At 45.9% G+C, this 71337-nt stretch overlaps 2 protein-coding genes across 3 annotated transcripts; one reads left to right on the forward strand and one right to left on the reverse strand.

The window, feature by feature from the left end:
* Nucleotides 1-23516: 23516 nt before the first annotated feature.
* On the forward strand, nt 23517-57115 carry ASB2 (ankyrin repeat and SOCS box containing 2). 2 transcript variants are annotated; one of them, XM_084270772.1, is made up of 10 exons: nt 23517-23614; nt 29267-29530; nt 31071-31175; nt 35974-36140; nt 36616-36771; nt 38976-39221; nt 41900-42071; nt 46521-47082; nt 50650-50803; nt 51539-57115. In XM_084270772.1, the coding sequence occupies exons 2-10, from the start codon at nt 29286-29288 to the stop codon at nt 51673-51675; spliced, it is 1944 nt and encodes a 647-aa protein (XP_084126898.1). In that variant the 5' UTR covers nt 23517-23614; nt 29267-29285; the 3' UTR covers nt 51676-57115. The 2 variants fall into 2 exon arrangements, with proteins under 2 accessions (XP_084126898.1, XP_084126899.1); XM_084270773.1 differs by lacking the exon at nt 31071-31175.
* Nucleotides 57116-57945: 830 nt separating this feature from the next.
* FAM181A (family with sequence similarity 181 member A) lies at nt 57946-58815 on the reverse strand (the record flags this gene model as incomplete). The annotated part of the gene is made up of 1 exon (XM_084270493.1): nt 57946-58815. The coding sequence occupies one exon, from the start codon at nt 58813-58815 to the stop codon at nt 57946-57948; it is 870 nt and encodes a 289-aa protein (XP_084126619.1).
* Nucleotides 58816-71337: the final 12522 nt, after the last annotated feature.

Consider the following 71337-nt stretch of genomic DNA (forward strand, 5'->3'; position numbering starts at 1 on the left):
CAGTTCATTAATCTGAAATAGTGCCATGTGGATGCTTTCCATGTATTATTCCAGTACTGTTCACTAGTAGCTTGTTTCGTGCCACCTTCATAGCATCTCACACTGGGTCTGGTGTCCAAAACCAAACTGCAACTTTTCAGATTCCTCAGGCCATGTCACCAAGTGTTTCATAGGAAATTTTTTTCAGAAGTGAATTCTGGTGATGAAAAGGAGAGGATGCCTCTGCAGAGAACCACTGACTGCCTCGATTTCCCTCCTAACCTACAGGATTTGAGTCTATAGCTCTGCTCTCCTCAGTCTGTCCCCTCACCATAGTCTTGTCGTAGGGCTTTTCTGACCCTTGCAGGCACTCACTGCAACCAGGAATGCAGGCACAGCGGATCAAAAAAGGGAAGAGTTTGTTTCTGTACCCTAGTCTTGGACAGTACTGGTATTATTTATTGTTATTAAATGCATATAGATGCAGACTAGGTCCACGATCTGGGTTTTGAGACCATAAACTGAACTGGTTTCCTCCTTCCTCTTTATTTTTGCAAAGTAAAATAATTTGTCTTGTCTCAGCAGGACCAGGATTTTGACTGAAGTGTGAGAGAGCTGAGGCAAGGTTCAGAGTTAGACTCAAAGCTGTAACTGCTTGGGAACTGTGTGGACACTATTGTTAGAGCTTCCCCTGGCTCCTCCTCTAACCAAGCACTACTCTTTGTCTCTGTTATCTCTCTGTTAAGACAGGATTATTCTACTAAACCTCTTTAATACAGGGCTCTGGAAGAGGCTGGAGAAAGCCCTGGAAATAGTGATGGAAAAACCACTGCAGTTGGCACTTTCTAGAAATGTCCATATATAGCTAAGCTTAGGCAGCATCCCCGTGGATTTATTTATCTGAGCAGACTGCATGCTCTGTGGCTTTTTCCAACGACACTCCACTCCTCAGGTTTACATTCCCAGGGGCTGAATCCTGAAAAGATCAGCTTTGAAGAACATACTGTGACATATCTTGGCCAAGAAGTACAAGTGTCCCTGCCTTGGCTTTATATCCTGGCTGTTGTCGGGTCACCTAAGAGGAGCCTAACCCAGCGCTGTTAGTGCTGCGTGCTGGCAGCAAGATGAGACTAGCAATGCTTTGTGCAGTGCTGCTCATACAGAGCTCTGCTCAGCCCCTTTTCCTCCAGTATTTTAGTAATTTAATGTATCTACTAACTGCCAGAGGAAATGTAAGAGGTGAAGAAATACTGTTCTTTGTGGGAGAACCAAAGCATGGCATTCAGTGATATTTTGCCAGTCCCTGTGTAACTTGTTGGTGAAGCTGAGGGACCTCCTCGTTGCCAGATGTACTGCAGTACTCTCCATCTCCCTGGTAAAGCCTGGGTGGTACTGTGTTTGCCAGAATGCTCTGGTGCTCAGGGTGAGTGGCTGGGAGTTCAGCTGACCATAGGGGTGTGCGTGCTCCTCACGGAGGAGCGCTGCTCATACACAATGCCCAAAGCCTGTTTGCTGCTTACCCGCCTCCTGTCCAGACCTGACAGCGATCCCACCTCCTGCCAGGGCTGTGTATGACAGGGTGGCTGACAGCAGCCTGCCTTGCTCCTGGCTCTGCCCCAGCACAAAAGCCCTGTGTGAATTCGTGCCCCTGGCAGCAAGGCCAGGATTGCCAACTTCCCAGAAAAGGTGTTCCTCCTGCAGAGCCAGAGCAGGGCTCCAGCCCAGTACAAATCCCTTTTGGAGATCCTCTTTTTCTTTTGGGAGCTTCCCAATGCCCCCTGCTGCTTTTGTCCCTGTCCTTGTTTCCTCCCTGTGACTCCATCTGGCCTTTGTGCATCCCGCTCACCTGCTGTCTGACACGACCATTTCTCCCCGGGTGATGTGTAGCTCCAGCTGTTGCCCATTGTCCGAAGCAGGGAAAGCTCCCTTGTCAGCATCTGGGTGAAGAAAGCAGAAAGCTTCCCACTCTTGTGCTTCTCTAGGTGACCAGAGGTGAAGACTTTGAGTTACCAGATGGCTTTCCAAGGGACTGCCAGTGTCTTTGCAAATCGACCAAGCCTGCTTCTGGGGCTGGGCCTGGACAAGTGCAGCACCAAGGCTCTGCAAGGGGCTGTGCAGCTCTGCATCTGCTGGCTGGGACACCTTCTCTTATCACCAATGCCAAGTTAAACCACAAGCAGCTCCAGCCTCAGCACTCAGGCATTGTTCAGCAGAATGGTGGGTGCCAGGAGGAGTGCCACCCAGGCACAGCCCAACCCTGGTGGGTGCCATTTGAGCCTCCTTAGGACCTGGGCTGGAGTATCCAATCCAGGGCGATGATCTTAGGGGATGGGCTTTTGCAGGACTGCTTTATCTTCCCAGTAAGGGCACAACTTCCCCTTGATTTAACAAAATTTGATGATTGATTTAACAAAAAATATTGGAGAATTCTTTCAACCATAGAAATTGGCTTTGGTAGCAATATTTTGCAAACATGGCTCAGAACTGGGCTTCAGTCACCATGTCTGTGTATAGCCATGACCTGGATTGCACTTGGCTCCCCTCCAGGAATCCACTTGATATCCATGAGAGACTTCCAGCAGGGAAGGAATCCAGGCTGTGCAGTGGCCACCAGCACCGCTCATTTGACAACAGGGATTTTTTTTCTAGCATGTTCAAATGAGGGGGTATATTTTATATTGAGAGTCAGAAACAAGTGGAGAATCATTCTCCCCTTCATCTATTATATGTGAGTCTGGGCCCTGAGGATTTCTTGCAAGGGGGCAGCATCCAATGCTACAAAGAATTTGGTTTATAGGTTGTGTGACTGTTGAATTAAATACTGCCCTATAAACTATAAATAACATGCTTAATAACATGATTTTTGTGGTATTGTGTTCCCACAGCAAGGCTTCAAGGTCATCTGCTGACTTTTTTGGTAGTCATCTGATGGGATGACTAAATTCTTTATCAGGTTCTGGTTTGTAGGTGCATCCTCACCACAGGGTCCTCACTATATTGTAAGCAATAGGTAGAAGGACACAAGGGAAACAGACCACAAAGTGGATATAGGTGCTACCTACCTTCTATCACACATCTTTTATTGTCCTTTATTTGCATGGTAGTACAGATTTCTCCCTGCAGGGCATGTTATTCTGAGTGCTCATGGACCTCAGAGGAAAAGCCTGAAACTTACAAAACTCATATAGGACCAGGATATTCCCATAAGAGCCTAATCTCACTGCTGGGGAGTGTGTCCAGCAGTGGGAATCAATTCAAGGTGACCACTCAGGAACACTGGTATCTCAGCACTCAGTTTGCTCTATTGCATCTGGAGATCATCTCGACAACCACTAATTCCCAAATCAGAAATTGGGAGATCTTTGGCTTTGCCAACTTAGAAATGTGGGAGCTTTGAATTTTGAGGTTCTTTCCCTGAAAGATGAAAAAGCCCTTTGATGAGGCTTGAAACAGAGCCCTCCAGAAAAAAATCACATCATGCTCCTTCCCCACCCCTGCCTCAGCAGTGGAGCCCACTGCTTCACCTGCTGAATTCGAAGCATCAGCTCATCTGCTGGTGGATGTCTGACAAAAGGAAACAGCCCTGCTTTACTCAAAGAATGTGGAAAGGTAAGAAGACATGGTGACTGAAGTGATTTCCTTTCAGTGTTTTGTCAGGAAAAGGCATTGGAATTCATACCTCTGCTACTGGGGGCTTTAAGCTTCGAATAGCAGGGAGTCTAATTTCTGGAAAACATAGTGAGAAGGATGGAAAGAAGGAAAAGTTTTCACCAAGTAAGGTGAGAGAATGAATACAGAGCACCTGACACAGAACTTAATGCAGTGCAAGACTTGACACTGAGTGAAAGGGTTTTTTAAGAGACTCTGTTTTGGGGGTTGGTTTGGGTTTTGCTGTGCTGAGTGTTTTGGTGGGTTTTGGTTGTTTTTTTTTTTTTTTTAAATCTGTATGGGGACTTCTGTGTCCTTTAAACAGGCTGTTTCTTCAAACAGACTTGACCTTACATTGAAAACAAGCCAGTGACTTTTCGTGGCACAAGGTCTAAATGTTGCCAAGAGATAAACTATTTATAGGCTTAACACCTGACTAGGTGTTGAATAGCCCTGAGTGAGAAACCTTTTGGTGCAGAACTATCGCTTCAGACTGCAACTGGACTGGAAACCAAAAGATCTGAAATGCTTGAAAAGATTGCGGTAGGATTTAAGATGCACTTAAGAAAGTGCATTTCATGCATCTCCTCTAAGGTATGTGTGACTCAGCAAGTTAAGAGACTTTGCAATGATAGACAGGTCCTTTTCCTGTATGTAAACAGGCCATCAATGAATTTACTGGGGAAAAACAACAGCACCTAAGTGTTTAAATACAGCATTAAAGCACAAATGGGTTTATCTACACCAAATGAGCCTTCTGCAAGCGGGATCTATGTTTAACAGCCTCCACTGGGTGGTGGCCCCCCATTCTAACACAAATATTCCCTTGACCCCAGTATATTTGTTATAAAAGCAAGAGAAAAAAAGTATCAAAGCTTGTTGGAATGACTTGCTTGTTTGGAGAAGCTGACAGAGCATAGTTGACCTTAGAAATGTAGGGGGGGGTCAGGGAGCAGGACTGTATTCATTTTATAGTGTAATAAATGTTTCAACATATCACAACCCTCTTGGATGCCTTGCATGGGGCTACAGAGGTCACAACCAATTTGCTGAAAAACTCTGAGCTATGAAACAGTCTGGAGTCTCCTCCACTGCAACCTAATCCTCTAATAAAGAAGTGGAGAAAATCAGACTGTGCCACTCATAACAGGGTGGATGCACAAGTTCAGAGGTGTCTCCCAGCCACTGTCCTCCCATGCAGGCATATGCTATGGAGCCATTTTAGGGCAAGCTCCACAGTTGTCTGGAGGGAGAGAATCCCACCACACCCCAAACTTGAGTCCTGAGAGCCAAGATGTGCCTGTGTGGTCTGTGAAAAGTGCTAAGGAAGGCCAGAGGGTTGCAATTTGTCCAGGCAGGTTTCTTCAGGTTGTCTCTACCCTAGTGCCATATGGAAATAGGAAGCAGGAAGCAAGGTACCCAGGAGGCTTGGGGCCTATGGCTGTTTTCAGTCCAGTCTGTACTTGCAGTGACAGTGTGGTGGGGCCATCCAAGCATCACTGCCCCTCTTCCCAAGGCACAGCAACCCTGCCGGCTACAGTACCCAGTCAGAGTCTGCAGGCCTAGGAGCTCCCAGAGCAAGAGGCACACTTTACACCCTACCTTGAGGAGCAGGCAAGCTCAGCAAGGCAGAAATGGAACACGTAGCTTGTGAACCCTTTCAGGAATTTTGTGTCTCCTTGGCCTAACCCAATTCCCCAGCAGACACCACCAGCAACAAATGGCTGTGATGCCAGACGGCTGAACTCTGCTGTCCTGACTTCCTTTCTTCCCAAGGATAGTTTTACCCATAAATTTAAGAGAATTTCTGTCCCTTGCACTTACATCAGCTGGAGAAGTGTGTGCTCCTGGTTCCCAGCCGCAAGGTTATGGAGATACCATGGTGAAACTGGGCTGCAGCTATTAATAAAGGGGTCTGGTTCACTTGTCCTCTACCTCCAACTTGACAGTGCTGACCAGGCAGACAGGCTCAGCCCCAGGAAAGTTGGTCTGGCTCTCTCCCTGCTGTTGCCCAGGCCCCTGTGCTGGCAGCCATCAGCTGTCAACTGCAGCCCAAGCACACTGCTGCACAGCTCATTGCTGGTACCTGGATTTACTGGACCAAAGCTCAGGAGCAAAGGGAGGCAGAGGCAGTTGTTAGTACAGTAAAAGAGCCAGCAAATGCCTTAGGGTAACATTTAATGTCAGGCGATTTGTCCCTGGGTTTCAGTAGGAAATACTTTGTATTTAGCAAGTGTCCTCTCTAGTTTTGCTGCCTGAAAAGAAAATGAAGAAATACACCAGCCTGGTTTAGAAGAGTTTGTTCAAACAGTGAGAATTAACCCCGTTTTTAAAGGGATCCTTTAGTGTCAAAGGAGCTTTTAATTGTTCTACACCACACAAGAAGCATTTCTGTGATGTTGGAGGAGTATATAAAACCCACCAGCCTTTGAGGGGGAACTCTGGCAATTCTGACAATTCAGCTTCCCAATGGCCTCCTGAAGTAATAGCAATGCTTATAATCATAATACTTAATAATAGCAAGAATTAGCATTCTATGGTACTTGACATTAATGAGATCTACTCCCAAATATTGTGTGCAGTGTTCACGAAAGGCAGACCTAGACCAGACAGGTGCAGGCAGGGAGAGCTGAGCAGAGCAGGGAAACCAAGAGCCTGTCTGGGACACAGGGAACTTGGCTGGCTGAATGCTAGTGAGAAAGTATCCTGGAGTGGAAACCAGTGCTTGCTATAAATAAAGCAAGGGCATAACACCAGGGAGCACAAAGAGCCAGATAAGCTAAAGGACAGAGTTGGCAGCAAAAGAAAGTTTGTAAACAGAGGAAAGAGGTCTTGAACAATGCATCACTGGGTTTAACAGGAGCTAGGGCTGTTGCCATGTTAGACACCAACCCTTTGCATACTGTTACTGCAAGCTGTAGCCTCTCAAAAGCCCTCTAATGCTGGCAGTGCCCAAATCACTTTGCAGTCTCTCATAGCACTGAGAGTCTCCTGGGAGCTGCAAGCTCTGCGTCCCCACACACCCAGTACTGCTCAGGCTGAGCAGCTTCCTGCTTTGGCTTCCACCCATACCTCATCACCAGCTGATGTCCTGGGGGTTAAACTGGGAGGGCTCCTCACCCTGGGTTTGCCACAGCCAGTCAGCTCCAAGCCCCTAGCAATGTTCAAGAGCCACCGTATTTTAAAGGCGACTAGAGGAGGGGGAGGCAGTGTTCCACTACCCACATTTTAGACAGCTTCTTTGTTGACAGCCAGGCTAGATAACAGGGGCTAATCCCACTAACTAGGAACCTGAGTTCCCAAATCTGAAGTCCCCCTAATCAGGGTTTGCACTGCCCAGCTCAGCAGTTCTTGCAGGCCCTTACTGTGTCTAGCCCAGAGTTCCTTGCTTATTTTTGATGAATCTCATTGTATTATGACTGGGGATTGTGCATAATGTTTACTAACAACAGCAGAGGACAAGAAATAAAGGTACAATGGGTACCTTTCAGTACCTTGCTCCTATTGCAAATACCATACTATCATGATAATTTGTTTTATTAAGTGAATAATGGGAACAACAGAGAGGTGTGAAGTTGGATGAGATCGTGTGCAGACAGGGCACAGCCCAGTGTTCCACAGTCTGATATTGTGGCAGGGGAACCTTCTCCCTTTCCCAACTCTCACTTTTTCAAGCCCTGCTACCAGTTTATCTTTCCCTCTGTCATTTTATTCAGCTCTACTTCTGTCTGGTAGTTTGGATTACTGACTGCTTCTTCACACCATTAGCCTTTAAAAAAAAAGTGATCAAACTTAAGAGCTTGATTCCTGTTCTGGCACAAATGAAACTGTGCACTTGACAGGCACCTCATTCAGGGAGTTGGTAGACTGCTGGATTATCCAGCATCCTGGATAGATTTATTAGCTTCCAGCAGATCAAGTCCCAGACAGTTGAAATGTCCACACTGGGTATGGAACATGAGGAAAGATGTTCGTGTAAGCACTGGCTCCAGTGTCATTTCTGAACCCAACCCGAAGGATTTTAGAGCATCAGCAAAGACTTAGACTTCAGTCTATGGAGGCTGCAGCACTGACTCACAAATTATGGTGAAATACAGGATCACTCTTCCCACTGCATGCAGGATGTGCACTTGTGAGAAAGGGAGAGACAGTGAGCCCACTGCTCACCCTCAGAGAACAATGAATGAACCACTTGAATCAGTACAGGCTGGGGGATGACCTGATGGAGAGGAGCTCAGTGGAGAAGGACCTGGGGGTCCTGGTAGATGACCAGTTGACCATGAGCCAGCAGTGTGCCCTGGGGGCTGAGAGAGACAATGGGATCCTGGGGGGCATCAGAAGGAGTGTGGCCAGCAGGTTACAGGAGGGGATCCTCCCCCTCTGCTCTGCCCTGGTCAGGCCCCACCTGGAGTATTGTGTCCAGTTCTGGGCTCCCTGGGATAAAAAAGACAGGGATCTCCTGGAGAGAGTCCAGAGAAGGGCTACGAAGATGATTAAGGGCCTGGAACATCTCCCCTGTGAGGAAAGGCTGAGTGAGCTGGGGCTGTTCAGCCTTAAGAAGAGAAGACTAAGGGGGGACCTTCTTAATGTTTATAAATATCTTAAGTATGGGATGCAGGGGGGAATGGGCAGCCCCTTTTCAGTGCTCTATGTGGACAGGACAAGGGGCGATGGCTGCAAGTTGGAGCACAGGGAGTTCCCCACCAACATAGGGAAGAACTTTTCCCCAGTGAGGGTGAGGGAGCCCTGGGACAGGCTGCCCAGGGGGTGTGGAGTCTCCATCTCTGGAGAGATTCCAGACCCGTCTGGACACCTCCCTGTGCCATATGAGCTGGGGACCTGCTTTGGCAGGGGATTGGACCCGATGAGCTCTCAAGGTCCCTTTCCAACCCCTGTGATTCTGTGATTCTATGATCATTTGCAAGGATCATTTTGATCCTTGGTGTAATGGACTATGCCTGCTGCTTAAATTTCCTACTGATTGCAACATGTGTGAACATACAGATGCTCCCCACAGGCAGGTAAAGAGGGTCACCCAAGGATGAAGCAGGACTAATCTCTGAGTCCAGGGCTCTCCTCTCTTAGCACAGAGTAAGAAGGATGCTTACATCTTGTTGTGCTTGGCAGCAGCTCTACTCTCCACTGGGACACAGCTTGCATCCTCACTTTAATTTCTTGCCTTCTGGCAACAAGCTCTGCTGTGACACGATTGACTTTGACCTCTCTGTAGAATTAGAGTCTTCTGTAGGGTGTTTGCACTGCTTTCCAGCATCTTGCAGGGGACCTAACAAGAGAACTGGCTTTGCAAATCGGTAAAGGCTCACAGCACATCCCCTTGCACTTGCATAAAGCCAAGTCAGAGCACAATAACTCTTTGTTCTAAAGCTGGCCAAAATCTCATGTTCCACCCCCTCACCCTTGCAGTACACACAGTTTACATGGTGACCCCAAACCACAACAGGAGTGTAACAGTTTTAAGACATTCTGCTTTGTCAAATTAAACCATGAGACTGGGAGCCACCATGACCCAGGTTCCCATCCTGCCACATCCCTCAAGAAGCATAAAGTGGGTAGAGACCCTTCGATCTGGGGTGCAGCTAAGCAACAGCAAAGGGGATGGTGGTAGGCTGAGCTGTACTTGCACCATTATGACCAGTGAGGCTGGTGGGACATTACAATGTGGGTCTGGGCAGCCCTGAGTGTCTGACATCCATGGAGCTGGCTGGGTCAAGCTGGGAAATGCCCAGACTGTAGCCAAGCCTCGCTCAGTGCTGCCTTTATGCTGGTTTCAGTGCACATTGATTCAAATCATAGTTGTTGCACACTGGGTGATGTGGGACAAATTTCTAGATATTGCTCTAATGTCCAGAAAGGTGTAGCCTTGTGTAGGTTATTAATGGAGTAGAGGGCATCCTGGTTATCCCTAGGCATTTCAAACAGGTGCCACAGTCAGATTAACCAACTCTGAAGCTGATGAATGAACATAAACATCCTGAGAGGTCAGTGCAGCCCACCCAAAATCTGCAGTGCCCATGGAGGTACCACCTCTCTCTCTCTCATGATTCAGGAGGCTGCAAGGTGATGAGACTCTGGAGCTTTGCTCAGTGCCTACAGTCACACGGGGGTGAATCTGGGCAAAGGAGCTGGGCAGGTGCTGAGGCACATCACACTTTCTGCACAGAGAAGGGAGTACCCGTGGTAGGACTTGAAACATGTCATGAATCAAACAGGAGTAACCCATAACTACTTACACTATTGTTAAGGACTTGGAGATTCGTTTCCTTAATACATAACAATGTTTTTCTTCTTTGTCTGCATTCCTGATTTCTTACCTTCTCCTCATAATGAGTAACTGCTTTTGCATTGCAGTAAGGATAAGAAAATACACTTTTTTGATGTATGATTTTCTTTGAGAGAAGTCCTCATACAAAAATGTGACTCGGTTCAAATTTGAACAGACCCTTTAAATCTACTATATGCCTGGCTTCCAGCACTCATGACAATTTTCCCGAGGAACAAAGGGGTTGAACTTGGACCCAAATGACAGCAAATAGCTAGGAACATCAGGGGTGAGCTCACAGACTGTGCACTGAGAGGGCAGCGGCTTAGTTACGAGTTTGCTTTGATTTAAGGAGAGAATGCCGTTCCCTGAGATACTCTGACATGCACATGAATAGGCAAAGAGATTTGTCCAACCTCACGGATGATGGAGACGTGAGTGACACCTTTGTCCTCCTCTTCCCTGGGAAAATACACAACAATCAATCAAATCAACTAAAGCATCACCCAAATAATGAATTTCTTACTTGGTGTTCACTTGTTTGCACAAGGTGGAATGGCCTCTAGCTTCAGGAGGCATTCTGCCCTTAGAAAAGAGTTCCTAACTGACCTTCTCTGTGTAAAGCTGTTAAAGAAGAGAGGCACCCAAGGATAGGCAGACAAAGCTGAATTTCATGCGGAACTGCCAATCTTTCTGGCCTCATACCCACACTATGAGAGCAAGGAGAGCAAGACCCATGCCTCATCTCTCAGAGCAGGTTGGAGGTGACCCAACCTCCCCTCCCTTGGAGACAAGAGGAAAGGACTGACCATATTTTAGTACTGATGATGCTGTCTGTTACATAGGCCATACAGGGTACAATCGTAGGTCACCTTGGTTATCTTCATTCCAGACCTAGACACTCTCTCTGCTGGCAGATAACACCACCAATGTGGGACAAAGTACTTGCATCAGCCAAGAAATCACTCAATTGACAGGTTGGGTTTTTTTTAAAATATAGCATTACTTATTTGCCAGCAAAGATTGGTCAGGCAACAACCTGAATTAGCTTTTGGTAATAATTCTAGTTACTGATTTTCTGCTCCAACACAATTATTTAATTCTTTGGCCAAGTCATAAGCAAAACGATGCTGATGTCAATTGAAAGGGAATCGGTTGTATTCATTGGTATTATCATCAGGTAAGATGGAAGAGCTGAGGGCAGGATGTATCTCCTTGTCTCCAGTAGATCTGCCATTAGCGTTCTGAATGCAGTGATTGTTTGGAAACTTCTTTTAAAATGTATGAGTTGGTGACAGGGAAAGTTTAATACTCTGTTTTTATATGAAGCAGGATTGGTTTCAAAAGCAATTACACTACTTGGAAATTTTATGTTGTGAACCAAGGTAATTTCAGTAATTTTTGTTATTTCAACATTTCTTTGAGGTTTGATATGCAGTGGAATCAAAGCACTACAAGAGATCTGATGTATCTTTTTAGATTTTGCTTTTTAAAGAAGGACTATGCTGCATGTTTACAAACAGTTCAAGAGTTTATTTCTGGACTTGGACCTTGTATAAGAACTATCAGTTCACAGATTTTTTTTTTCCTAATACATTTCTTAGCCCTGATAATAGTTATGGTACGAGGTGCATTGTCACGGGATACAATCACAGAGCTCTGCTCGGCGGTGCATGATAGCAAAGATGAGAAAAGGTTGTGCAGAGACAAAGAAAAGTCCCTCTCCTTGCTCTGGCATCAGTGCTTTCAATGCCAAAAGGGGTTTACAGAGAGTTTTTACAGAGCTGTGTTTACAGAGATGACTGGGTTTTGAAATGTTCTGTGTACAAAATGAATGGGTGTTTTTATAAATATACATATATATCTGCATGGGCAGGGCTCCTTATGAGGACAAAGTGAACTAAGTACAGACTGAGGGAATATAAACCAGACCTGTCCAGCTTCTTGACAAGTTGGCACAACGAGTCAGTAGTGCACTCAGGGGCCAGGCATCGTGTTGCACAATGGAGAACGGCATTCAGTATGAGGGCAGCGGATCACTGGCACAGGTTGCCCAGAGAGGTAGTGGAGGCCCCATCCCTGAAGGTATTCAAAGTCAGGCTTGATGGGGCTCTGAGGGACCTGATCTAGTGAAGATGTCCCTGCAGGGGGGTTTGGACTAGATTACCTTTAAAGGTCCTTTCCAACCCTACACATTCTATGATTCAGGAGGCAGGCAGGATTTCAAGCAGGTAGATTCAACCTAGAAATTACTGACATGACAGCCTTTATATCGCTCTTCTCTCTTAAGGTTATATTCAATGTTTAACTCAGAAGTTTTGAAATCTTATGAATGTGCAAGCTCAGATTCTGATAGGTAAGACTGACAGGTATTTATCAGCGCCAGTCAGAGTGCGTTGGTCTCTTAAATATCTTCTGTGTAGATGGCTGTTAAACACCTGAGGATTTCCTTCAGGTGAAATGGTTGTCCTGCCACCTCTGCAGATTAATGAAGCGGACACAACTACTGGAGTCTTGGAGAAAGTATCTGGTCTCATAGGTTTTACAAATGGGGAAATGAGATATGGTCCCAGCTATTGATTTTCCACTGGGCATGGAAATGAGCCTGGCAGATATGGGATGAAAAATGAGGCTTCTGTTCCAGGATTAGTCCCATTTAAAAAGTCTTAAGTGATCTTATGCATTTGATTTGTTTATGGTTATATGTTTTGGAAGTCTGGAGTCTTTTATTACTGAGGGTGGAGGCCTTTAAGCGTAATCTGCAAGGGAATTATCTTGAAGTGTGCAAAACTGATGGGTATGTCTGGTACATTGCTGATTCTATTGAAGAGATACGCTGTTGGAAAGAAACGCTGCCAAACACGTGTGGGAAGGACTGTGCCCCTCCAATCTTCTGCACCATTTTGAGAAGGCTGATGGGGAAGTCAGCTAGATGTAGACATCTAGGCAAGCAGGTTTGGGCAGCAACTGAGATAAAGCAAGTCGATGCATGTGTCAGGGCTCTGTGGTGTGTAAACAGACACCACAGTGGTGGGCACATGACAGTTGAAGGATGGATTAGACAGACGCATGCGTGAGCAGCAGCTGCACATACTCAGTTTCCCAGATCAGTCCTAGGCTTTTCTGGGTCTGAGTCAACCAGTTGTGCACATATGTGGCATATTATGCATGGTGTTGCTTTGTCCTTTCATTTTTATTGACTCCACATCATCTGCTACAAATCCTGATTTTGCAGTGATGAGTTATCTCCCTGCCTTCTACAATCTGCCCTCCCTGTGTTGCAAGACAGATGTAAATCCAGTCAGCACCTACTGACATCATCCCAGTTTGGTTTTGTTTCCTGGCATGCCACCCTTAAATGCACAGCTCTAAGAATACAGATAGAGCTGATTTACATGTACCAGAAAGTTACTACTCCATCATTCTTCTTTTTTGTCCTAAATTAGAATCATAGAATATTTTAGGTTGAAAAAGACATTTAAGATAATTGAGTCCAACTGTTAAGCTAGCACTGCCCAAGTCCACCACTGAACCATGTGCATATATACCACACCTACACCTCTTCTAAATACCTCCAGGGATGGTGATTCAACCATTTGCCTGGGCAGCCTGTTCCAGTGCTTGACAGCCCTTTTGGGGTGAAGAAATTGTTTCTCATATCCACTCTAAACCTCCCCTGGTGCAACACAAGGGCATTTCCTCTCATCCTGCCACTTGTTACCTGGGAGAAGAGACAAATACCCAGTTTCTAAATTCCTTAGAAAGACTTCTGAGAACCTCCAACCAGCATGTTTCCCAGCATTTCTTTTTTTAAATTCAAGGGTATGTGGGCTTTGAAATTAAGTCACCCAATTGTGTCTGCAAAACTTTTCTTGTATTGTTCTGCAGCTGCAGCAAATAGCTCACTTGAGATTGCAGGGGACCCCCCAGTCACTCATGATGAGTTGGGAGCACGGTAGGACTTTCCCAACACCCAGTGCTCTAGGCAGTCATAGAATCACAGACTATCCTGAGTTGGAAGGGACCCATAAGAATCATCAAGTCTAAGTCCTGGCTCCACACAGGACCAGCCAAGTCAGAGCATGTGACTGAGAGCATCATCCAGATGCTCTTGAACTCACTCAAACTCGGTGCTGTGACCACTTCCCTGGGGAGCCTGTTCCAGTGCCTGACCCCCCTCTCAGTAAAGAACCCCTTCCTGATATCCAACCTAAACCTCCCCATCACAGTTTTATGCCATTATAAAGCCACATGTAAATGATTACTCCTGCAAAGTGAGGAAGAAGAGTTGGGGAGAAAAGTTTGTAACATCCTCTGCCTGCATCAACACAATCCAACCTCCTTTGTTTTAATTATACTAAACTATGATTGGAAGAATACAAATTCCAAGATGGCCACAAATCTCCTGCTGATCTCTGCTGAGCAGGGGAGCTGTGGGGAGCTGCATTCCGGGGCACAGCTGCAGTCTCTGTTTCCCTTTCAGCCTTGTCTGTGTCCAAGCAGAGGTGATGGGGCAGGTGATCACAGTCCTTGAGGCTTGCCCTGGCAAATATTTCTTCTGGATGCCACTATGTAGAGATCTGCCGAGTCGTGTCAAAACCCTTATCTGGGCCAATGGCCCTTTCTTACAACATGTAACAGCTTGGGGAAGATCAGGGAAAGAAAAGGCTGGTAATGCCCAGTTGATCTATTCTTTCCTTGCATATTTGTGTGTGTTATTTCCAGCATATTATGAGGCCTGAATGGATTTTGGTAGATTGTTTTGTCCTCACTTAATCCAGTGTGACTCCATCAGCTTCTCTGATGGAGCATACCTGAGCATACTGCTAAAAAAATACTGGGTTTCCATTTGTGATACAGATGTGATGTGGAGAGAAAAGAACTGATCCTGAGGCCAACCACTTAGTATGGATTGTGCTTACAGAGATCAGTGATGAGGACAGCACCCTTACTCCAGTGGTTTCTGGTAAATCTTTCTCTTTTTTCCCCCTTTAAAAAGAAATAAAATCCACTATTAGTAATATGGTTATGGAATGCTCCATTCCTACTCACATCCTGAGCAATGAACCAATAGCCTGAGACATTTCATAATGCTGGTGAAAACTGACACTCTCAGTCACTATTCTGTGATGGGACTGTGCTGGCTCTTGCCAGACACGACTCTGCTCAAGGCTCTGCTGGTGCCATGTGCATGCACAAGCTGCCCTGGTGAGTCTTCTGGCACATTCACTAAGAGCTGCTGCCTGCACAAGTGAAGTCTTGATGCATGTATGACATTTGGGATTTGCTGCTTTGCTTTGACAATGTTTCAAAGCTAAACCTCAGTTTCCTGTGCAGCTTGGACTCGATGTTCACAGCACGCCCTGATGTCATTTCCTTGTGTCTCTGTGACAAAAGCTAGGCTGATGCCTGCAGCCTTGCTTTGCCCTGGTGCCCAGTTCACAGGGCCAATATCCACTGGTGAGGGAGGTCGCTATGCCTGGTGTTCAAAGCCACATGTGGATCTCTGCTGGAACACAGTGAGAGGCTGTCAGAAGTTTGACAACAATAGCACGGAATTGTGCTATTTGTGGCTCTGGGACTCATTGCTCCAAAATGTCACAGAGATAAAGAATTTAGCAAGATTCAAATTTGGGCTCAGCATTACATGAAAATGGAACTGTTGAGAAGTAAATAATCAGAAAACGTATTTGGGAAAGTTGCCAAGTGCCAAGTTCTGAAGATTCAAACCAGTCTTTATGAGTTGGCAGGACATCTCTGAGGGGAACAATTCATCCTGCCAGAAGTTTCATGCAAATACTCCTAAAACACCTATATCAGAATCAGCCTATGGGGTTTATTGGTGCTGACCACTGGCCTGACTTAGCTGTGGAACAACAGAAAATAATATTGAATCAGAGGTAAATCCATGATGTATAACTGCCCTGGGTTTGGTCAGGATGGAGGTAACTTCTTTTGTAGCAGCGGATGGAATGCTGTGTTTGGGAGTTAAAATGGGAGCAGTGCTGATAACACCCTGATGGCTTTAGTTGTGTCAAGCGGTCAAGGACTTTCTCAGTTCTTCATATTTCTCTATTAATGAGAAAGGAGGGTCAAAGCCAGGACAGGTGACCCAAACAGGCCAAAGAGAGTATTCCATGCCAATGACACCATGCTCAGTATAAAGGGGGGCTGGTGGGAGGAGGAGCAGGGGATGCTCCAGGATACGCAGTTTTGGGGGACGGTCGGGTTCTGGGACGGCTCTGGGTGGCACGGCCTGAGCTGTGGGTTCAGTGAGAAACTGCATTGTGTACCAACAGCTTCATATATTGTTTGCTCTAAAGTCCTGTCAGCATTGTTATATCTTATCTTTCTGCTATTCTAGTAAACTATTCTTATCCCAACCCACGGGCTTTTGGTTTCTGATTTTGGGTTGTTATTTGCCCCTTCCTTTCCCTTCCCTTGCCTCTCAGGCAGCTGCGTGGATCTCGGCTCTCAGCTGGGGTAAAACCACGACAATAACTGTGACCACAGCTAATGTGACAGACATGATCTACAGTTGCAGCAGAGAAAGCAAAACCTTTTAATGAAAAACAGAATGTGCCAACCAAGAAATGAATCAGGTTTTGCAGCATTTCAATAAGAATGTCTTTGACATTCTATATGGACCCAGTCATGGGTCAAAAGGAAATCACTCATTAAAAGAAAAGATGTTAGATGTGATTTAAGCACTTTTGAGAGGCATTGAGCTGGCATGTGCTCATAGCCAAGTGCTGTGGCACCTGGAGAACAAGCACAAAGTGGATGGACAGATTTCCCTACAATGACACAGGAACGTACCTCACTCAGGTCCCAAAAGACTGTCCCACATGAGATTGAGAAGTTTTGTGGCTGAGAAGACCAGGCAGTACGATGTGACTGATCATCCTGCCCCCCCCCCCCCCCCACACACACACCCAGACTGAGCCTGCACATGCTCCCATCAGCTACCAGGCTACTGACAGGCGTCAGCCTCTCCATCTGGGCTCGGCCAGCTTTGGCCTACCAACCCAGGGAGCTGTTTGTATTCCATTTCTAATGCCTCGAAACAAAATCCTCTCCTTGCTCAGCTGCCACAGGAGCATCAGGTCCCTGCACTGCCCCAGTGCTTGCTCAGCAGCACTGCACTCTGCCTTGGTGCTCCCAGTGCACCCTGATAGCCGGTTGATTTGCACATCACAGCTGTTGGCCCCTGATGGCAGCAGCATTCAGCATTTTCTGTCTCATCCCAGTGACCCTCCCTCTGCCAGGCTGTCACAGGTGGACAGGGACCCCGTGCACCAGCTAAGGACCTACAGGGATGTTTCTGCAGGAAGGAGCATGGAGACTGCCAGCTCCTCATGCTGGAGGACAGCTCAGCACTGATGGCCATCACCCATATGTGGCTGGAGCGCTGACAGCCCCACTATCCACAGTCTGGTGAAAACAACCTAACCTTTCCTTGTCACCAGGTGGGCCTAGGAAAATGCTGAAGGACAGAAGCACAGCAGTGGCTCAGATGGGAGAAATACATCCTGTTTATCGTTACAGCTCTCAGCAACATCAAGGCAGCTTGGCAGAAGTTCATCTCTTTACTCCAGCCTTCATCTGTGCTTGTTCTCCTCTTATCTGTAAAGGTGTTAAACAGATTTTCCATCTCACTCTGTGGTTTTGACACTTGTGTAACAGGTGGGTTTTTTTTTTCCATTGCTCAGGTTTTCCCTGGAGCTATGATCTCTAAACACAGCTCAGGAACAAATTATGCTTGGTTTGGAGATCTGGTGCTTCCTGTTTCAGCCACGCTGACTGGTGTCATCTAGCCCTGTTAGAGCTGAGGAAACCATGTCTGTAGCAAGGTAACTTACTAAGTGTGAAAGAATACATCCTCTTTTAGGCTTAGGGTGGGAGTTTAAACAACCATTTAACTCTGGCCTGGAAGAATCAGGGATCTCTCACTTCGGTGGGAAAAAACTCCACAATTCTTTTCACAATTCCACTCTAATTTACCTCTTCATGTTGTTTTTACAGAAAAAGTACATAAATTACTGTGGCACAGTAACTACTGCTTGATACAAAGCAAAAACCAAACACAGGGAAAGACTTTTTTTTTCTGCCTTCTTCCTCTCAGCGATGCCTCTTGCCTCAGCACACTTGTGACTCTTCTTGTTGCACTGTTGGCTTACCAGCTCAGTAGAGAGAGTCCAGAAGCCTGCTGAATTAGGTAAGTGTAGAGTTATTTTTAACCCAGTTGAACGTTACATGTTCGTGTGGCATGTTGAGAACCAGATACACGCTGGTGTCATATGACATTCTGTCCAGACACTTGTCCTAAATTTAGCTCTAAATTTAACCTGAAAGATGTAGGGCAAATAATTAAATGTCAGCCCAGCAAAACAAACCTGTTGTATTGTGATTTGAATCTAGAGGAGGCATAAACCTCTGATTCTCTCTCATGCATGCTCAAAGTGGTCAGTGCAGGACAATGAAGCTTCAGTGGCAGTATAGAAGGACAGCTCGTTTGATCAGGGCTTCAGATACTGTATTTATTGCATATGAATGTGACCACCTAGCAAAACCAGCACTGGCTAAATAAGAGATGATGTGCACAGTCTGTTCTGGTTCTTTCACTGATCTTGTCTGCACCGCAGCCAGTGATGCCCCAGGCTTGGCCATCTCATCCCAGGAGCAGGCCAGCATAGCATGGCAGGAGTTGATGTGGATGACAGCTTGTCCCCTTGCTTTGGGTTTCTGAGCCTTATGGCAGCAAAGCCACTTCCAGTTGGGGTGGGCAGAAGCCACCTTTGGCATTGATCCCAAGACAGGGTGGAGCCCATCCCTCAGAAACAAAACCACCCATCTCTCCCAGGGGCTGTGCAGAGGAGCGTCCTGCCCTGCCTTGCCACTCCAGGAGCACCTGCTAGCCACAGTTTAACTCCAAATTGTAAATCCTTGAACTTCATTGTGCTTGGTTACAGACACCTCTGCAAGCTGCTGAATCTAGGCAGGGGCATCTTGTTGTCCAAGGGCTGTTTATCTGTGGCAATAGTAAGGCAAAGGCAGATGTGTGCCTAGAAAGCCTGTTGTTCTCACGTCTTTGAAGGAGGGCAGAGAGAGAAATGCAACAGGTCTTACTGCATACAGCAGGCAGAACAGAAACAAATCAGTCTTAAAGAAATTAGAAGGTAGCAGAGAAATGCATCAAGAGAGACTGTTTATAAACTAGCCTAAAGGATCAACTGGAGAGGTGAAACACCCACTGTGTATTTCCAAAGACTGATTTAAAAAAAAAACAAAACCAAAACCAAACTGTGGAAAGGTTCCTTCCCATCAAAGTAAATTTCACTTTTCCATCACTGTTACTTTGGAGTCACTGTTTGTCCCAGGAGCTTTGCTATTCACCTCAGCTTGTGTCTCTTCCTGCCATTCTCATCCTCCTGCTCCCCAGCAAAAGTCTTGGAGCAGTGGGGCTGCAGCAACATCTCTGAATTTCGTGGATTTTTGAGAGGTCAGGAAAAAGACAAGTCTTTCATTAGAATTCTTACTAACATCCATTATAACTTAAGTTAAATGATATTTGCACAGCAAAGAGTAACTAGAAGATAATGTTCATGCTTTCCCTCTTCCTCCAAGGAACATGTATTTGTTTATATAGTCTCTGGGTCGTATTCACTTCATATTAGCATTTCATGTTCCCACTGACTGATTCCTCTTTCAGTTTGAGTCAGTGGATGTGACCTTATGATGACATTTGCAGAGAGGCGGTAGCTGGATGCTCTTCCAAAGCTCACTGGCAGGTCAGGTCTGGGCTGAATCATCGGATAGCTGCCATGGGGTTTAGGACCCCAGATTCTGTGTGTTCCCCTTTCTTAATTCCAGAAGAGTGAGGACTGTTTTTACCTGAAAGGTAACAATTTTGTGTGAGGAGTTGCTGTCCAAAGGTGGAATTTGTACACTGAGTTGAAGTCCACCCTGACCCAAGGGAAAAGGGGTGTCAGGGACCCTTAGCATTCTTAGCATAAGTGGTCCAGAAAGGGGAATTATGTTCCGAGTAGAGTCACCTCAAAACACCTACTTCTTTGCAGCACCAAAGCATTTAGGCAGCAGAGTCAGCAAGAAGTAACATATTTTGTATTCCCTACCCCAGGCACGTGTGACATCCTGCACCTTTTCCCATACAAGTGCTTCTGGCTCCTCTCCTCTCTCAGGGTACTGGGGCCAAAGCAATCATTGGTTCCTGCAAAAGAAATTGAAACCATCTTCCCTGTGGGAGTCTCGATCTTCTTGTTATTTGAACACGGGCTGTATAGCAGGAGGCACAGGAGGGTTGCCTTTGGTTCTGCTATTAGCATTTAATCTTTGGGAGTGTCTGATGGAAGCACAGTGTGCCAACGCTGAATGCAAAGCTTTGCTCTCTGCAATGTGATTGCACAAGGTGAAGGGATGTGTGCCCTCAGTGAAATGTGCCACCCAAAACATCTTGCTGTCTTTCTACAGTTCAGACAAGTAACAAGGGAGCGGTTCCAGGTAATTGGTGCACAAAGCAGTATGCTGTTCTGTGGATTATGTGGATTTTCTGTCCAGGGGCTGTTATAGGCGTAACTAATCAGTAATTTCTTCCTTTCAGAACAGCCACTGACGAGCCAAGTGTTTGGGTGCAGTGGAGTTACTCATCGTTAGTAGCTGCAGGCTGTGGACATGAACACAGGTTGTGCTACCGTCCCATCTCACCTCACATCACATGATGGCAAATCCATAGCACTCTGCACACAGAATGAGTCTGTGCAAGCTCTTCAGTCTCATGGGAAGCACAAATGGATTTGTTTTCTCACCAACCTCAGTTGCCTGATTCAGTCTTGTCTTAGAATACCACTTGGTAGAGATGAAGGACTACATGATTCAACTAATGGCAGTAGAGCCTCTGAACAAACCCCCAAACTAAGGAAATGTTAAATGTGCTTTCCTAACCTGACTTCTGCTTGCTATTGTGAGGAAACATGACAAATAAAGCAAATTTTGCTGTTTATTTAATCATTTGTGATTTTCACTTGGTCATTGTTCTTTGTCTTCTCTCAGATTCAAATCCCTTTTATTGTGCCCTGTTGTTAAGACCCTAGCTGACTCCCCCATCAGCATGAGTTGGCTATTTCCATCATTTTCTATTTAAAGAGAAAGCAAACAGATCTAATATACAGTGTCTGAGTTTGAAATCTGTCCCAGAAATGGCATAAATTTATGTATTTATTTTTGCAGGTGACATTCTGTAATCTCTTGGAATGTCTTGGGGTTAAACTGAAAACACAGATCCATAGCTGCGCGTGCCCCAGGGGAAATATTAACAAATCTGATGCAATGCTAATAAATCATAATGATTGTTATTATTATGCTTTGGATGTGTTGTAATAAAGCCACAGTATAACTTTATTGGGAGAAAAAAAATCGACCCCCAAATGTATGATTTCATTCCTGTACAGTAATATTTCTGTAACTAATGTTTCAAACTTCTGTGAGGTCTTCCTCTGAGGATACCAAAGTATTTCAAAGGTTCTAATTAAATAAGGTCTTATTTGGCAATCTCTATCCATGTAAGTAGTCTTGGCTTCCCATCTGCAAGGAATTTTGGACTCTTCTCTAAAGTTAATGTGTTTAATTATTTCTACTTCACTAATGTAGCAAATGAGACACAGAGGAGTGAAATGATTTACTCAAGACAAAGAGAGAGTTAGCAGTATCTGAAAATAGACCTTCTGAAGAGAGTCCTTCACTTCTATTGGAAAATGGTGCAGCAGCATTCATTGGAGCTTCAAATACATCGAAGGGGTGAATGGGGAAACCCAGGAACATGAGAGGGAAGGGAATTGCAGTGTGCTTGCTGTGAATGGCATGGGGAATGACCTGCAACATGCAGTGTTCATAGCCAATGGGACCTTGAGCCCTAGTTTCTCTTTTATAATTAAAAAGGTCAGTCCTGGAAGATGTAGGCACCCTCTGCCAAATGTGAATCTGCTTCACAACATCCGCAATTTTCCTTGAGTTCTGTGAGACATCAAGCCAGCCATCAGAGTGCCAGGGGTGTGGATCCCATGAGAGACTGCTGAAAGGCAAACAGAAGGGTTAAATGGGAGATACTCTTGAGTTTAAGCCAAGGCTGGTTGCAATCTTAAAGTAATCAGGAAAAAAAAGTGCTGTGTGTTGTTTAAAAGTCACGTAGGGTTGGCTGACATCTTTTCAGGGGCGTAAGAGTTTCACACCCTCTTGGTGACGACATCCAGGGCTTCTTTGCCTGCCACAGTAACTGCTGAATGTCCTTAACTTTGGACAAAACAACAGCCCTCGCACTAGTGAAGAGGGGCAGATGATTTTGTGGGCAGCAGAGAAAGAGGACATGTCAGATAGTGGCTATCCTGTCATGGTGAAGCAAGTCTGATTGAGGAGCAGGCATGGAGAGGCAATGACGCTGGTGCTGAAAGACCCTAAAAGTGAAGCAGGTGAGTTGGAAGGGGGTCACCTGTTAGTGGATTGTTTGGTGTTGCTAAATTTGTTGCCTTCAAGATTGCTCTTGTTAAGGCTTAGACAAGGGGTGTTGGTGCACTGACAGGGAGCATAAAGCCAGCCTGAGGATCCACAAGGAACTTGGAAAGGAAAAAAGACCCATTGCAATCTTTATATGCCATGTTTTGCCATGGGAATCAGTGAAGCAGGAGGTGGAGGAAAAAGCACACACATCTTTTAGCACTGTATTATACTGTTTCCCTTCATTCATTGAATTTGCATGTCCAGGTAGAAACCTGCTCAAACCATGTATTATCCCCATGTTCTGGCTAATCCAACAGTGACCGTTCTCCTATTATATGCCTGAATCTTTTCTTCTAGTTCACCCCTGGATCAGCGCTCTCTCTCCCTCTGCCAGCTTGCCCCCTGCCAGATGTGGGGGAAGATGGCAACCATTTCAAGTTTATGTCCTCAAGGAGTTGGAGGGAGGGTCTGTCGTTCACATTTATGTGGTACAAGAGCAGTTCTTTTCCAGTAGTGAGCTCTTAAAAATACTACTTGGAACGGTTTCACGTCTGCTTTTGTCATCTTTTGGAATACTGAAGACTCCAACTTGCAGCTTTAAAAATACACAAACCACTCTAAAATATCAATAAATACCCACGTAATGTTTGCCTGTTTTGTTTGACAAGCAGCAGCTAAAAGAAAAGTAAATTGAGCTCCCTGCTCCTCAAGTAAATAAAACCCTCCAGGACAACATATTTTACTTCAAAATTATAAAGCAGGGGTTTTTTTTTTGCTTTAGGTTCCAGAAACATGTCCATATATGGTCTACTTGTCAGGGACAATAAATAATGACGTAATAGAAAGGTCAACTTTGTGTCATTTAACTACAGGATGCTTGATGAAGTGAAGTTCTGCAGATAACGCAACAAAGAAGAACTTTAGGATGGGCAAAAGTTTCTGCTGTGCATCTTCAAACAGGAAATCTGAGATTCAGAACAACTTATATTTTGGCTTGTATTTGCTGATCATGGGGTGATCCAGAAATAAACTCCAGGCTTCAAAGCGAGAGCATTTCAAAGCTGTCCTGCAGTTGATCGAAACACCCAGGCAAAGCACAGGGAGATGAACACCAGCGAGGATTTTCTGAATTAAGACTTAACCAAGGAGATAACCCTTCTCAACAGTATTAATACCCTTTTATTTCAGAACGAAAAGGTAATGCAAACATGCATGTTTTGAACTTATTTTTCATTTTCAATCTCTCAGTTTGCTATGTCTGTGCAAATGTTTATTCCTATAGCAGTTCATAATCTAACACCCTAACACAAGTCTTGGGAGGTTTTGGTTGCTTGCTTGTGGTTTTGTTGGGGGTTTTTTTCCCCCAAATAAGCCATAAACCCCCCAGTGATGTTAAGCAGAACGGCAGTTCTGCCATTTTCTTTATTTTTCTTTTACTTGCAGGTGATGCTTATATTTTTGTCCCTAGGCTGACTTGCTCAGAAATACCAGTGGCTGTTGTGACAAGATGCTAAGGCACACCGTAGTGTGCAAAGCAGGGTGGAAAGGAAAAAAAATATTCCATCAGCAAATTATTCCTCTCATTTATAAATTTCCCGTCAGTGTGCCACAAAGCTAACACTGCACTGATTGCTGTGTGAATTAAGGATTTCTGAGGGGACCTAAAAGCTTGCAGGTGCATGCGTTTTCAGCGAGGAATTTGCACAGAGTCACAGTTTGGTGGCATCGTGACACATGCCAGACTGATAGGTGACCTGTTTTGACAGCTGGGGCTGGACAAGGGGATTTGTTTGTTTGGAGGATTCTTTTAGGAAGCCTGGTTTTCCTCCTTCAGCACCGGGCTAGAACTTGAGTGGTTTGCATAAGTTGTTATTATAAAATATCTTTGCCCGTTGCCGCAGCAGGAGAGCATGAGGTGTTGTTCTCCCAACATCCCAGCCCTGGCAGAGCTGACAGGCACTGCAAATCTTTCTGTGTTTTCAAAATCATTTGCTTCCCAGCAGTAGTTAGTTATTCAATACAATATCCTTTGAGAACTGCAAAGATTTACCTGAAATGAAGAAGAAATGTAGCAAAAATGTGAGTACTTTAAGTGCTGCAAATTGGTCTGGCTTCCGTTGCCAGCAGAGGATCCGGCCTGAAAGGTGCCTCAGTAAAAGCTGAAGTGGAGGTTTGGTTTGCTGTGAAGACTTCCAGCCGCGTTTGCCTTCCCCCTGAGCGCGCTCCCGCTGCTTTCAGAAGCAAAAAGGCAACCACAGGGAAAGGCAAACGCGTGTCTGCGAATGCTGGGGCTCGGTCATTCCTTGCAAAAGGCAAAACCAGAACGCTGCTCCTCTTCCCTCTCTTTTTTTCCTCCTCTAAAGACTTGTTTTTGTTTTTAGGAATGTGGTTTATCGCACCCCGAGCCATAAATACTGGAGGTCCTGTATTGAGTTACAAGCCGACTGGGGTAAACTCAGTGCAAAGGCAGGCAAGGTCCCTGGCTCTGCTCCCGTAATGACCTTATCACTCACCTGCCACCCTCCTCTGACAGCAGCAAGTAATTCTGCTAATTCTGCTGCCTGGGCTCTATTGAAGAAGGACAGGCAGCCTTGCTAAGCTTTTCTTTGAGGCAGTGCTATCAATGGGGACCAGTTGTTTGGGATGCTAATGGTGTTGAATGGAGCGGTTCTGTGCCTTCAAAGCCAGCTGTAATCCTTGTTGGTTTTATGTGTTGCATCAGGGATCAGAGGCCCATTTTCCCAAACACTGTATGTTGACAGAGCTTGTAGTCCAAATATAATAGCAAACTAATTGTGTTTATCTGTGGCTTTTGCTGTAATGTGAGTGGTGACTAGTAGTACCCGGCGAGCAGTACCTGTGGGTTCAGAGACCTGCCAAGTACCGCTGCTCATTACCACAGGACAGAGCATCACCACCTGCCCTGACACAAGCATCTCATTCCCAGCCTTACCTTCTGGTCGCTGGACGCACCTAAATTACCTCTGTAAGGCACTGACCTGGTTTCCACACCTAAATAAACAAACTCTCACTGAAACCGAGATGGCAAAATTAAGAATCGGGGTCAGGGCCTATGTGGAAATGGTGATAAATTTAGATCCAGAAGATCTGGTCAGACTGAGCTATTAAATGGCAGCATAGGCAGCAGTATCCTAAGATGTATCTCTGCCAAGGGAGATCACTGATGAAGCCATTCAGACATGAAGGCAAAACGATCTCTAAGGATTAGTAAGGGCACTATACAAACAGCTTTAAAAAACAGGTTCTGTTCTTACAGCACAATCAAGGCTGCATGCCACTCACTTGTGAGGACAGGCTCTTGAGCTGCCAAAGAAATGCAGAGGACAACCAGACATTAAAACCCCTGCCAAAAACCTGAAGTCAGGGTGAACAGTAAACCCAGCATTTAAGTAACAAACACGATTCCAATACTTTGAACCTACAGTAAGCAGACTTAGAGCAAACAAATAGATTCAAGTTGTGTTTACAAAGACAACTTTGGCTGGATCTTACTTATCCAAACTGGTTCAACCATTCCTAGCAACAACCACAGAATCACAGACCGGTTTGGTTTTGAAGGGAACTCATCTAGTTCCAAACCCCCCCTGGGTGACCCTCCACTAGCCCAGGTTGCCCAAAGCCCCATCTAACCTGGCCTTGGACACTGACAGGGAGTGAGAAAAGGCTGATTTTTTTTTTTTTTCATACCTTCATTACAGAAGGTGGAAAATACTTAGTCTATATTGCATTAGTCTAATAGGCTTTTGTAAGGTGGTGTTTGGTAGTAAACCACTGGTTACCTCAGCCCTGCAGGGTCAGCTGAGCCAGGGTAGGTCCGGGCAGCTGCCACACTGCCAGGTAATGTCACCGAGCTCAGCTGCAGGGAAAGAAGGTTAAACTGAATCAGCCTGTGTTGCATTAGCCTCTCGATGAGGGCATGGCTTGTCCTGGTGATACAGCTCAGGTGGCTCACTGTGCCTGTTACAGAAAGAACTTGAACCTGTTCCCAAGCTCTGTGGCTCTGTAGCTTCAAATAAAAGTATCTCCAGGTGAAGGAGGAGGGTGGTGGTTCTGCTCTGAGTTGTTGTACAAAGAGTTGTAAAAAGGGGGCACGTGTTGTACCTCCTGCTGAACTCGGACACACCATGCAGGTCAGTCTGACCAAGGGCAGACAGATAGAGGGATATAGCAAGAGTGGCTTCCAGCCCAACTGGAGCCATCTTTGCTAGAGCTAAGGGCAGCCAAGGTTGTCCACAGCTGTCAGGATGGGCCTGAAAGCTCCTGCAGCCTTGGGATGTGACCCTCACGCCTTCATTGGGGTTGTGCCACTTAGACGAGCAGAATGAAAAGCTTTCTCTAGTTTGGACCCCACAACATTTCTTCCTGCAAGATGAGTTCGTGGTGGGATCTGCAGCCACAACTGTTGTTTCTGCACTCTGTGGGACTCCTGTCAGAATATTAAGATTAGTGAGGATCACAGACATGCAAGGGAGGTTCTCCTTTTTCTCTGTGAGTGGGATCCAGATAACCCATACAAAGAATAAGAGGAAGTAGGAATGATCCCCAAACTCAAATCTTCCTTTTCATTCCCTGTACCTCAGTGAGTCATGAAACAAGAGAATGAGGGAGTGGAAGATGTCCAGAAATGTCCTTTAGTCATAGAACCATTGAGGATTCAGAGAGGCACCTACATTGCATTACCTGCTGGAGTGCAGAGTTGTACTGGCAGTAGCTTCTGTATGCCCCTCAAAGGGGCTCCAGCACCCAGCTCAGAAGTGCAGTGAGGCCTGACCCACTGTCTGCTCTGCCTCCTGTGCTGTCTGGATGCTTGTGGTAAGTCTGGGGAGTTTAAGAAGAGGCATCTGTGCCCCATGTTCCACCAGTGCAGGCTGCCCTCAGACAGAAGCACTTTCATCTCCACTCTTGCCTCCTCTAGAGTCACTGTGCCTCACCTCTATTAGGAGCTTACGATCATATCCTGCCCTGTCCTCTGGCTGTGTAGTTCAGGTCTCTGAGTCACCATCAGAGCCAGATCCCTACATCTGTCCTTACATTTAGGCATTGCAGTGCCAGATGCTGCAGACAAACCCTATGACTCCAGCCCGTGGGTTTCAGACATCTGCAGTGCACCCATTACTGAGTACCAAAGCTGACAGACTATGAAAGTGCTACCCAGTATGCCAGGAGTTGTGCAAGTCAAGCAGTAGATGAAGCTGCTGGGAAGACAAAGCTGTGTCATGATTCTTGGCCAGCCACAGGCTGGAGCACAGCCAAGGACAGGTACCAGAGCAGCTGAGGCACAGGGCGGGCAGCAGCTCCATATCCAAGCTATCAGCAGTTTGATGCTGAGGCTTGGTTCCTTGGGACAGAGAGGGTCATAGCAGAGCTGAGGCATGCCAGCTTGCACTGCAGAAGGTAACTAGAAGCAGCCATGAGAGATCTGACTGAAAATTAAAAAAAAAAAAAGAACACCCAAAAAATTGGGTTGCAATATTTACAGCAACAGAAGGGGGTATTTTGGTGGTTTTCATGCTGTAAAATACATCCTTCGTTGTTAATAGTCATAAAGTCAGTCTGAAATCTGCTGGGCTTCCCTTTACCATGAACTCTTCCCACTTCTTCTGGGGTGTACTTGGGGTCTGAGGTGGATATGGGAGACCAGCCCTGCTGTGGCATCGCTGAGGCAAGGGGTGACAGCCCCAGGGCAGGGGGCAGGCAGCTTTGTCAGCCAACATGCTGGTGCACTCATCCAGCCCTTCTCCTCTCTGTGCCTCAGGCCAAGCCTCCACAGCACCTTTCTGCTGGCTCACTGTCCTCCCCTGCCCTGTCCACAGGCAGCTTATACCTGTCACTCCTTGTCCCACCATTCTCAGTTCTCGCTCACTTCTGTGCTTATAAAAAGCAAACCTATTACCCTTTGGCTTCTTCTTTTTAGAAGAGGCAAGCTTTTTCATCTCCTCTCATGAAATAAGCCCTCAGCTCTTGAACACTGGTAGCCAGGGTGCTCTCTGGCATCTGGATGAGATCCTGCTAGAGGGCATAGATACTTCCCTATCACTGCTGGAAATACCACAGTGTTTTGGATTGTTGTTGCTTTTCTGAGACCACGCTTCAGTGATGGTTCACAGTCATTCTCTGACTGCTGAGTGTACTCTGATGTTTCCCCCCTTCTCTCATTTCCAGCTCTCAACCACCAATTTTTAGAAGAGAACCTGAGCATAAGTCTTAAAGGTCATGACATTGAACTTTGTTCTGTGAAAAGCAACAAATCAGAAGTGAAACTGATCAGCGTCACTTTGCTCTCCTAGCTGAGTGAACCAAAGTCACTTCAAAGAACAGCTTTGCCTGTTGCTTGAGAGATCTCCAGATAAGCTGGAAAAAAATTACGCCATGAACTCTCTTCAGACTTCATGGTGGAGAAAACCAGCCAACAGACAAACCTCTTCCCTTAATTTTCTGTAATTAGAGCAAGAAATAAAACAACCACCAAAAAAAAACCCAACTCCCAAACAAAAAGTGATGCCCACTGGTGGTATCTCTTTCATCTTCTGGGTATACCTTTTACCTACTTTTCTTTTGAGCTGTGGTAACCAGAATAGGTAGGTAAGATTCTGCTTTTCTCACATCAGCTCCTTCCCTTTTTAAAACAACAGCTAAATCAGTTACTCCTGTGTGACAGACAGGAGTTAGTTCATTGTTTACATGCAGATTTTACTTGCTAATGTTCTATCCCTGGTGAAGGATTTCTGAAGCATTTTCTGGTCAGCCCAATCAAGAGGCATAAAAGCACAAGATATGAGTTTGCTGCCTGCATTTTCCAGGTTTTGATGATCACAATTTCTTTTACAGGAGAGAAGTAAATTTAAAGATGGCTACAACAGCAGCAAACACTCAGAGACAAACGATAGGCTGTGAGGAATACAGTCTGTACAGTAGCCTGAGTGAAGACGAGCTGATCAAGATGGCCATCCAGCAGAGCTTGGAAGAGGACCCCACGGCTCAGCCAGCTGCCCAGAGCCACCAGAAGTCAATGGTGGCAGGTCCCAGCGAGGCAGCTGCCCCCAGCCGCTCCAGCAGCCACAACCCCCCCTACCGCATCTACCCCTGGCAAAGGTGAGTGGGCGCCTGCCTGAGCTGCGCTGTCCCAGGAAACACCCTGCCTGGGGAAGAGAACAACAGCTTCCCCTGCTAAACACGTGCTGTCTAATTAGCTTTTCTGAGCGGCTGCTCTGCGAGTCTGTCATGAGTTTGAAAGCTGGAGTCTGCTATAAATCCGATGAGGTCAACAGTTTACCCCCTCGTAACCAAACGAGAATTGGCTTGTCTGTTTTAAGCAGCAAGTGAAATAAGGAAAAGGGGTGTGCTACAAGCTCTGCTGAAGCCAGCAGCTCCTCTCTCCTGTGGGTGCACACTGAACACCAGGCTTAGGGTTTGCCAGAGAGGGAGCACAGCATTTGTTATGGGAAAACATAGCAGAGAGGCCAAAACACAGGCTGATGAAGCAGTGTGAGCTGGATAGCTTTTAGATGCTGCGGGCTTTAGAGGCTGTAGTTATTCAGATCAGAGTCTGACCTTAGGCCATTGCTCTCAGATGAGAGCAGCTCCACACACCAAAGCATAGTGGCATCCCCTTCCCCTGCGATGCAGGGCTGTGGGTTACAGAGACCTGCTGACAGTTTCCAAGCCAGATATTGTTCTCCTTTCATTTTTAAAAAGGCAGATTTCTCAAGGGGAAGGGGGAAGAGGTTAAAAAGTCACCCCCAAACCAAAGAAGATAAACATCCTCCTAAACTATTTTATTTAATAAACTGGGAGTAACTGAAGTTCTGCTCCTTCTTTCTCTTCACTGCACTATCTTCTGACACCTCACTCATTACCACCTGTGATCATTTGTTTCCAAAGCTGAGAAACTGGGGATAATTTGATGGGCAGTAAGACTGTTTCATAGCTGAGGAGTCAGGATACAGGCATCAAAGGTCACAGCTTCTCTGTGTCCTTACTATGCGCTTGTACCGTCAGCTCTGCTGCAGGGCCCCGACAGAGGGGACAATAAAGACTTCCCTGGTCATCTGGTCCTGTCCTCCTTGGGGGTCCTTTGACAGCTGCTATTTTGGCAAAAGGCAGCACCTGCAGTTCTGTGTGCTAACCTGTCCTGCCTTTCCGCCTCAGCCCAGCAGCTTTTGACCTCCTACTGGAGGAAAAACTCTGCAGCTTGTAGCTCCAGACCTGTAGCACTGCTGAACTCCTCTGCTGCCTGGGAGAGCCACGCTGGAAACAGAGCCAGCACCTCCGGGTGCCCCGGGTGCTCCTCCACCCCCGGCTCCGACCTGCTTGCACGTCACTTCAGAGGTGATGAATGTCACCTCGTGCCTGCTTCCTGTGTGGTGGTGGGAGGGTTAACTTCACTGTTGTCTTATATGGTCATTCGAATCCCCTGACGCTTCCTCAGAGGGCCAAAAATAATCTCGAGCCGCGCGAGCAGCTGAATCCAGCGCAGAGCAAACTGTGGCCATCTGCTTTCATTCAAAGCCCTGAGCAGCAGGCTTTCTCGCTCCGGCTCTGTGGATGTGTGTCTCTGTTTCTGCCTCAACATGACCTGTTTCTCCTATTCGGAGTATTTCTCTTTATTTCACTCATGTCATCGCCACTCCAGATTGGCGGCCCAGCCGAGAGGCCGTGCTCAGCCATCCAGCTCAGGGGCAGCCTGGGGGGTCAGGCGAAGGTACGATGGCAGCCTGTTCAGCACGTCCCAGCCTGTGTAAGTGCCTCCCTCTCCCTTTCCTGCTTTCCCCTGTGGGCAAAACAAGCCTTACTACCCACTCCCTCCCCGAGCCAGCTCTTCTGGGTGGTGGTGTCTCGTGGGGGGAAAATAGTGGTTGTCTTCTGGAGAAGCTTAGAGGGGTCTTGCTGATACCTGCACCGCATCCTTGCTGCCTTCCCACTCTTCCTTCTGACCTCCCAGCTGCCACGAACCATGCACAGGCTCTTGAGAGTGACCCTCCTCAAACCTCCCCTCTTCTCTTCTCCCCCTTCACCCCTCTTCATCCCTCCAGTGCACGTGTCCTGAGGACCCTGGGTCATTCAGTAGCTCTGAGGTGACAAGGACAGCAGGAAGGGATGCCTGCACTGTGGTTTATTTATATTGGCTGGCTCGGGCATCAACACAGTAGACGAGGCCGGCAGGTGCTGGTAGTAACTGCATTGGTATTAAGTTCATGGTTCAGCAGTGGGGAAAACAAGCTTTTTATTGCAGCATAGAAACAGGGTGGCAAAGTCTGGACCTTCAAGGCAAATATGTTATAAATGCTCCCAATATTCTGCATCTGTTCCCAGCGATTCCCTCACACTACAGGGGGCTGCTGGGGAACCATACCACATCTTGCTTGAGGGGGGAAACCACCCTCTGGCCACAAGTTGCTATTGGCAGAGACATAAATAAGCTTAGGGGAACACAGTCATGAAGGAGGAAACCAGATGGGCAACGGGGTGGTCCAAGCTCTGCCCCAGTGCCTGCATGTCATGGAAATGTCTGGTGGGCTTATTACAGCTCTCTGCAGGGCAGAGCAGACACAGGCACCTGCCTTTAGCTATTAGATGAAGAGAAAGTGTTGCAGGCAGCACTCTGTGTCCTGCAGAAAATTCTTCCCTGCCTTTTCTATCTACCCAGCTCAAATCCACTTTGTTTTAGCCACCTTAGAAGTCCCTCTCTGGGTGCAGGGTTGCAGTGACTACCCCTCCACTATTCTTCCTCCTTTCATCTCTCATCCAGCTCTGTAGTCTTTGCCACCTCACCCTGCACCCTGGCTGATTCAGGCTACGTCCCCAACCCTCCCTGGCATAGGTAAAAATTTCTTTCTGCTGAAACATGGAACCACCCTCATCCCTGTCACCTGCCACGTCCCCTTGGTCACACTGGCATCCTTTCATTAAGTGCTCTGCACACCTTGCATGCCCATCTCCTGCTCTGGGTGCATGACTCAGGGGCAGGCTTCTCTGCTGCATCAGGTCAGTAGAATTCAGCCCACGAGGAAGGCTGGGAAGCCACAAGAAAGTGTGATGTCATGACTGTTTTCTAGCCCTGGTCTCAGAGCCAGGCACAGATGACAGCTGACTTCACCTGGGGGATGTTCCTTCCTGCTGCCTGCATCTCACCAGGTTGTCAGGAAAACAAGGAGCTTCCTGAACCCTTCTGTACTCCACTGAATCTCTGCTGCAGCACTCAGAATTGACCCCACCATACTCCTCTGCAAGGAGTACTTACTATCTTGGCTACTGGCCTTCAAAAAGCAGTAATTCTTTTGATTCAAGTATAAGGTCAAGATTCACGTATAAGGTCAAGATTTCATCAGATCTTCAGGCCTCCTCTGTCGTTCTAATACTCGTTTCTTTCTGTTTCTGACAAAATGCAAGCAGCAGAATGTGTTAGTTTTTTGTAACAGCCCACTATGAGCCAGGCAGAAAACAAGGATTTCACATGGAGACTCATTAAACTTTCTGTACTCATCTGGAATTTGTTTGGCTAAAGCACCCACAGCCTGGTCCAGCAAACCCCCTCATCTTACTCAGGAATCATTTAAGGTCAAGGAGCCTGACAGCAGTTTGTTTCATTCACCATCTGAGGGCACAAGCAGAATAGTAACTGATTCTTCACACATTTTTAACCCACCACAGATCTGACGTACCCTCTGCTTCCACTAAGGTCACAGCTAATGTGATTCACCTTGCATTTGCTGTGTGCCAGCCCCATGCATGGCCCACCTGGAGTGCAGTAACACTTTAAGTGCTGGTAAATCTGTTTTGTGCCCAAATCCTGAATCCCAAGGTCAGTGTGGAGAGCCCTGCCTGTGTAACATGAACCTTTGCACAGAGTGACAGATGGCTCCAGCAGCCTTGTGCCAGAGGCTTTTAAAGACAAAGATCCCACACCTCCTCCTCCTCCTCCTCTCCCAGCCAAACATGCCAATTGTTGCCATTTAACTTACTTCAACAAAATGCTCAATTTCAAATGCCTATATAAAAATCTATTATCCATACAAAACTAGCAATTTTCAGTTTAGTCCCAAAGGTACTTTAAGTGTTATGGAGATACAGCAGTGTCCCTGGAACCTCAGCCTGGCAGTTCTTAGAAGGTCAGTCGATTCCTCCTGGGTGGGCTGTGGCCAGGAAGGCAGCTGCCTGCTCTACCTGTTATCTCCTCAGGCAAAATGCCTGCCTTTCTGTCCCACATCTCCCCCCATCCAGCTGTTGCTATTTTTGCAACTCTGCTGTCTTGAAATCACTGCTTCCAACTATAGAGAAGGAGCAAGTGGCACCAAGTACTTTTTCACCTGGTAAATGGTGTCTTTTCCCATTCCTTGGCACCCATGTTGTATTCACCTGCTTCCAATCCAGGTCTGGAGTCCATCCTCAGAGAAGCAGCTTGGTGACTTTTCTTTTAGTGCTAATATCAGTGCCCATGGCACAGATCTAATACCTTTGGGTCAGCTGAAATGAATGACCTCGTGTGAGTTTCAGGCTGGTGGTCTGTGCAGCCCTTGCAAGGTCGATCCACTAACCTGCACTAATGCAGAGGTTCTACCAATGGTCTGCTTTTTGAGAACTCCTATGCTGCACTGCCCATATTTTTCTGCCTCTGATCTCACTCAGTGGTAGCATTTTAGACCTTCTGTCATAGCCAGAGTTTCAGGTTATTCCCATCATCACTGCCCTGTGTGACCTTCATCACATGCTGCATCTGTCCCCTGTGCAGATATTGTCTGTAGAGGTTGTTCAAACCACAAATTCTCTTATGTTTTCAACTTCCTCTTGTTCTCTGTGCCTGAAAATACAGCATTAACCTCCTTGTCCCAGCACAGCTCAGCAGGAGCAGGACCAGGTGCTAGTGCTATGCACAGATCCTATGCAAGGAGCTTCCAGCTCCTTGACTCTGCTGTGCTGTCGGCAGTCTCAGCAGGGCTGGAAAGATGGAGACAGGTCCTGCTGCAGGCAGGGCTGATCAGCACTGTGGTGACTCTCAGGCAGTGTTGTGACTCCAGCAGAGCAGGGAGTCCCACAGCAGCTCTTGCTGTTGGTCTGCAGAAGGGCTGGTGTGCCCAGGTCAGCCCTGCTCTCCAATTGCTCTTACAGAGCTCGGAGAGGTGATTGGTGCCCTGACTGTGCAGAATGGATGCTTGGCAAAAGGAAAAGCTTGTCAGGTTTCAAACCTCACTTGTGGGCTGCTCCTCTGGGTGGCATGGAGCACACTTCATGCTTAATGAAGATTTTCAGTGATTCTCTTCTTGAAAGCTTCAAAGTTAAGCAGCATCAAAGATCACTGTCACGTTAATTTTGCTTCTGCTGGAAAAAACTGAAATACTGCTTTAACACTTTCCAGGTATTCTAGACATTTCCATTGATTTCTACCCCAAAGAGGCTTTAAAATATTCTGTCCCTTCCAAATTTTTTTTTTTCATTCCTTTTACTCCCTGTGCCCAGAAGCTGCTTGGCCCTGTGGAGCCTGACGGTGGTTTGCTGGAGTAAATGGACTGGAACATAAACCACTTCACAGCTTGGCACCAGGTGTCAGTTTGGGTTCCGGAGGCCCCTCACTGATGCAGTTACTTTGGGGAACCACTAACTTAGCTAAAAGGTTTGCAAGAGTGGGCTTGTCAACAGAGCTAACGGGTCTTCTCCCAAGCAGGCTTCTAAAGACCAGATTTTCAGCAGTGTCTAGACCTAGCTTGTCTTACTGGGACACCGAAGACGTATTTTTGAAGGACTGTAAAGTCTGAAGTGGCTATACTTGCTAAAAATTTGAGTACCCAATAGTGAAATAACAGCTGGGGATCTCTGGGGCATGATCGTGAAGAGCAAGCAGCTCAGCATTTCATTTGAGTGGATGGATTTCTTTCTTTTAATCCTCCCTGGCTGAAGAAAGAAAAGCCAAGACCAACACTGTTCATATGATCTAACCAGAGCACTTCCTTCTTCATAACTGGCCCGACTCACTTCTGAAGACAGGCTTGTGTAAGAGAAATAGGAAGTATCTTTAAAATACAAGAACACAATTTAGGCAGAATTTCTGCTCCAGGGATAAGACACCAGCAAATCAAAGTAAAAATTTCATTAGGGATGAACAGGGGCAATTCTCTTGGAAGCTGATCTTGTTTAAGAGACCTCGTATGGAAACACCTTGCCACATGGGTGGGTGATGTGACGATCCCTACTGTGGAAGCTCATGGGAGTCTCCAAAGCACAGGCAGAGCTAGTCTCCCCCAACTCCAGATATCTGAAATATAAATAGTTATGTCAAAGACTAGACACACTTATACTTTCATTACACTCTGAGGAAAGAGATCAGCACCTCCAGCCAATCATGCATCTGGTGTGAATGGCCAAATTAGAGCAGTCACATTTACCTTCACAGGCCCTGTAGCACTACCCATCTTAGGGACACAAGTAGTTATTGTATAAACTGTAAGGGCTGCTATTTTGGCTAAATGATACAGTAATGTTGCTGAAAAATATCTTCTCAGTAATGAAGGAAGCAGTAATCGGATTTTACTCTTGTTTTAAAGAGAACTTGACCCCGTAGTGGCAGCAATCAAGGATGGAGATGAAAAAGCAGTATGTAACATGATGAAATCAGGAAAAAACCTTTCTGAACCTAATAAGGATGGCTGGATACCCCTCCATGAAGCTGCATACTATGGCCAAGTGGGTTGCCTGAGCCTGTTGCAAAAAGGTCAGTGAAGTTAAAACTATTTCATTACAAAAGGGAGAAGAAGAATATGAATAAAATAAAAAGCAGAATTAAACACAAACCAATCCTTTCCTGGGATTGTGTGTGAAACTTTTTTCCAACCTTTTTTTCTGCAGTTCCCCCAGTTCCCACTGTCTAGAGATCCAGCCCAATACCTCTCTGCTGGTGACTGAAGGTGTTTAATATCTGCAGCCTGTTTTCAAACTGCTACTGAAGAGCATACCTCAGCAGCTTTCTGCATCATATCTGAACATTTTAATCTGAGCCAGTGACTGGTTTACATACTTTAATCTGAGTCACACTAACTTTATAGTATATTCTTAACTTTGTTCATGGACAAGGAAGGAATAAATGGCATAAACTCACTTAAAGCTCCAAGGTTTTTGGACGGGGATGGTGCTTCAGATCCTTGTGAACTCCATGCCATAATGACTCTGGACTTGCTGTTTCTTTGCAGCATACCCTGGCACAATTGACCAGCGCACCCTCAATGAGGAGACGGCTCTCTACCTGGCCACCAGCCGGGGCAACCTGGATTGCCTGCTCACCTTGCTGCAGGCTGGGGCTGAGCCCGACATCTCCAACAAGGCCAGAGAAACACCACTCTACAAAGGTGAGTGGCTGTTTTTCCATGGATGCTGAGCTCTTCTTTCACTGAGGCAGAGCTGCAGAGCTGTTTGTGATGCAGGGCTGAAACTCAACGATCAGCTCCCATTTGGAGTAGTCCTGCATCTCCTGTCTGACCTTTCTTCTCATCCACATCAAAGATGGGATTAGTGGCTGCCCTGTGGGGTGCAGGCTGTAATCTGGTGCTGAGGGTGGGGGCTGTGATGCTTAGAGGGGTCTTCTCAGTGCATTGTGTCTGCACAATGTCCCAAACTTAGGGAAAGCTGGGTGAGACAGGAACACGTATGCTTCTCCAAACAGTGGGAACTAAGATGTGAGACTGTACTAAGTAGCTGTAGACATGCCAGTGATTCATACCCTGTGTGGGCCAGGCAAGGCTATGTGCTACAGGGGATGCATAAAGTTATAAACAATGCAGTGAGGTAGATAAATTAATTAACATGGACATTTAATTTTGCTGCTGGTACAAAGGGAACAATTTCTTTAGCATTACATCCATCATATCAGAAACATTCAGAGGAGATGATCCCTAAAATCTTTATGTCCCTCCTCCTTTTATTGACTGCTCCTGGCATGACAGTTTCTAGTGCTCTAAAACATTTTAAAGCATATATTATTACCTCCAAGCAATCTTGCCTCCAACTTTGCCTGGCATCAGAGCTGCTCAGTTTAAAATGCTTCTGTTTTAAAATTCTGGCTTATACTCAGCTAAAGGAAAGCTGCTCAGCTGTGCATTAAACACACAATACTGGTAGTAGTAGTAGTACTACTAGTACTCATAACAATTATAATAACAATAAAATGAGAGTACCATTTAAGCAGAGAAAACTGTTATTAAGCATGTACTAAATATGTAAGAATCTTCTGGTCTATCCTCCAGCAACAGAAGAGTGGGAAAATTACCATAATAAATTACTCATCCCTAGTATAGAAGCAAATTAAGCTCTGCAGAGCTGTGCATAGGTAATTACAGCAGGGTCTAATCAGATGCTTTCAGTACACACATTTGACACCTATGTATGGGAAAGGAAGCTGTGGTGATGTCCCAGTGGGAGAAACAAAACTAAAAGGCAGGACGTCAGTGAAAAAAGCATGAAAAAAACCTTTTCACTCCGAGGGTGACAGAGCACTGGGACAGGCTGCCCAAAGAGGATGTAGAAGAGGGGTGGCAGCAGAGACAGGGAGGGGATTGTCCCTCTCTGCTCTGCCCTCATGAGGCCCCATCTGGAGTCCTGTGTCCAGAGCTGGGGCCCAATACAAGAAAGATGTGGGACTGTTGGAGAGGGGTCAGAGGAGCCACGGAGATGATCAGAGGGCTGGAGCAGCTCCCCTATAAAGAGAGGCTGAGAGAGCTGGGATAGCTCAGCCTGGAGAAGGCTGCTGGGGGGACCTCATTGCAGCCCTTCAGTACCTGAAGGGAACATACAAACAGGAGGGGAATCAACTTTTTAAAAGGATAGATAATGGCAGGACAAGGGGGATGGATTAAAAGTAAAGGAGGGAAGGTTTAGATTAGATATTAGGGGGAAGATTTTTACAGAGAGAGTGGTGAGGTGCTGGAAGGGGCTGCCCAGAGAGAGGGTGGGTGCCCCATCCCTGGGGGTGTTCAAGGCCAGGTTGGATGGGCCCTGGGCAACCTTGTGTAGCTCCAGGCCTGGAGGTTGGTGTCCCTGCCTGTGGCAGGGGGGTTGGAGCTCTGTGATCCTTGGGGTCCCTTCCAACACAGACCAGTCTGGGATTCTATGATGTACATGATCCTGTGCAACCTGCTCTTGGTGATCCTGCTTTAGCAGGGAGTTGGACTAGAACCTCAATTGTTCTGTGTATCTGTGAGAAAATTACATGATTATTTCATGGGAAAAAACAAAACAAGAAAAACCAAAAAAATTGCTATGGAATGTACTGGCCTCTATCTGCACATTGTAAAAGAAATGTCAATTGGGGTTTGTAAATGTAGCTGCTTATTCAGGGGGCCTGGGTCCTGGTTGAAGATTGGCTTCACTGCCTCATCCTTTGCAATGTCATTCGGCAGCAGCCTTGGCCCTCATGTTCACTCAGATGGATCTTTGGTCTTACTCAGGTTGGGCCTACGTGCATTGTATTGCCCTCTGCTACACACAATGGATACCACAACACCCAGAAGCTTTTCAAAAGCTCACCCTAATTTCTTTACTTTTTCTCCCAAACCAGCCTGTGAGCGTAAGAACGCAGAGGCTGCCAGACTCCTGGTACAGTACAACGCTGATACCAACCACCGTTGCAACCGAGGATGGACGGCTCTCCATGAGGCTGTCTCCCGAAATGACCTGGAGATTATGGATATCCTTGTGAAAGGGGGTGCCAAGATTGAGTCTGCAAATGCCTATGGGATCACTTCTTTATTCGTGGCAGCTGAGAGTGGGCAGTTGGAAGCCCTGAGATATCTGGCAAAGTGTGGTAAGTACAGTTGTGCCACGACACGCCTTTACTCCTCTCATTCTCAGTATTTCAGAGTACCCATGTATTCTCCCTGGCTCAGTTTTTCTGCCTCTGGAGACAAGGCCTAGCCTGCAGAAGTGCTGAAACCCTGTTGCTCCAGATGGCTGAATTGTGTAGGGTCTTACATAGAGCGTGGTCTAGATAAATGTGTTTCTTCAGCATCCATTCATAGCCACCTGCCTTGGGAAGTACAATGGTGCATCGCTTGAGAGCTTTCAAAACCCACATCACTGCACACACGCAGCCTAAAATCCACTCAGTCATAAAAGACAACTGTAGGTTGTAATAGACAGCAGAAGCTCAGCATTAGCCAACCCCATCTGCTCATGAGCATCTCCAGTGATAGAAAGGTTAGCTCTCCTCCACTAATGAATCCTGCTGAAAACAAAGTGCTATTGTATAGTTAACGGATTTACATCGAGGAGAGGTGGACTCACTCTGTGTGTGTGTGTTTGCAAACATACACACAGCGTGAATTTGATTCTAGTTTACACTGAACCCACCTTTCACTGCTCCACCCGTGTAAAACAGCTTTACAATAAGCACAAGGTACTTTACTACTGTTCTGAGATGTACTTTGTCCTCATTGTGGGCTAGTATCTTCAATGTAGGTAAGAACTGGGTCTTGCACTTCTGAAACAAGAGCTCAGCAGTGATAAAGTTAGGGAAAACTTCAGAAGCAGTTAGTATGCCTAAGAAAGATATGAGAGTTGGAGAATGCTCTGCTGTCCAGCTAGCATTGTCAAGTTGGTTTTATACGACCAATTAGTCCATCATTCTGCCTACAATTTTAGAAACCAAGTCAAGATGTGATTTGTGTTTCAACTTAGACAGATAATAGAATTTCCTTAAAGTTCAATTTTGAGAAAAATACACAGGAGAAAATCCAATAAAATGGTACAATTTTTTCAAGCCCAGAAAAAAACCTCTGAGAATCCCTGAAGTGATATCACTGCATTGTTCACAATGAACATTGTTCATCATAAAAAGGGTTTCTTTTTTAATTTCTTTTTCATTAGGAGGGTAGTCCTGTGTTATGTTGTATCACTGCAATTCTCCTGATGTTTCCAGCTACAACATCTTCAAAGGGCCAAACATAACACAGATGTTTCGGTTTGGGGTGAGAGCACAGGGAAATATTCTCTTTGGCAGGGAGTCTTCATGGTCAAACAGGAGACTGATTGGCTTCTTTATGTGAGTTTAGAAGTAAAACTCCAGTGAACTGTCATTCCCATTTAGAATACAAATAGAGCAGCCTTCCTGAGGGCACCATGGTACAGTATGCTGTAGTCAAAGCCCAGGCTTTCAGGCCTTCAATATCTAGCACAGAAAAAGCTAGGCTCTGAATTGGTTGTTGCCCAAAAAGTATTAGGTCTTGATTTAGTCTTGGTGTTGTTTATTAAGCCAAGCACACAGAAGAGGTCAAGAAAAGAAATGCCTCAAATAATCTAGTAGCTCATTAATAGCATTTATCTTTTTTTTTGGTAAAATTTATCTTTGAAGCCTAACTTGAACCCTTGTGGATTGAAAAGATACAGCCTGAGGTGTTGCATTTTGAAAGGAACTATTCATTGACTAAGGCATACCAAATAAAAGCTGATTAGAATTGTATAATTAGTATAAATGTACTTCTAGTGTGCATATATATAAGTAATATGTATAAACAGAATCATAGAAACTTTTAGGTTCAGAAAGACCCTTAAAATCATCCAGTCCAACCATAAACCTAACACTGCCAAGTCCACCACTAAACCATATCCCCAAGCACCACATGTACATGTATTTTAAATACCTCCAGGGATGGTGACTCCACCACTTCCCTTGGGAGCCTGTTCCAAGGATTGATAACCCTTTCTGTGAAGGAATTGTTCCTCACATCCAATCTAAACCTCCTCTGGTGTGCTTTAAAGCTGTTTCTTCTCATCCTGTCACTTGTTACCTGGCAGAACAGATCAACATCCAACTTGCTACAATCTCCCTTCAGGTAATTCTAGAGAGTAACACTGTCTCCCTTCAGCCTCCTTTCCTCCAGACTAAACAGTCACAGTTCCCTCAGCTGTTCCTCTAAGGCTTGTGCTCTAGACCCTTCACCAGCTTCGTTGCCCCTCTTTGAACGCTCTCCAGCACCTCAATGTCTGTCTTGTAGCGAGGGGCACGAAACTGGGCAGAGTGTTTGAGATGCAAGAAATATATATCATAAATACAAACCCATATAGTTTTGGAGAGCACCTATTGAGTGCTCTCCAAACTCCTGTTCAGGAATAGCATAAAACTAAACATGCAAGTATTAATGGAATTGTTGTGCTTAAAGAAAAGGCCATGCTATGTAAGGAACAGCACTTTTTAAAGGTTCTTGTCGTTGAATGAAGCTTGGATTCATGACTGGGAGCTAATGGCTGCCACCCATGTTAAACTCTCCCTCATAATACTTGCATCATATCAGAAGCCAGTGGAGATCTATGATATAACTGTATATAAATGACATGACTGTATTACCTCTGATACAACCTTGGTCACATCCCTGTCCAGCACATTTTCTAGCTCTGATGTCATGGAGATGTCATCATTTGTTCAATGTATCTTCCTTCCCTCTCATTGTAAACTTTTGGTGCTACATAGTTTTTCTTCCCTCCCAGGTGCTGATATAAATACTCAAGCCAGTGATAACGCCTCTGCTCTTTATGAAGCCTGTAAAAATGGACATGTGCCTATTGTGGAGTTTCTTTTGTCCCAAGGAGCAGATGCTAACAAAGCCAACAAGGATGGCCTATTACCTCTTCACATAGCAGCCAAGAAAGGGATTTGCGAGTAAGTTTTAGTTCATTTCATAGTTTTCCTCTTCTGAGCAGGAATCCAAAGTCCTCATGAAAAGCAGAATGTAATGTCCTGGATCTAATTCTGAGCATTGCAAATGAGAGAGCTGCCAGTTGAGGACTCTGGGCTTCCCATTGGCAGGGCTTGGCTTGGAAATTATGAACTGAAGAGTGTGTTTGCAGGTTGGGTAGGGTGGGTTGGGTTGAGCAGGAATGTGGGGTTCAAGATTGCTTTAGGCTTTCCAAGATATCACCTATTACAGCTAAATAACCTCACATATATTGAATAATGGATTAAACTGAGCTCTGAAGAATATGCTTGAGATGGAACAAAATGCATCGTGGGGAGGGGGGTGTTAGTCCTCAACAGCTATTGCAGCTTAGTTTGCAGACACTTCCTACATGAGCCCAGTGAGATTCTTCTGCACAAGCAGAACATGGTGTATTCATCCCTGGTGTGTTCAGGTTTTACTAACAGTTCCAATGCTGACAGTGGGAAGTGGTTAAGTGGATCTCTACGGCATTAGTGAGATTGTTACTAGAATATGGTGTCCAGTTCTGGTATCCTCCCTTTCAGAAACCCTTCAGGAAATTGGAAAGGTTTCAGAAAAGAATTACAACAATTACTCACGGTCTGGAAAAAAACACTTTATTAGTGAGTGATTAAATTACTCTTTAGGCATTTATCGGTTATGTTTAAAAGATCCAATGTTTTGTTTCTGAAATGAAATGTCTTTGGGATAGAGATGAACACATTCTTTAAACACTGGGAGAAGTAACTAATGGAAAAAATAACTGGGAATTGTGTAGACTTACCAGTCCTCTGAAGGGGAGGTGTTTATAGGAGGGGAAGAAGCTCTATTAAGCCTGTGATAGGCATCGATTTAGAAGACGCTATTAGGGATGGGATTGTTGCACTGTCATGTAAATCATGTCACCTAGCTTTTTCAAGACCTGGGACATTGCAACTATGCTTCTGAGTCTGAACTCCTTAGCATTTAATTCTGATCCCAAGGCAAGTTTTACCTCCTGCCTTTAACCCCTTGCTGCTGGGGGGCCAGTAGCCCACAACTATTTTTACAAAACTCAGTCATGTCTTACAGTGACAGACCCTTTTGATGGCTGAGGTGGATACTTCTGACTATCAGAGTTTCTTTCAGAATAGTCAATAATTTCTGTCACTAATAGTCAAAGGAGAAAGTATATCCAATGGCAAGGGCTTTTTCTGGATAGTAAAGCTATCTCCAAAAACAGCTAGAGCAAGTTCTTACATGGTTCACAAAGTCTGAGGAATGAAAACTTCTGACATCACCACACCTTCCCACAGCACCTTTAATCCTAGTGTTCAGGTCTGCTAATTAAGCTTCTTAAACCACTTTGGTAGACCTGAGGATATTAATTTTCTGTAGTTGGAGTAAGTATGCTTCTTTGTGCAAACTCTGTATTCTAGAGGGTAGTCCAGTGTGAATTTATGTCATGGATTCATATGCTTATAGCATGTACATGAATATCCTGCATAGGCTAAAGCAAGCATGATTCAACATTTTCTCAGGGGGTTGAGTTACAAAGACATTTTCTTGAAAATGAACACATTTTTGATGAGAAATGTGCCAGAGACAGAGCCCCGTTCCAGTTGCTCACTTTCAAAACCAGTAAATTGGTCTGAATCCAATTTGTATATGAAATTTGGACCAGCTCTCTGAATGTTTTCCTCCTCCTGACCTGAAAAGAAATTTACATTGAAACTCTGAAACCTGAGGCCATCCCCATGTCACAAAAGAAAGGGCCTGATTCAGACCTCATATCTGTTATTCCAAAAAAACCAGCAGCATAAATGAGATGAGAAATCATCCCAAACCCTCAGTTCCTTAACTTGTTGAAGACTGAGTACAATTTTTTGTGCACAACTTCTGCAAACTAAGTGCAAAAGAAAAAAAGAAAAAAAGATCTTCTCTTATAAATATTTACCTAGATGACAAAGCTTTAGCCCAATTGGCTGATGATTCTTAATTCCTTTGGTATTCAGTAAAATAACACCCTTCACAGTGACCTCTCTTTGTATTCCTGCAGATTTAATACGTAATTGTGCAGGAATTCCACGCTCCAACTTCTTGCCAGAGCACAAAGGCGCCCTACCATCAAAAAGCCAAGAATATGGTCCCAAGGCTCAACTGTCAACTTTTGTTGCTTGGTGTTTGTTTTTTTAAAAAGACACCTTGTCAATACTGACCTGAAATTCATAAGGGTCATCTCATCAGCTGTAGAACAATCACAAGCAGTCATTTAACTCCTTCCCCCCTTGGAAATGAGATGCTGAGAAGGGAAGAGTTTGTGAAGTGTGGACAGATTTATTAAATAAATGCAAGTCAATAGACTCTTGGCACATTCATACTAAGGATGCTCTGCCTCCTCCATATACTTTCTAATAAATAGAAATTACAGAAGCAGGTGTCAGGGATGAGGGGAAACTCAGCACTATTTCAAAACTGTACATGAAGCTCAGCCTTGTGATGGATGTGGGATGTGATTTGGCTTGTCTGCCTTCACTTGAGCTGCCTTCTTCCTCTAGGCAGACAGGAAAGACTGCAGAGCAAAACAGGCCCTTAAATCTCCAAAACAGTTGATCATGGGATGACTGATGTTGGCATTTGGCATGGTGTCCTCAAAATGCTCTGTGCCCTTTTTGTTATTATGGCTTTTACAGAACTTTGGGTAATAATGGGAAGCTGACAGCTCACCAGCACCCAGACCTCTTGCTCCCTGGAGTCACAGTGCTGGAAGATTAGTGATGCTCCTTGGAGAAAAAACCCCAACCCTGTGCTTAATTTCCCAAGATATTGATGTAATTAAAAAAAAGCCTTTTTCTTTAAAAATGAGGTGTAAGAGTAACTTGGAGACATCAACAATCCATCATGTAATTAGGAACATAATCCTGTAAAGTGTTACGTCCCTTCAACTCTCATTTCAGCTCCTGGGAGCATTGGAGGCTCAGTCTTTCACAGGATCATTCAGTGTATTGCAAAGGTTTTCCCAAGACTAGCACTTATATTTTACTTAGTTCATTATGTAAATATGTACTTGAGGGCCCACTGTTGGGACCAGCCATTGCAGCATTTTAGAGGTGACACCCTAGATGGAAGGAAACCAAGCTTTGCATGTTTTTGCATTAGAAGAGCTGTTGACTCCTACATAGAGGAGTCTGACTGGGAGGAAGAAAAGGAGGAGATGGCATGCTTAGCGGGCTGGCTTCCACAGGTACATTTTTAGGAGCATGAGCATCTCCCAAGACAGCAGGCAGACTCAGGTTGGATGGTCCCTAATCTCTTTCTGGCAGTAGCTTAAAGTGATTTGTCTGTATTAACAGACTCAACATAGTGCTTTGCCTAAACCACCCAACTTTATGAGCAGGACATGAGAGTTTAATACATGGTGTTGGTCTGGTGACACCCATGGAGACATAAAAATGGTCCTGGACTTGTGACTGCAGGGCTCCTGTGCACCATATATTCAAACTTCACATTATGTAATGAGAGCAGTTTGATTTATGTTCCTGTGTTTAAGGCCACATCACACTTTCCAATAGCAATCCCTGATTACTGGGTTTTAGGACTTGGCTGTACATTTCTCCTCCCTGGGCTCAAGCATGGAAACCAGCCTGGAAAATAACTTTATTTCTTTTTCTCCCCTGTCCTAATTGTCTTTTTGGCTCCCCATGATCTGGGATGGATTTTGATAGCCCCATGGATTTGTCACAGCCAAAAGCCACACAGTAAGAGCCTCCAGGAGGGGTGTCAATCCAGGGTAATAACTGGAAACCAAATATGTAGTTTATCCTAGCTCAGTCCTGAAGAGCAAGGTTTGGTTTCACTTCTTTTCTGATCTCAAGTCTCTTGCTGCAGCCATAACCCAGAAGTCACAGACAAGGGTGCCTTGTGTTGGCACCCTTCTCTGCTGAGCAATAAAGCAATCTGAATGGAAGTGGGGAGATACAGCCTTTCTGCTGACATTTCAGTCTGGAGGCCATGCACCTGTTCCTCCAGTCTTATCCACAGTGTGATGATGAAGGTGCAGGATGTCTGGGAGATCTGGGCTGGGTGTCTACCATTTGGGCTGTGGTACCTAAGAGAAACAACAAGGTAGGTGAGGTGCCAGCACATTGTCTCTTCCATTGCAACTGTCCCCTTTGGCTGCTACGACCTCATAGAAACTGGGTGATGATGTCAAAAACTTGTTCATTCATGAAAGAGGGGGTCATACAACTCGCATTTTTGGCAAGGTAGGAGCACAGGGAGCTGTTGACAGGTTTCAAGTTTACATCCTGATTTCTCTGGGACGGCTGTTCCTATGCCCAAGTTAGCAAGGCTCTCTCTTGTTGTTACAACCATACAACTACCATTTGCAGTATGGCTGTACATCAGCTGGTCACTAACTCTCTGCCCTGCAGGATTGTGTCCATGCTGATCCCCGTGACAAGCCGCACCCGCGTCAAGCGCAGCGGCATCAGCCCTCTACACTTAGCAGCCGAGCGCAACAATGACGACATCTTGGAAGAGCTGATTGACGCTGGCTATGACGTCAACACTGCCCTTTCCAATGAACGCTCCTGCCTTTACGAGGACAGACGTACCACCCCCCTCTATTTTGCTGTTTTTAACAACAACATCTATGCCACAGAACTCCTGCTGCAAGCCGGAGCCAACCCAAATGTTGACCTCATCAACCCACTACTCATCTCCATCCGCCACGGCTGTCTGAAGACCATGAAACTGCTCCTCGACCATGGGGCAAACATTGATGCCTATATATCAAGCCATCCCACTGCATTTCCGGCTACCATCATGTTTTCAATGAAGTACCTTTCTGTGCTGAAGTATCTCCTAGACCTGGGCTGTGATGCAACTTCCTGTTTTGAGTGTCAGTATGGAAACGGCCCACACCCTGCATTAAATTATAGGAGGGACAGATTGAATGATCCTCAGCTGCCCAAGGAACCAACTGTAATACAGGTAAGCATTGCCTGGTCTATCCATATGACTTCTACCCCTGCATCTAGACACCTTTAATGTTGTTTTTTTTCTCCCAACTCTCCTGTGAGACATCAAGTCTTTATTCCTACTTTATGTACAGAAAAAAAAGGCTCAGTAAGAGTTTGTGAATGTTTCATGTCCATGAGACCAGGAGAGTAGCAAACAGCCACTGTGGCCCTAGTTTGAATTCTCAGTGAATTATAGCCATTTTGACAGCTCTCCTGTCAGATCTATGATACTCTTTTTCTCTGGACCTCAGGTGCCAGGAGTGAAGCATGTTTTCTTGACAGTGTCATATGGGCAGTAGGAACCTGCTTGTTTTATCTGCCCTGTAAGGTTTGTTTTCTCTGATATGGAATTTAAGATCCTGGTTAAATTAAAATTGTCTAGTGCTTCACTTTATGAGGGTAAACTAGTGAATATAAATAGTGGCAACTTCCGAGTCCACTGGATAAAGAGTGTAAATTGCTACCTTAGCTATACAACTGCATTATATTTGAAGTTTTCAAAAGAGATCAGGAGCTTTAGATCCATGGTTCAATATTTTCAAAGCAGTTACAGTTTTATATATCCATTGTACATATGTACCTTTACAGAATCTCAAATTACACATTTTTTCCCTCTGAACTCTGTATGCAGACTCATTCCAGTATTCCCCAAACAAAATCTGACCCTCCAATTAAAATTTGCTATTCTTCAATGTACAACACAACAAAGACATTTCAGTGTGGTAGTCTTTCTGTTTTGCTAACAATCAGGGAAGAAATAAATTGGCTTCTGTCTAGTTTAAATTTAGCTTTGAGGGATCCAGAAGAACCTGTTGTTTAGCCCAAAGAGATGGTCACCAATAAACGCTCCTTGGTGGTGAAAAGATCCTAGGAAATTTGGCCTTTTAATCAGTTGTGTCTTCTGAAAGACTTTACTTTCCAATAACATGCCTGGGAAGCAAACAAAAAGACATCTTAGAAAGATGATTGTGAGAGTCCATTAAAATATCTCTTATCCCAAACAGAGCTGTATTCTCTTTGCGAGTCACAGCAAAATTGCTCCAGGAAAACACATTTTTCAAAGAAAATATAATAAAATAGATCATCTCTAGCTCTTGAACCACGAGGCTGTAGTATGTAGAGTGAAAGGAGAGCTGGAGTTCCAAGGTGAGGAGAGAGGTTTTGCCTGTAGTCCTCTATAATATCTTAGCCGCTCAAAACCAGTCCTATTTCCTCTCATTTAAGCACATTTATTCCCTCTGGATTTAACCTAAACCCACTTTTGGTGCCTAACAATGTGTTAGGTCACTCACAGAGTCATCACCTCACAGGTCAGACTGCAAGAGGCAGAGTTGGCAAAAGTTGGGTAAAATTACCTGCGCCTGGAGAGAGACCAGCGAGGGACAAAGGCAGATGGAGGAAAAGCAACTCCTTCCCTCCAATATTATTCTAAATTTGCCTCTTACTGCTAGGAATTTGGCTAATGAAAGTCAGGCTTGCACGGTACAGCCTGGTGCCATAGTTGTGATACAGTTTGCATTCTGAATTACAGAGACTCTTCTCCTCACAGATGTGCACTGTTCATATTCTTGTGTGAGATGCCTCAAGGATAACAAGCCTGGTCTTTGTACAGCAAAGACTACGTGCTACTGACTGTGAAAAAGAATTTGCTAACTATAAATCACCACTGTTGCTACCAACTTAACGGCCCCAGAACCGCAGGGCCCCAGCCGCGCCTGGGGGGAGCAGCGCCCCGCTGCCGCCAGAGGGCAGCGGGGACCCCCGTCGCGCTGTCCCCGCCGCAGCCCCGCTGCCGGCCCCGGCAGGCACCTGCGTTACCCCGCTTCGTTTCTCTGTGCTGCTTTCCCCTTTCCCAGCAAGTTTTGGAGCGCTTTTATTCCAGATAAACGTTTTCATGGGCAGCTTGTGAGTAGGGAAGGGAGGAGAGGCAGGCGAGCTCTCAGGCGGGCACACAGAGCAGTGAGATCCGCAGTTTGATCGTCCTGTGTTTATCGTCCTTCAAACTCTGGCAAAGCAGAGCTGCTGCTTGCAGGTGGCAGTGCAGAGCCCCAGCCTGCACACCCCAAGGCTGACTGCACGGCAGTGGTGTATGAACTGGACAATGACAGCCAGATACACTGCACTGAACTTCCTATGAGTGGTTCAGGTAGGACACTGTGGGTTACCCGCTAGGATCCTCCCGACATTGCTGTATCTAATTTTCCTGGGAAACATAATGTGGTGATGTTCAGTGCAAAGAAAAAACCAAAAAACCCTCAGAAAAGTAATAAACACCTCTCTGAATCCTCACCTCACATAAAACAGCTGAGTGCTTTCCTGCAGCTTTAGCCTTTCCCAGGTGAACTAATATCATTTCATTTCTGAATACGAGTGGCCACACAGGAGTTTAATGCATTTTGAGTTGACTTGTGCGTGTATAATCAACTGTGATCTAGCTACAGGGGCCTAAACTGAAAGAGGTTTAAGCTGGGCCGTCTTCTTTCCTGTTTGAGGTGGGCTTGGGAGGTGCCTGCAGACAGTCTCAGTGACTAAGCTGATGGATAGTGTTTAAGCTGCCATCGTTCAATTTGGTTCAGCCCTGTGCCCACGTTCTTATCCCCACAGTGTGATTTAATAAATCTCAAATGTTCTCATCACTCACCTGCAGGTAAGTCCACAGATACCTTCATCATCTGCAGCACCATAACAGAGGTGGATGAAGCTGTCTGGTATAATATACGTATTTAGATAAAAGTGTGTAGGGATGTCACTACTTCTTTGAAATGAGACCACTTACAATCAGGTCCCTAAGTCTGTTCTTCAGTGTGTCCATAGCAGCCCTCCATGCAACAGCTCTGAGCACTCTGCAGCTGGAACTGGGGGTAACCAGAGATTTGCCTGATTCGGGACTGATTCTGGAAGATGCTGCTGCTCTGTTTTAAGCCCAGAGTCATTCTCCCACAGGCAAATAAAACTGCCTGGGATTCATTTCCGCAGAGATTGCCCCAGACTTGTTTCTAATGAGCTATTTGGTCCCCAAAACTGCAGATACCAGTGGGTTCACCAGAAACAGGAAGTGTTGTGCACTGCTGAATTTCCCTCTTCCCCTAAGCCTCTTTGTGCACAGTTGCCCCACAGAAATCCTCACCAAGATGGGAAAGGGACCTACCACAGTGACCAGGGCTGCACAGATCTTTCAGCAGCTCCCTTACTGGCCTGGGGCTCTGAGCACTTCTCTGCCCTCTCACACCTGTGAAAGTAGGACCTTTGGACCCTGTAAACAATTCAGTGTCCTTTCCTTGCTCCAGAGTTGGGACTCCACTAGTTTCATGTCCTCCTGTGGTTGTAAATAGGAACTTCTGTGCTTAGTTGCAAAAAAAAATAACCTCTTTAGTTGCAAAAAAACAAAGCACAGGAATCCCTAGGGGGAACTGGAAATTGCCCTCACAGCTGTTAGAAGTGTGTGACCATCCATGCAGTCAGGGCTGTAGCTATTGTTGCAGTTCCCATGGGTGCATTCATGTCCCACTGACTGCAATCAATCTGTTTTCCCTTGAAGTTTTGTGAAATGGTGTCTACTCCAGAGATGAGTCGCTGGGCTGGCCCGATCATCGATGTTCTCCTGGATTACGTGGGTAATGTGCAACTCTGTTCCCGGCTCAAGGAGCATATTGACAGCTATGAGGACTGGGCTGTTATTAAAGAAAAAGCAGGTATGGTCACTCGGGAGAGAATCTGGGACAAATAGTCCCACTACTGGATTCAGAACCTCAGCCAGCATCTCCTCTTAGTATCCATCCCTTGAACTTGATAGAATTTCCCTGCTGAGACTGAATTGCACTAGAAATTTCTGGGTTGTCACTGACTATGTGATATTAAATTGCATCAGATGTGGGTCTGACCGACTAGGAATGAGCACTGCCAGTGCAGGAAGGGCCACAAAGCTGTACCCAGCGTACAGTCAGGTTGGGGCAGGTGGGCCCTGTGATCATCTCCAGAGCAGTCCAGCAGGCACCAGTGGCCTTTAAAGAGTTTACTAATATTCTGCTATCTTAAACATCCTTTCCCTCAGGATCCAAAGCCTTTCATAGACTTTATCAGAATTCACTTTTTGGCACCAAGTTTGGTATGTATTATATTTACTTTCAGTGGAAAGGCTGAGTAATATGAAGCCACTTGTTTAAGTCCTTCTAGAAAGTCCATTGCGAAGGCTGGGATGGGATACAGCACACCATCATCCAGCCCCACTTCCTTCCCTATGCCATGCCTCAGAGTAGATGAGCTGCCACCAGTGCCAGACACATCATCCCTCCATTACAGAAACTCCCTTCTTTTCATCCCTCCTCCCATTTTTTTACCACTTTTTAACCACTGACCTGGCCAAGTCAAGCTGTCCCTCTCAAGTTTAAACCTTTTCTGCTCACCCTTCTGACCTGCCTGTCTTTCAGAGCCTCCACGACCTCTTTCCCACCTTTGCCGCATCAAGGTCCGAAGCCTCGTTGGAAGAAGCCGCATTAAACTCCTTGAGACCTTGCCTCTCCCCCACAGACTGATTCGATTCTTACAGCACGATTACACACAGTGACCCCAGGCACGCCGGACACGCAGCAGCTTCCTGACATGGCACCCAGCGTCATTGGCATCCTGAGGGTGCACATCCTGCACGGTGGGGAGGAATTGCTGCTGGCTTGGTCAAGCACCTTGCAATGATTAATCTCAGAGAAATATGCTTCTGAAGCCTGAGTGAGAAGAAGGGGACTCAAGTTGGAGAGCTAAGCATAGGACTGTTGTTAGGTTTTCCCAAGAGAAAACACATACGATTCACCTCCGAGCTTGGTCTGCAAAGAACAAGAATTGAAAGCCAACACTGAAATATTAATAGTGCTGAAGCAAGTATCAGTGAGGAATTGAAGGGTATCCTGGGACTGTGGTGCAGCTTAGCGTCCTTGCTGTGTTCCCAATTCAGAAATTGTCAAGAACTAACATCTTTGGGAAAACAATCACATTTCCTTCACTGACTGAAATTTTTATTTTAGTTTCTGTTCTACTGCTTGGATTTCTACTAAGTGTGCTGGTTGCTAATTTCTGATACTTTGACACCATCTTGCTAACACTTTTGCTTTCATTTTTGGACCTTTCTTGTTCAGTAGAGTACTTGATTTCTGAACATTCAAAGCTCAGAACTTTTTAATACACTCAAATCCAGAAATTCTGATTCCTTGAAAAGTCAAGGTGAAGGTTTATTTAAGAAGGATGTAAGAATTGTATTTGTACATAGCAAATACAGTTCATGCTCTATTACATTTGCAGTAAGTATTAGGTAAAATTCTGCTTCAGAAAATTATCTAGACTGGGGATTTGAAGGCAACTCTGATCCCTTCTTTGGTTTTGGGGTTTGGTTTTGGGGGTGGTTTTTTGGTGTAAATTAGTAGTAGCTGCACTTTAACCAGTAGCTTTACTCTGTCATGAAGCTGGTGTCAGAACTGAATAAAGCCCTAGAGGAGGATGAACAGAAAGTGATGTGCAGGAGAGAAGCAAGGTAAATAGGGAAAGGCGACACTACTAAACCCATTTTACCTGTTGCTCCCTTAGCAGATCTCATCTCTACAAAACCCAGCCTCTCCTACCTCCATGGACCTCTCTGGCTATAACAATACCATCACTGGACGAAAAGGGAGATTATTTCAAAATTGTGAAAGTCAGACTTTGAGATTTATGGGAATGAATACCCAGAATTAGGCTCTCAAATCCTCATTCAGGTGCCTGAACGATGCCGAGTTGGTTGCGCCAGGTGTACTTCCACTTAAGCCAATGGGACCACATTTGGTGTGAGATACTACAGAGGCAGAGTAAAAGTCTTAGCACTTAGCCCTGAATTTCCTGACTTTGGAAGCCTGAAGTATGTATTAGCTCCCTTTGACACTGATGAAAGTTATTATCTCAGCTTCTTTGAAAATTAGGTCACCTATTTACATCTCAGATCCACAACTGATTTATGGCAGCTTAACAAGTTACCATCTATCAGCTGAACCACTGTAATTGTCCGTGAAATTCTTGCATTGAAGTTTTTAACAAGTCACATTCACTCACAGCTGGGGAGTCCAAGGAGCCCATGAAGGGTTATTGGAAGTGACTACAGCTCAGTTGACAGGTGTGACCTGCTGAACCAGTGGTTTGGTGAGCGCCTCATTCCTTACTAGGCACTTAAGGAGGAGCCTAAATTTGGAACTGTCTTTGAAGATCTTATGCTAGAAGCAAGCTCATTCTTACCTTTGGTGACAAACGAGCTGTGCACCATGGTTTGTTTGGATTGCCCACAAGAGACCTGACAGCTCTGGTTTTGTTTGTTGGCCTGCATGCCTTCCATGGAATCAGATAGAAATTAAGTAGGGAAAATGCATTTCACCGAGTTTTATTTGTGTGGAGTTTTATACCTTAACACAGGACTAAAAGTGTGTTGCACACATATAAGTCTGTCTGGGCACATAATTTCAGAATCTGTGATGGTTTTGTGTGAAATGTGTTTGGCACTTGTGTGACAGATTATGAGCAGAAGAAGGCATGGTCCCTTTCCCAAATGCACAAGAAGTCAAAAAACCAACAGTTTCAATTCACACTGAACAGTGATCCCCTTGCAAAGCTTTGGGAAGTTAAGTGAGATTATTCCACTGCTGAAATTTAATTTGATGACTTCCATTACTACCAGTTTACAATCTACTCCCTTGTCTCCTGCAACATGAACAGGGAATTGCTTTAGGTTGGAAAAACACTGGATGGAGGGAAAGGGTTGGGGAACAGGAAATCTTCAGACCAGTTTTGCCAGTGAAGGCCCTGTATTGGTAAGCAATAGCTTGAGAGATGGAAAATCACCTGTGTGGTTCATATGTCGCTCACTTTATGAGAGCAGCAAAGGTCTGGGTCTTACATTAATCTAAATCAGAAGAAAACTCCTTGAAGTTACTTGAGTGTAACAGAGTCATAGAGGGTGATGGATACAGATACAGCCTGGTGAACTTAAGCACTTGTTTGGTGTGCAAAAACAGCCCTGGAGACAGCTGACTGACAGAAGGAGTCACAATCGCCAACTGCATGTGTGAGCTGCAGCGTGGGGTCTCATTAGCTGCCCCAGGCTGGGCATTTCCCATGGGTCAGCATTGTGACATACACAGAAGGCTCACGAGCTGCAATTTCTTTTTATGTCCTTGGAGAAGTTGAAACTGAGTTTGAGTGGAACAAGAATGGAAAGTTCCTTTCTTCTTTCAATCAAGGGACCTTTATCTCTACTAGGAGAGCATTGGTCTGATGGGAATGTACTGCACCTGTGGGTGTACACACTGTGTACAGAAACTGAGAGGAGCCTGTTGGAGGGAGAATCTGGTAATTACAATGTTGTTAAGTCCCTTCTGCTTGATCTTTATGTTTATTTGCACTGAAATGCAGCCCATTACCTCTCCACTCCAGTCATTGACACAGTACTTTGTGCGTAATACTGAATCTGCCCAAATTCCATGTGCATTTAATACACCTACCTAGAAGTTGCTGTGAAAATACAAATATCCCACAACCTGAACAAACCAGGCTTTGTAAGCAGATCAGTAGTTCTAGTGCAAGGTAAAGAGGCTTGTTTTAACAAAGTGTGACAGACTCCTTCAGAAATGATGACTTTATGGGAAATGTTCAAGGAATATTTCATGACCAGGTTACTGTACTTTTTTTTTTTTTTTACTGCAACGTGCAATTCACTTGATGTTCTTGTGCACTTTTTTGGATTTTTTTTATTTCATTTTGTATGAAAGCTTTTTCATTTACCTCTACCTTCCCATAATTTATAAAAGCTATTGTGGTTTCAACAGTTTAAATTTGCATTGTTGTAGTAAATAGCAGTTCTCAAATGTTAACTTTCAATCTTTCAAACAATGTATCAATAAACAAGTAGATTCTGGAGGGCTATCACCTGTCCTGTATCACAGCATTGTACAACTAAACACAAAAATAGCCAGGAAAACTTTGAATTATTCTAAGTTTGAACAGTTAATAATTTTGATGGTAATCTCAGGGGTGAGACACCAGTAAGCATTGCTGGAAAGGAGACAGGGTTGCTATTCTTTGCAAACCTTTTGGAAAATCTCACACATCCCCATTCAGTGATTTTGAATATGCTTAACAATTGTCTTCTGTTCATTTGTGTTTTACTTCACTGCTGCTCCAGTTCAGAACCCCAGCAAGCGCCACCGCCTGCCCTGAGCTAGGGAGCAAAGTTCCACATCACAAAGGATTTTAAAGTTTTTTAAAGTCACATCACTCTGAATCTGAGGGTAAGCATATAAACATCTGTGTCTTGGAGGTTATTTGGAGAGGTCTGGTTCAATCCTTCCTCATAACTGAAAAGCATGCTATTCCACTACGTGGAGAATGTACAGCAACACACATTCAAATAGAAACAGTTTGAAAGAAGAAAAAGAAAAACAAAACACAGAATTTAATACCCAAATGACAGAAACTTGATTTTAACTCTTTTCTTTCTCTGAATTTCTTCAGAAATGAAATTTCTGCAAAGGCTATCTACTTTGCCAAGTATTTTAACTTTGATGGAAATCTATATTCTAGTGTGATATGCAGCACCTTCAATTTTCCCTCCTGAATTGCAAGAGGAACACCTGTCCGCAGCAATCACTGCAATACCTGTGGTATATTCCACAACCTGCCCTGGTCACCCAGCTGGAAATCCAGAGCAATGCCAAGGAGGTTTCTCTGCATTGATAGCACTGCCCAACGTTCACCCTCTGGCTTCATCTGGGTTACAACATGGACACAGAGCTATTGATGTGAGAAAGCGCTCCTATTGCCATGTAAAAAAACCTTTGTCTACACCTTGGCAAATTAAAAGCCATATTTGTCCTCCCATTAACTTAAATGGGAGTACTTGCTCTGATTTCTGGAGAGGGACAGAGTCTCTTCATGGATTTTTTTTCCAAAAAGAAGAAGACATTCAAGTATAACTGTATCTTCACTTCTGGATCAGGAACCAACCCTTTAACCCTTAAACCAGCTCGTTACCACCTTGTATGTAATTTCAGGTTATGTGCTACCAAAGCCATTTCTCTCCCATAGGAGTAGTTTACACAGGCGTAGATAGATAGATAGATAGATAGATAGATAGATAGATAGATAGATAGATAGATAGGCAGGCAGGCAGGCAGACAGTGTCGGTAGTGGGGAGAAAATAAGAAAATCCATCTCTGTTTCTACTTTTGGCCTGCTAGATTAACACATTACAGCCATTGTTTCCATAAAAGTAAACATTGGTAGGATATGCCGTGAAGTTTGGGGAAAGAATGTGCTGCTTTTAGCCTGAGAGTGATTTATATCCAAACAAAAGTTGCAACCTGGTTATATAACATCAAGCCCACCAGAATATCCAAAATAATACTCCGTGGTGGCTTAAGATGATAATTTTTAATGACTGATGTGCTTGAAAGCTGTGTTGCCTGGTTTTCCCTTTTTGGAGATACCAATAGTCACAGAGAGCTATGTGCTAGCCACAAACCAAGCCGTTTGAGGCCACCTTCTGTTCAGTCTTGGGAGAAGTTCCCATTAGCTTCAAGGTGAGCAGTTTCAGGCCCTGGGAGATCACAGGTGTCATTTTTCTGTCCCTTTCCCCCCTACCCATAACACACATCTCTTGACCTCAGTGATTTACTCCAGTATAAACAAATAGATACAGAGGCCTGCAAAAGTAAACCTTTCAGATCTCACGTTCTATGCCTTAGCACCACAGGTTTAAGAGAAATCTAATTTAAAAACAATGCCTTATTAACTTTTCTAAAGCCTCTTTGTTAAACCAATTGGGAAAATTCTGGGCAAATCGTTTGCTTCCAGGTCTTGTGATAGCATCTTAAAATCAGGCAAAATAAAAGATGCCTGTGAGCTAGAAATCAAGGCAGGTATTCTATATGCTTTTTTTCTTCTGTCATATTTTATAGGTTTGTATTCAACTAATTAAACACTTTCTCATTTGTTCTGTTGATGCGGAACAACTCCTGATGTGGAAATTAACCCTGCTTCCATTTGCACCAGCTTAACACTGGCTAATATCCCATCCCCAGAAGGATTACTTTTGATTTACATCACTCTCAATAGGTAGAGATTTCTGCCCTCCTATAAACCCACCAGTTTCAAATCAAACCTGAGTCTACCCGGAAGGCCCAAAATTAACGGACTGCATTTTCAGAATCACCAAAATAAAATTACTTCCTTTCTTCCCTTAATTTTTTTTCTTTTAATTCTCTCAGTATTTACATACAAGAAGAGCTTAAATCAATTCACAAGCATAGGCTCTACATTAAATACTGTCCTTCCAGTCTCTTGCACGCAAAAGGAAGTGACCTGAATATCTTGACTTCTCTGGAATTACTTTAAAGTACAAAAACTCTTTGAATGAGTTTAATTCATTTCATTTCACTGCTGCTGCCGTGGGGCAACCCTGGAAAGATGTTCCCACATGGAGGAGGTCTCCTAGGTGTTGCAAGTGCAGCTATGAATGGCCCACAGCCCCGCTTTGCTGCAGCTCAGACAATGCACATCGATGAAAGAGCCCTGGTTTGCCTCACACCCCGTGCCACCAGCTTTGTAAGGCTTATTCCTGATTTACACCCGTGTAGTGAGAGTGGAGCCCGAGTAGCTTCCCAACAGTTAGTAATTCGCTCCAGCACGCCCAAGAGAAAGAGGGTGCGACCGCTGGCCTCTTTCCCCTTGCTACTCCATGCTGCCAGCAGCTCATGCCCGGTGCCCGGTTGGGTGTTTCAATTCACTCTCAGAACTTGTCATGTTCAGCATGACTCTCATACCCCCCTGGCTAAAGATAGCCAAAAACATTGAAAATCGGTGGGGGGATGGCGGGCTTGGTGGGGATGGGTTTCAAAACCACAGGCCTGTAGAGTTTCTGGCCCATGCCATCGGTCTCCTTGCAGAAGTGCGGCACCTCCGCTGGCAGAGTGGCTGCACTCTTCCTCCATAGCCCCAGCCCTGGGAAGGGCGATGGAGGCAGGGCACCTGGGGGCTGGTACACCCCTGGCCCAGGGCAGGGGAAGGGGCAGCAGGTCCAGACACCCACCCGGCCTGAGAGAACCCCAGCAAGGTCCTTCTCCCCAGCGTGCGGGGAAGGCTCAGGGAGGCTCTCTGGGCCAGTGGTGTCTGAGCTCCGTTTGCTTTTCTTCCCCTCCCCGAGAGGAGGGTCTCTGGGGGCTGGGAGCCCCTCAGAGCTGGTGGGAAAGGCCCTGGCTGGCAGGCTCTGGGCTGGCCGTGGCTCTTCCCAGAAGGAGGCAGGGAGCTGTCGCTTCCTCATGGGCACCTGGTCCGGCCTGGCAGCTTCAGGGTTTTGCTCCTGCAAAATGCATTCCCCGGTGAGGCCCTCCTCCAGCTCGGCTGTCCGCAGCACCTTCTCCACAGCAGCCCCACTGTGAGGGCCAGGGTTAGGCACCTCAGGCTGGGGGCCCCGGCCCCGGTCCTCCATACCCCTGCGCCAGCCGCTCTCAGGGGGTTTGCTGGGGTGGCACCGTGGGATCCGTGAGTACTTCTGGGAAAACCGCTTGAGCTGCTTCTGCAAGTATTTTCTGTGGTCAACCGACCGGCGACAAGGAGCCGATTTATCCAGAGCTGCTTTGATGTCACTGGAAGCCAGATTGACGAAGTTCAGTAGGGTTTTTACCTCGCTGTCTGATGCCATCTCACTGGATGCAGCGTGCAGGGTTTCCCATCAAAAGTTTATAATCCGCCTTTGGACAGACCTTGACAAACCTATGAACCAGGACAGTCAGACGTTAAGAGCGGGAAGCCTCAGTTCAAAGAGCATCGAGCAAACGGAGGGTGGGGGAAACATGTCAAACACCTCAGCCACACAAACAACTGTCCATCGATCCACCTCCGTGCCAGCAAGCTCCCAGTGGAGCTTCCCACAGCCCACCGCCCCACATCGCTGCCCCGGCGGCACCCCCCGGCACGGGGCCTGGCTCATGAATGCCAGCCAGCCCGGTGCCTAATCTTGTTTGATAGCACTTAGGTGGAAAGGAGCTGCAGCATCTGCTCCCACCTCCCTGTAAGCAAAGCGTGGACACTCACCCGGCGCACGGCGGCTCTTCTCACCAGCGCGGGCGGCTGCAGCGAAGAGCCCCTTCCCCGCTAATCTCGTTAGGCAGGTTACACACCGCCAACCCCGGCAGCGGCGGCCGGGGCCCGCCAGTGTTTGGACGCAGTTTGGCGAGCACTTGAGCAAGCTGAATGAATATCGACTCCGGCGAGTTCGGGGCTCTCCCAGGCCAATCAGAAGCCACTTTGCCAAATACAAAGCATCCCAATCAGGCATCAGCCTCCCCTCCTTGCATTCTTTGCCATCACAAATTGTCACCATGGGGACAGCCAGAGAAAGACAGCTAATAAATACAATCGCTTCCCCGTGATTTCTATCATTCTCCCCTATCCTCTTCACCCCTACCAAGGCCTTTCTTCTTAAAAAGACCCAATCCAAAGTGAAAACGCTGAGGATGAGTTAGGAAAGTTTAGGCACCCTTTTCTCCACACTCCCTGAAGCTGTCTGGGGGCCGACACTAACCATGCTTCATTGGCACAGGACAATGTAATACGGAGGACAGGGCTAGCCTACTTTTAACTGTTCCCCATCACAGCCCTTTTTTTTCCCCTTTTTTTCCTTTTTTTTTTTTTTTAAGGGGAGGATGATGTCAGAAAAAGGTAGGAAAGGAACAAATCTCTAAAGAGATGTGCAGATATCCATGGAAAGGGAGCTTGAGCGCTCAAGAATCTTGTCTTTATGTTTGCCCCCTCAATTGAGTTACACAAAAGCTGAATTACCCATTCAAACTACCCGGACAAAAGGATGGAGTTGGATAGTACTCTTGCATCTGTAGTCAAACAGTTAGAGACTTAAATCGAGTCGTCATGATGGAGAAAGAGTTAGACAAAGCCCATAGAATTGCCATCAGCAAACATTTTCCTGTGTCATATTAGTGGGTCTCCATGACTCCCCCTGGCCTGGGGACAATAGCACAAGTTTGCACACTCGACTACTGTCACCCTGCCAACGCTGGCAAGGAGCAGAAACAGGACAATCCTTTAAGGGGAAAGCATGCCCGCTGCAGGGAAGGTAAGAAGAGAGGGAAGAAAAGGCGTGTGAAATGCTAATTGAGCTGCTTCCTTTACTGATCCAGAGTTATGCGAGCTCTCCGCCTTCTCGCAGGCTTGTCCCTAAGGGGTGGCAATAACTTAATAGCATAGTAAAACTGAGAGCTGGGGGAAGAGGAGAGCAGAAGGGCTGCCCTCACTGTGCGCCAGACACACCAAGGACACAGATCTGGCTGCAGCCTGTGTGCCACCAGCCCAGGTTGTGCTGACTCCTACAGCCAGAGAAACATTGATCCTGCTCTCTAACTGGCAGTGTCCTGGGGATGAGAAGAGTGGAGAGGAGCACAGGATGTGTGAACCCACCTTCAAGGACATGCTGCCAGCTCTGGCCCAAACACACACACACCTTGGGGAAAGCAAGGACTAAAATCCAAGCTGCTTTGCAAGTAACATGTACCTTTCTGAGGCATCAAAGGCCTGACCACTGAGTGTTGAAAACAGCTACATTTCATTTATTTTACTGTGTTTCTATTACTTTCAGCAACTTTGGGCAGAGGTTTCAGGGACAGCTCTCCAGTGTCCCTGTACTGGTGCACCCTGTGCTGCCATCCCTATTCACATCATTTCTCCCAGTCTGACCCAAGCTACAGGTGCCAGCACCCTGGCTCAGGTGTTTCAGGTCTAGGGAGACCTCAGGGCCAGAACATCCTGCCGTAGAATATGCTACAGAGCCTTTGGCACCACAGTGGGCTGTAACAGCATGGATGATTTGCCATTGTAGATGTGGCTCTCCCCTCACAGTTTCTATTTCAGAAGCACTTAATTCCTTGGGAGACCTGGGGCAGCGAGCCCTGCCTGAACCCTCTACCATCTGCCTCATGTCTGCATGCAAATCTCTGTCAATCATCTCCATTTGGATCACCACGGGGGGATGCTCACCTGCCTGAGCATCTATTTCAGGATGTGTTGGCCGGGGCCTGGCCTCTCTGTGACCTGACAGATCCTTCTGTGCTGAGGCTACAGAGAGAGGTTTTGTCAAGCTCTTTGAAAGAGATGCACACCAAGGGATCACGTCTCCGTTTTCAGGAACAAACTATCTCCTGTGCCTGAGCATTTGAACCCAACCTGGACACCGTGTTGCACAGAGCATTCTCCTGATAGAGCTAGCTGGTTGCCCAAGACAGTGACAAGGGAGAGACAGGTGCCTGAGAGAAAAGGACTGTCTTGGGATGTTAATGAACTGTGTCTTCAGAGGCCTGGGAAACTCATGCCATATATTATGAGACGGACCCTGTATCATATCACAGGGGCTGAAGACCCCCTGGGCTATGCTCTGAGACTGAGGGTTAGTGAGTCCGTTAGATTGAGGAGGGTTGTTAAGGTCACCTGCTTACCAGAGGGTAAGGGAAATCCAGCAGCCCTCCAAAACACCCATGGCAGAGCCCTCTCCAAGCTGCTGGACTCCTGCTGTGCTCACACCTCCCAGAGGGACACTTGCCTGGGATGCAGCTCCTGCACATGGCAGCAGCAGAGGGGCTCCCCATGCCCCGCTGCGCTCACTGTTCCAGCATCCCATTCCCCTGCAGCTGGGTAACGGTGGGGAGCCAGAGGGGAATGAACTGAGCAGGATTTAAAAACCAGAGCAACCCACCCTTTCAAGGTCAGACTCAGGTTGAGCTGCACAGGGTTTTCACTGAGAGGCCACCGGAGCCCTTTTGTTCCTCGCTGCTCTCGCCATGTTCATCCCAATGTACATGTGAAAGGAACAATTAACAATAGGGCACTCCTCTCTGAGGATCCAATGCACTTTGAAGTGTCCACCAACCAAAGGTTCAAGAATGATACATCATTTTCCACTGTGAACGTGTCAAACTAGTACAGCAATTGAAAAAATGTCTCCACATGCCTTCCCAGCATGCAGACAGGGACCAGCTGGAGAGCCACTTCATATCCGACATGTCACCCCCTGACAGCTGTCTTCTTGGGAATTTTTGGTATGTGAAGTTTTCTAACTCCTTTTTTTTTAAATAAAGCACAAGAATAAATCCATTCACTTCCAAGATGCAGCCAGGCCTCTCCTAAACACTCAGTATTTCCTTCAGGACTGAATAAAGGAGAGTGAAAATAAGATTTTCTTACTCAAAAATACCTGGGAAGTATTTTTAAAGTGTCATTCATTGTAAGCAATGTCAATCTTTAGCCACTTCTACACCAAAAACTCCCACAGCTTATTTCCAGGATGAGGGGCCCATTCAGCAAAGGTATTCAAGATTTATGTGAGCAAACCCACTCACTGCAACGTACACCATTAAGTGGGGTAGGGATCCTTCCACTGTGAGAGCCCTGAGCAGTTCAAACAGCATGAACACCCAAATCACAGCAGTTATTTTAGTCAGCTGTAAAGCTAAGAGCAGCTCAGTGAACAGCTGAGTAATACAGAGATGATACAGAAGTCACTGTTTTAACCCTAGTTTACTCAAAATTCTTTTTCCTCCCCTAAAACAGAGCTTTTTCTCCACTCTAGCTCCACTCCTAGCTCCACTCTTGACCATGAATGTTAAAACTAGGCAATCTCCATTAACTTAAAAAAAACCCACCACCAACTTTCAGATTTCTTCTTTTAAAATAGGGCATCTTATCAATGGGCAAAAGATTTTCCTTAGCAAATCCCTAGAAGGTTTGCTTGTTTGTATTTTGGGGTGGAGAGGAAACAAGACATTGTTTTGTAGAAAGTTTCCATTATTTTTCCCCATTTGGGTCACTATCCTGTGACTCCTTGTTAAGACTGGCAAACATGCACTTTGAAGCAAAGGAGAAATGATAAGAAAATAAATTGCCAAATTCCTAGATGGTCCCACGGTGAATTGTCTCTTTCCTCTGTCCAGTAAAGATGATATCTTTTTATTCACCTTCTCTTTCTTAAGTCTCACCTCTGCCTTCGCTCTTGGAAAAAGAGAGAGCATGGAGGGAGAGAGATCAAAGGCAAGGGTTTTGAGGAGAGCCAGGAGCCTGAGGGAAGGTGATGATGGCTCATAGTGAAACCAGAAGTATTGGACTGAAGAGGAGAAGTACTGGGATGGAGGAAGACCACTAAAGCTCTTCCTCAGGGGTCCTGATTTTAGGTTGATAGTGATTGAAGTGAAGATATGTTAATGATGTACTGATGGCATAAAAATGGACAATGTTTAACTTCATATAGCAAGAACTGGGTAATCTTGGGAGTGAATGCTAATGGGAGAGGAAAGAAAGGTAACAACGGGCCACACACCTTGGGCACCAATGGCAGGAATTTCTGTCATGAGGACAGATGTAATCATCTGGTAATGAAAAGGAAAAACAAGTCATAGGATGAAAATGAATCCCCCTCCAGCCAATTGGACCTTCCCGTGCCCCAGGATGGATCCTATAGGATATAAACCAATGGGGTTATTGATGGTGTTAAGATATCCAAACAACTTGTCCTCTGGACTCAGAGCCTGGCCCCAGCCTGGGATGTGAGCCTGCCCATCCCATGGCTTGCAGATCCATTCTGAAAAGTAGAAAACCTTCTAAGTTACCTTCATAAATATGTCTGAGGATGAAATTAATCTGGGGGAAAACAAAAAGGTGTGGGCCAAGCTAGAAGTCTGAGGACCTGAAGAATATCTGGGACAGGCAAATGGTGACCACGGTTGCAGGTCTGTGGTCCTGCATCAGGCCCCAAGGGATGTCTGACAATGTGTGAACAAGGGTGCAGTCAAAGCCCTCAGCATCCCTTCCCACACCCCAGCACGGAGGCACTACAGACAGCAGCAGGGATGTCTCACCCTGGCACTGACCCTCACACAGCTGGGTCCTGACCCAGAGCTGAATCCTCTAAGTTCAGCAGGGGAAAAAGGAGGAAGAATATAGGATTTCTCCCTAGGCTTATGCTGTCCAGCCATCCCTTTTGCTCTTCCTCCTCACCTTGTTGAAGCCAACACCTCTGCTTCCAGGAGAAGAGCAACCTGGCACTCCCACCAGATGAAGCTTTGAGTCTCCCTACCCCCCCACACACACACCCCTTTTTTTTTTCTCCTCTTGACAATCTGCTTTGACCTGAGTGACATCCTCCCTTTGCTTTCAATCCCCGATTTTCTGCACTTGGGGACAGACTTTGAGCAGGCACGAAGTGCTGAGGCCGCGCAGAGGCAGCGAGGGGGGCCGCTGCTGCCCCCCAGCCTGCCATTCAGGCAGATGGTGGAGGGGGCCGACGTGAATAGCTCCTGTCAGTCTCACAGAGTGAACTTCACAATCGTGCTACGTGTTGGACTGCACGTGACTAATGCCATTCTTCTGCAGGCTGCAGGCAGGACACAGCTGTTTCTTTAAGGACAATTTTGTTTATCTGGGCAGAAAAAAAACCCCATGCATGGCAATAATGTATCCACATACCTAATACTATCTTCCATAATTAGGCATGATCAAAGCCCATCCTGCCTTTCACTGCCTCTCTTTCTGGTAAATTAGATAATGTTTAAAAATGATCCTGCTTTGTTTTGGTCCTTCTGGAGGTTTAAATCCTGCCCCTCCACACAGCAGGTATGCACTGGGAACCAGCAGCAGGGCCAAATATAGGTTTCTTTACATAATTCTGGAGTACTTATGTATTTAAAGATCAGTGATTAATTCAGTGCCAAGAGCTACACGGAGCTTCTGTTGATGAGAAATAATGCTGCAAAAAGGATTAAAAAATGCAGGCACAAATGTGAGCATCTGGAAAGGTCAAGGCCTCTGAAGAGCTGCAAAAGAAACGTACAGCCATCTCTGGACAGTGAATGAGTCTGGATCTAGAGCCTGCAGTACAGAAGACTCACGCTAGACCAGAAGGGGAATGCTACTTCTGCCCACTTTTTGGCTGGGTTTGCAGTCCTGTTCCCTGCTTTGCTGTCTTGGATGGGGCTTCTGCATGCAGGTGTTTCTGCAGTGAAATCAGTTCCAGGCTCTCCAATTCAGGTGCAGCCTGAAACACACCCTAGTTACTCCAGCACCTACATTTCCTTACCAGGGGACATACCCCTGTCCTGCAGCCCAGTCTGGGCAGCCCTTGGCAGTAAGACAAGGTGCAGGAAGCCCCAGGGAGTGCTGCCTTGAGCTGGCCTCCTGTGACAGTCTGGCCACGAGGCTACAGGTGGGCAGCTATCACCAGTGGTTATATCCCTACAGTTCCTTCCACCTGCCTCTCTTGTTGCATTTCCAGAGGGCATCTGCATAGCAGTGCTGCTGAAATGCCCGGTGGAGTGCAGAGCAGGGCAAGAATTTGACTCGTGCAAACCTGCTGGTGCTCAGAACAGGGGGAGTTCAGAGAGGCTGAGCTTTGTTTCAAGTGCCTTTGCCATCCCCATGGAGGGTGTGAGTGAGGTAGTGTTTAAGCAAGAAGAGTGTGTTTGATTTCCTTCCTCTCCTCACATTTGGTGGGACGCAGAGGCTGTAACATATTGTGTTTCTGTGGCATTGCAGTCCTGGCTCAGACTACCTGTGCAGCACCAGGGGCCCTGGGACCCACACCTTGTTTGAAGTACTTCTCATGTAACATCAGTATAAAGAAAAAAAAAGCCAACCCTTACTATTATTTTAGTTTCCCTCTGTTGAGAAACAAAATTAAAGATAACATGGGCCATCACTGTCAAACCCTTCAAACCTATAATGATTGCTAGAAATAACTGATGAGCTACACCCCTCTTCTTAGGCCAGATCTTCAAACTACTTTAACTCCTGTCTCCCAGTAGCCTGCAATACAGCAGCTACCAGGGAGCTTGTCCAGCCCCAAGTGCCTCTTCCTGAGGGGTGCTAGGATGAAGGCTCAATGCCCAGCCTAGCTGTATGAATTATCCATGCAGAAGACCTAGCAAAGCTCTAGAGAGACCTCTATAGCTCCTCCATAGTGTCTGTCATCTTCAGCCATAGCTTTGGTATTAATAATCATTTGGGAAATTCAGCCACTTTTGCTACAGTGGGCAGTTGCTCAAGGAAGTAGCACCAGCTGATACCAAGTTCGGTGTCCTCCCTCCATCACAGTTCTGGAAATCTCCCTCTCTAAAGTTGGACATCAGGACTGCTGCTTCAAAGGAGTGTTGAAAGGTGCTGAGGGCTCCAGCTGTTGATGAGGAAACCTCTAGAAGGGTCCCTGGGAGGTGAGTGTCAGGATATGTGAACTTGCAGAGAATCCTGGGTGGAAGGAGCATTGCAGGTCCCACTTCTCTGCCAGATGGGAGAAACTTCCCCAGGAGAGGCAGTGGCTATCGTATGGACAGGAGAAACTGGTGCTCCTCTGCAGCACCGGCTGCTGCTGTCCTCACTGCTCTAACAGTGCCCAAACGTGCACCCTTGTGCTGAGCACCTTTGGGCTGAGCTGTGTGCCAGGCTCTGTCTCTCAGCGTGATGCAGACGACTCACGGGGCGCACTACCACAGCTAACACAGCCATCCCCTGGGCTTGTTCAGCCTGGAGAAGAGAAAGCTGTGGGGGGACCTCATTGCAGCCTTCCAGTACCTGAAGGGAGCTTATAGGCAGGAGGGGATTCGACTTTTTAAAAGAGCAGATAATGGCAGGACAAGGGGGAATGGACTAAAGCTAAAGGAGGGAAGGTTTAGATTAGATATTAGGGGGAAGTTTTTTACAGAAAGAGTGGTGAGGGGCTGGAACAGGCTGCCCAGAGAGGTAGTGGATTCACCGTCCCTGGGGGTGTTCAGGGCCAGGTTGGCTGGGGCCCTGGGCAGCCTTGTGTAGCTCCAGGCCTGGAGGTTGGTGTCCCTGCCTGTGCCAGGGGGGGTGGAGCTCTGTGATCCTTGGGGTCCCTTCCAACCCAGACCATTCTATGATTCTATGATTCTATGAAAACACCTGTCTGCTTCCTGCCTCCGCTCTGGGCATCCATGTGCCTTCCCCGGGGGTGCGCTGAGGGCATTTGTACTGCGAGGCAGCGGGGCAGGAGGGAGCGGTCCTCGCGTCCCCATGACCCAGCTCCAGGCGAGGAGAGGGCCGTGGCTTTGCGGGGAGGGATGCGCTGGCTCCCAGCCTGGCCCCAGGCTCCGGGGGACCCCGGGCTCTGGCGCGGAGGTGCCGCTAGAGCGCAGTGTGGGAGCCCGGCTGGAGCGGCTCGGCTCCGGCTCCCTCAAGTTTGCGCTGTTTGTTTTCCTCTTCGCGATGATCCTCCCAGCGCTGCTCCCTGACCGGGCAGCAGCAAAACACTATTACTCCGGCCAGAAAAGCCATCATCGGGGTTTTAATTGGTATTTATAACTAACCTAGTGGGGAAAATTCCAGTCCTCTTCTCATCTTTTACACACCGTGATGCTGGAGTGCGTTTGGGAGGTGGTCTCCTGACACAGTGCTGCTGCTTAAACAATGCACAGTGGGAGAAGCCATTGCAGGCAAACAAATGAGCCTCTGTGTTCAGGAGCTCCTTGTACAAGCAAAAGGTTCAAAGACTCCTGAGCGAAAGCCCAAGCAGCCTCAGTGCTCCCTCAGTTCAATGGTGCCTGAGACTGCTCAGCACCTTCCAGATGCTCAAGTCCAGTTCTTCAGGAACAATCCTGCATTCATAAAGCATCAGGAACAGTTTCAGAAAAATGGGCTCTGCAGCACATACTGCAGTGGAGAAATTAATTCAATCACAAAGCCAATATTAATTGAAGCATCAGTGATCAGAATCAGTCTCTGCTGGAGCTTGGGTGTTTCCTACAGCAGCTGTGGGGCCACTACGCCTGCTGAAGCCAAATTTGAGCTGAGCATGGATTTCTACAGGTGTCAAATTCAGTTCCCCTATGAGTTTTCCGTTAAAAACACAAGAGCACATAAGCACTGTCCTTGTCTGGGATGTCACGGTGTTTATGTCCAGTGGGAGGCTACATGTGGGTGTTGATGGGAGGCAGGAGGGTTTGGTATGTGCTCCTGCAGAACAGGACAGCAATATGCTGATGTTATAATAATAACAATAAAATAAAGAATACTTATTGGCCCTAACACAGTCTCTTCAACTAAGCCAGGCTGGCAAAGGGATATTCCATATCACATGACATCATGCTCAGTATATAACTTGGGGAAAGCTGGCCAGGGGTTGGAACTGCAGCTCAGAAACTAGCTGGGCTGTGGGTGAGTGGTGAACAATTGTATCATGCACCACTTGTTTTGTATGTTGTTTTATCATTATTTCTATTATTATTATTTTATTCCTTTTCTGCCATAATAAACCACCTTTATCTCCACTCACAAGTTTTACCTTTTTATTTCCCTGATTCTCCTCCCCATCCCACTGGGGGAGCGAGCATAAGCAAACAGCTCTGTGGTTGTTCTAGCTGCCTGCAGGCTGAACTGCAACAGTCACTAAAGGAAATTTTGCAAGTCTGATGCCAATGTTTCTTCTTTTCTTTTTGCCTCCAGTGGATCTGGTCCACAGGAAGGTCTGTCACGGCTGCACAATCTGCATCTGTCCATCAGACTGCTGGGCACCTGTAGATCTCCACATGAGAGTCAGTGGTGTTGGGGAGCCTGGTTCCATCCATCATGGGGACTACAGAAATCAGCCTGGATAAATAATGCTTTCAAGTAGAACTTCACCCACAAAATTCTGTAATCAGTGGCTCATGGTGACTGAGAAGGGGTTGTGGCTGTTTCTAACAGTAGCTTAATGTCTATTACCTGCAGCGTGATTTGCACCTTAGCAACAAAATCTAATAGGCTTTTCTGTCTGAGGAGGCTTTTCTATCTGAGGAGGCTCTCATACCTAAAAAACTTAGCCAGAATTGGTATTACATTCTTCATGAAGTGTACCATGGAGGCAGGCTGCAAGGACAGCAGTCAGTGCAGTGTGGTGTGGATCTCTCCTCCAAAAGAGTGGTACAAGCAGTATTTTGGCTCAGCTTTGGCAATCCTCAATTTAGCAACTGCTGCTTGATCCAGCACAGAGTAACCTAGAAGAGACCAGTGGCTTACCAGTCTGCCAGCTTGGCTGAAGCAAAGCTCAGCTTCTGCTTCTCAGAGAAAGATCTGTAGACCATAGTGCTGCCTGCAATGAAACTACATGGGAAAAGGGTCAAAACACAGCTTGCCCTCTTGCTAGGAGTTTCCTCCCCACCCACAAGAAGAGGTATAACCATACATGTCTGTTGCTATAGATCCCAGTTCAAGGGAACACATGAGCTCAGGTTTATGTGCAACTCTACAGATGGCAACACAGATTTATTCTGATGGGTTCTACTAAATTAACATTCAATTAGCAGCAGTCAGTCCCATCTACCCCCCATTTTTTTGGACAATAGTTCTCAGAAAGACATTACTCCACTGTGTTACATGCTCAACAGAATGCACATTCCAGCACTCCAAGTTTGCAATGTGATAGATTTTAAACAGTTCTCCAGTTGTAACTGATAGAACTTAAATTTTCACTGAGAAGGATTTTGCAGGCCCAAGTTGGTGGAGAAATCACCCTCAGTCTAAGAGCTTAAGTTAGGTGTACATGGTCCTTCTTTTAGGGATTACTATTTCTGGAAGAGGCAAAAGGTCAAACAAGTCATTATACCTTCATTATACCCCGAGCTGGAGCTTTGATGGCAAGGTGGAACATTTTTGGTCAAACAGAAGCACAGATAGCCTCTGGAAAGCAGACCCTCTTGGATAAATTGACCTGGATTAAACAAAAGGGCAAGATGGCATTCAATTAAGTGTGCTAAAAGAGCTCAAATCTGGGATTTCTGAGCTATCAATGCAGAGCTTACAACAGCCTCTACCCCAAGGAACAAAGCTGAATAATGCGATAGGTAGTTGTATGAATGACAAAATAAAGCAACATTTCCTCTGGATTGGAAGCAGATTTACCAGAGGAGTGCCCCAAGGGCTTCTGCTGGATCAGTGTGGTTCAGCATCTCTCTGTGTGACGTGTCAAAGTGGGTGAATACTGGCAAAGTTTGCAGATGATACAAAATTATTCATAATAATCAAAGCTAAAGCTGACTGTTGCAGAAGGAGCTTATAATACCAACTGACAGTGAAGTGCCAGATGAAATTCAGTATTGACAAATGCAAAGTAAGGCACTTAGGGAAAAAATAAATCTACTTATACATCTGCAGTGACAGGCTCTAGATAGCAACACTCAAGAAAGAGATCTTGGGTAACTGAAGCTAAGGTATGAGGTTTCTGAAAACACCAATTATCGCCCTGCAACAGCCAAAAGGCAGATTGGATAGTCAGAATCACTGAATGAGAGAACACAGTAAAGTAGAACAGAGAACAGTATTACAGCACTGAGCTAATAACCTTAGAAAAGGTGCGAAACAGGCAGCAGGGATGTTCAGAGTTGTGGAACAGTTTCTTTGTGAGGAAAGACTAAATTATACCTTCACAGCTTAGAAAGAAAACTACCCAAGGGCACTTGATAAAGGTGTATAAAATCACCAATGGCACAGAGAAGGTAAAGAGGACAAGGTTAATTTACATTTCTCCAATGCAAGTATTAGAGGCAAGAAACTGAATTATCATACAGTAGGTCTAAACCATAAGGAAGGAATTTTCCACATGATGCATTAAACCATGGGACTTGTTGCCAAAGCAAAAATTATATAAAAAAAGACAGAGGAAATCATGCCATATAGGAACATTATTAAGCTGAAAAATCCACCTTCAACCTGTGGCTCAGGAACTCCTGAAATTGTTGATTCTCAAAAGCCAGGTACAGATCACTGTGTACTTCTCTTGTTCTAGTGTCCTTTCCTTAATTATCCATATAGGCTGTCATCTGAGGTGGGATACTGGACTAGAGAGAATTTGGATCTCATTCACTAGAGCATTCATTACCTGAAGTAATGGGAAAATACATCCTGGGTATGACTGTGTAGTGCAAAGCAAGGAAAGGGTGTACTGAACTGTGTGAAAAACAAAATACCTTTTCTTTCCACCAACTCTTTACAAGTTTGTTTGGGCCTATCCTGCATCCAGAGGAATTTTGGTTTGATGCTCATAAAAGGAAGTCTGCAACTTGGAAAGATTTACTTATGATGCTTTTTGAGAAAAAAGGGTTGCTCTAAGGGGAGCTGACATATTTCAAAGTCTCATCCATCATGAAAAAATACCTTTTTTTGAGATGATTTTGTTTCAGTT

Source organism: Gallinula chloropus (assembly GCF_964237585.1).
Source record: "Gallinula chloropus genome assembly, chromosome: 14".
In the NCBI taxonomy this organism is placed as follows: domain Eukaryota; kingdom Metazoa; phylum Chordata; class Aves; order Gruiformes; family Rallidae; genus Gallinula; species Gallinula chloropus.

Coding starts and splice junctions, on each gene's coding strand:
- ASB2 (XM_084270772.1), top strand. CDS start 29,286: ATGGCTACAACAGCAGCAAACACTCAGAGACAAACGATAGGCTGTGAG. Junction 29,531..31,070: donor CGCATCTACCCCTGGCAAAG/GTGAGTGGGCGC, acceptor TCGCCACTCCAG/ATTGGCGGCCCAGCCGAGAG. Junction 42,072..46,520: donor GCCAAGAAAGGGATTTGCGA/GTAAGTTTTAGT, acceptor TCTGCCCTGCAG/GATTGTGTCCATGCTGATCC.